Here is a 72,089-nt window from a genome sequence, read left to right as displayed (position 1 = left end):
TTGGAACTCATTGACAGCATTGTGAACCTCATCCCTGGTGGCCTTCAGCTCTGCCCTAACATTATGAACATCATCCCTGGTGGCTTTCAGTTCTGCCTTAATCAATTCTGTTTGATCATCCATGGCTTTCCAACCTACCTATTGCCTGGATAATTGTTAGCCTGAATTCTCTTTCCGTCATATTGTCTATGTTGATAGCCGTTAGCTCTGTTGCAGAAGGCCCATCCTCTGTATTTTTCTTCTGTTGGGGATTCCTCCTCCTAGTCATTTTGGTGAGAGATGACTGGACAGATGTAGCTGGATGTATCGACCATGGTGCCGTCAAGGTGCACCCTGGAACACTTCTGAGCACTCAGGATTCCCCACCCAAATGAGAGAAAAAAAGAAAAGAAAAAGAAAAAAGAGAGAGAGAGAGACAGGAAAAAAAGGGAAGATAAAAGAGAATGTTCAGCCCAAATGGGCCCCAGGGTAAGATTTATGATGTATACAAAGAAAAACAGAGAAACAAAAAGACTGATAAAAGTATATGATGAGAGAAAATTATATATATATATATATATATATATATATATATATGCAAAAAAAGGAGGAGCCTCGTCAAGAAGAACCCCAAGTATAAGATTTATATACTATCAGGACAAACATAAATACACAGAGACACTGGCAGAAGAAAAAGATGGGAGCATGGTTATAGATTCTCAGTGTGGGCGAGGAAGTTTATTTTGATTCTTCCTGGATGTATCTTGATATCTTTGTTAAAGGAGTCACCTTTCCTAAGATAAAGGGGGATTAAAAATTGGTTTACCTATAGGGGTAGCATTGATTGGAGAAAGGGGGTTTCCTTGAAGTTTAACTCTATAATATTAGAGAATAAAAATAAAAAAGGAATAAACTGGACTAAACTAAACTAAAATTTTTTAAAAAATTAAAAAAAATAGAAAAGCAAAAGAAAAACACAGGTGTATGTATCAAAAAAATTCAGGTTAGAAGTTTATTATGGAATTTGATGTACTGGACATCTCACTGTGGTGGTAAATAGGTTAAAAAATTATCTATATAAAAAAAAGAAAAAAAATGAACCAGAATAGTGAGAATGAATTAAAAATAAAAGTTGTATCTATGAAGTAGTGGTGGTTGTTCTCTTGTAGTCTTTTTTTTTTTTTTTCCTTTCCTGATTTGTTTTCTGGGGGAGGGGGCTGCCACGTGGGTTTTCAGTCAATGATGTTCCCTGATTTAAGTCATCCCGCCCCCCTCAAGGAGGTGGGCTCTGAGAAAAACAGTTTTTTCAGGCTTTTGTTCTCTGGAGGTTTTTATGCTTGTTCACTTCTTTTCTCTCACCTTGACAGCTTTTGATGGTTTTTGGAGGTTTGGAGGAAAGAAAACTGTACCCCGACCTCCCTCTCAGAGAGAAGCCTCAGTCTGCTCCCCTGCAGGTGCTGCAGCCGCTGGGCCGCTGGCAGAGCAGGTTCTGAGTTGTGGTCCCTGGGGACGCAGGATCTCCTGCTTGTACGCAAAACCAAGGCAGCGGTGGCTGTCTGGGCAGCTCCAGACCGCCAGAGAGGTTCCAAGCAGCGATCGCACACTGAGATTTTCCCGCTGGCCAGGGCTAAGAGCGCCGGGCTTGCGTGCACCTCTCCCAGGGGAGGGTTTGGGGCGCAGGCGTCTCCGGCCCTATCGGCTCTATCGGCTCTATCACAGCGTGGGTCCCAGAACACCAGGCTGGGCCTTCATGCACCTCTCTCAGGGGAGGGTGAGGCATGCACGCATCTCCAGCAAGGTGCGCGTTCTGCCGTCTGGTGTGGCTCCCAGCCCATCACGGGAGCCGGACTCCACTCGTTCTCGGGTGTGCTGGCGGCTCAGGGACAAAGACCAGGGTTCTCCGCCGCACTCTCTCTGGCTCAGCCCCAGGGGAGGCTGTCCTGAGTCTGGGGACTTAAGCCCCTGTCCCTAGCCGCCCCGATTCCCACAATTTCCCCCCGCGATCCTTTGCTCTTTTGAGTGCTTTCAACCAGACTCCAAGTTAATGCGGGTCCCCAGATGCAGGGCACTCTCGTATTGGGGTATTATTTTCCAATCGGTCGCCTCTGGTGGCTCCCTCCCCCTTTTGTTTATCTTCCAATATCAGTCCAACGTTCCCACTCCACTTTACCTGCCCACTGGCGTCTTCTGCCTCCTGTAGAGATCTAGACGTGTATAATTCTGATCTCAGGCTGATTTCATGGGTGATCGGAGTTCTTTGGTAGGTAATCAGCTCACTTTAGGGTACAGGTTGAAAAGGCGCCTCCTCCTACTTCCCCGCCATCTTGTCTCCCCCGGGATCTTCAGAATTTTTCTAAGGATGAGTGTGTTGGAATTACTAAGGCCAATGTTACTATGAGTGTGAATACCGCTAACAAAAGTGCCATGAGCTCTATAAATGTTATGTTTGTGCAAGCAATGAATAGCATAGAAGTATTCACAAGTAAAGTGGTCAGTAATATTGGAGTCACAGAAATCCAGTTGGAGGCCCATCATCACAGGGGGAAAGATAATAAGGAAACCGGCCAGCCAGGAACTGATTACAAGCCGGATGTAGATTTTGTTACTCATGATAGTTGTGTAATCTAGAGGTTCGCAGAGAGATTTCAGAGTGCCATTTCTTTGCAATTTCACTGCTACCATGGGTAAAACTAAAGTTATTGACTTTAAAAGGGAGAATTGATGACACTCAAAATCTAAACGATGGAGCTGATACAGGAAGTTAATAGGATTTTTTTAAAGGTACTTATATTGTCTGCATAAATAAAATCAGTTTTGTTTCTTCCTTTTTAGTATGCATGTTTTTCCCTTTTTTTAACTTATTACATAAATTAGAACCATACTATACAATATATATATATATATATTTAAAGATTTATTTATTTTAGAGAGAGAGATTTACTTACCTACTTATTTTAGAGATAGAGCATGGGGTGGAGGAGCAGAGGGAAAGAGTGAGTGTGGAGCCCAATGCAAGGCTTGATCTCATGACCTTGAGATCATGACATGAGCCAAAGCTGAAAGTCTGATGCTTAACTGACTGAGACACCCAGGCACCCCAGAATCTTAAGTATGTTATTAAGTAGATGTAGCAAGAGTGACCATCCTGGCCTTATTCTTTTTCTTAGGAATAGATTGTTCAGCCTTTCATAATGAAGTAAGATGTTAGCTATAGTTTAATTATTTATTCTTTTTTCTTTCTTTCTTTTTCTTTTTATAAAACTATATTTTGGATGTCCTTTGGTATTTTCCATTTATTAGATCTGCTCACTGAGAGTCTTTTCGTTTTACAGTGTAATATTAATTTCAGATGTACAATTTAGTGATCCAATACTCGTATAACACCCAGTGCCCATCACAAGTGCACTTGGAGAGTTTTTATTAGATATGTATATTGGATATTTTTCTGTAGCTATTAAGAAAAATGCCACTTGACCAAAATTAATTTAACTTTTTATATATTCTAGACTTGTTTGTCTTTTATTTTAAATACTTGCAGCTTACTCATGAGTGAGATTTGTTACCATATTTTCCTAATAATGTCTATTTCCTCATTTTGCTCTCAGGATAATACTATTCTCATGGGTTGAGTTGGAAAGTATTCCCTACACTAATATATTCTGGGACAGTTGTGTATAATTATTAGTATTGCTTTCTTAAATATTTCATAGTAATCACAGGTGAATGTGGAATTTTCTTTGTGAGATATTTCCTAATTATAATTTCAATTTCCACACTAGATAAAGACTTATCATCTATTTTTTTCTAGAATGGGATTTTATTGTTTTTTTTTCTTATTCGTTTTTTTTTTTTTTTTTTCTGTACAACCTGGAATTTACTTCAGTGTACTCACCAAAATGGGCAATAAAGACATCCCATCCATCTGTGTCTTATTATTGTTTTTTTTCTTGAATGAGATTTTGTTGTTTTTCCATTTCATTATGTTTTTTAATTAATTGACACAAAGTTGTTAAAAAATCTCCATATTATTTGTTTATTAACTAGAATATCAGTGATATGACTTTGGTCTTCTCTGATAATGATAATTTGTATCTTCTCTGTATTTTCCTCATCAACCTGCCAATAAACTTATCAATTTTGATGATATTTTCAAAAAATCAGATTTGGTTTTATTGCTGTCTTTTTCTAAAATTTTTTTATTATGTTATGTTAGTCACCATACAACCCATCATTAGTTTTTGATGTAGTGTTCCATGATTCATTGTCTGCGTATAACAGCCAGTGCTCCATGCAGTGTTGATATTTTCTTATTTTTCTGTTTTCTATTTCACTGATTTCCTCATTGGTTTTTATTTTTCGCTTTCATCTTGTTACTGTGGGTTAAATTTGTTTTACTATTTTGATGGTTTATTGAGGTGGAAGCTGAGGTCATTGACCTTAGGATTTTCTTCTTTTCTAATTTTAGAGTCTTAAGTTTCTTTTTAAGTAATGTTTTAGCTGCATCCCACAAATTTTGTTATGTTGTAATTTTATGTTTATTTTGTTGACATGACATTTTAATTTTTCTTTGATTTCCTTCAACCCAGGGATTATATATATGTTAGTTTCTAAATATTAGTAGATTTTCCATATATCTTTCCATAATTGATTTTGAAGTTAAGTATATAGTGTTCAGTAAACATACTAGGCATGACTGAAATGTTGTAAACTTATTGAGATGCTTTTGTCACTCAGGTTATGACCCATTATGATAATGTTTTGTGTAATACTGGAAAGAATGAGTCTTCTGGGGGGCGCCAGGGTGGCTCAGTGGGTTAAAGCCTCTGCCTTCGGCTCAGGTCATGATCCCAGGGTCCTGGGATCAAACCCCACATCAGGCCCTCTGCTCAGCAGGGAGCCTGCTTCCCCCTCTCTCTCTGCCTGCCTCTCTGCCTACTTGTGATCTCTGCCTGTCAAATAAATAAATAAAATCTTAAAAAAAAAAAGAATGAGTATTCTGTTGATGTTGGATGGAATGTTCTAAAAAATCTCAATTAGGTCAATTTGGTTGATAAGATTGTTCAAGTCTTCCATATACTTACTGTTTTGTTTTTTCAACCTTTTATATTAACTATTGAGTGTATTGAAAGACCTCTGACTCTAAATGTGCATTTAAGTGCTACAGTGTTAAATTCAACTGCATCTGTCAAATTGTGGTTGATATGCAAACTTAGTTATGGAGATGAGTTTGGTAAAAATCAGTGAAGTCATTCTGTGAAAATCAACTTGGGACATAGAATTTCCAATTAAGTTTAATGAATGTTTTATTATTATTTGTAAATTATATTAGTAAAACTTATAATATGTCTGTATATTGTTTTCAGAAAATTGGTTTTAAACACTAGCATGCTACTTTTCTCTGCCCATATGCATCAAAGCATCAGGATTTATTGAACATCACACTGTTTGAGTTGTACCTGCACCAAGAGATGCAAAGCAAGTATTTAGGTTTACGCAGAATCTCCAAAGCAACAACTGGAAAAATGAAAAGCTTTGTAAAATAAAGAAAGAAATAAGAATACAATTCTGGAATAGGTGGAAAATTTACATCCATGACGCCTAAGAAGAGAATCCACTGTACTTCCCAATTCTAACTAAAGTTACTATCAAATTGAGTAAAACACTTTCTATAAGCAGATATAGTAAATATTTTTGTTGAGGTAAACCTGTAAATATCACAGATGTGTCAGACATTCATGTTTTAGAATTTAATTTCGCCTGTTTTTGATTCTTCTAATGAGTGAGAAAGGGAACCAAAGCACTGAGAATTCAAATAAATATTAAGGAAAAATGTTCTGATGGGAAGTTAAATGATTTCATGTGTTCATGCATTGTTTGTGGGAGAGGACAACAAAGAAGCAAATGGGCAAATACTAAATTGAGTTTCATTCTCATAAGTGTAGAGCAGTAATTAAGAACTTCTTATAGGAAAGATTTAGGTCAAGTTTTGGATAGTGCAAACATGCTTAAATTCACACACTCCAATGTCCATAAAAATTCTGAAAGAGATATTTTTCATTTTTAAGATAATGAAACCCTATGAACACTGGAAAACATTTTAAGGTACGAACATCATGCCAGGAATTTTGAAAACTACCTGGGAAATAGAAAACATATAGTTTTAAGTTCAAAAAAAAAAAAAAGGAAAAAGAAATAAGAAAAGTAAAAAGAAGAGGAAATTGGATCATAGGAAACCAGGTTCCTTCCAAGGGTGTGTCTGATAAGCTCCAGGCTCAGCATCAGCAAATTAAAAGAAAGTAATGGACTGTGGCATAATCACCAGTAGTTCACTCAAAAGGCTTTGTGTTGAAAATATTGGAATTTTACAGAAATGGCAGTGCCATACTTGTAGTAACTTTGGAATTTTGTCCAGAAAAGACATTAAACAAGCTTTGTTATAACACTAAAGGATTGAATTCATGATGAAGATATAATGCCTATGCCCCCAATAGCATAGATCAACATTTATAATATAAAAACCCTAGGAGATACAAGGACAGATAAAGGCACACTAGACATAGGAGACTTTACCTCACAGATGAAATTACTTTAATACTCAATGCTTACGCACTGGGAGAAATAGCTTTTTAGGATTGCTTAGGATTTTACCTAGCTCTGATTGGTGTACAAAGGGAAAGTTCTTCCAATGATTGTTAAAACTAAATTCTGGCATTCTTGTTAAGTGTTATGCTCATTTATGTGACTTCAAATCATTCATGCTTAGAAAGTTTTTAGGGCATGTAAATGGGAAAGGATAGTTGAACTAAGTGAGGCCAAAATAGAACAAATGGAGAGTAAGAGTTGAAGGAAAGGAAGTTGAATACCACAGTGATTGGAGAATATAACAGTGTTAATATTGTGTTAGACATAGGTTCTATTTAAAATTGAGGTCATGAATTTCTTTATGATTACAGTTTATTTGAGAAGCATTTGTTGGTTAAGTTCTTAAAAGACTGCTTTACCTGCTGGTTCCTTAAGGAGTAAATAAAAGGATTTAGCATTGGGGCAACAGAGGTATTGAGCACAGCTATACCCTTGGTCAAACCCACTCCTTCTTTTGCTGACGTTTTGACATACATGAAAATGCAACCTCCATAAGAAATAGAGACAACAATCATGTGTGAGGAACAAGTGGAAAAGGCCTTTTTCCTTTGTTCAGCAGAGGGGATTCTCAGAATCGTTTTAAGGATGAATACATAGGAAAGAACCACTAATATTAAGGTTACCATGAGCGTGAATACTGCCAGGAAGAACCCCATGAGCTCTAGGAATGTTGTGTCTGTGCAGGAGATCAACAGTATAGGAGAAGAGTCACAAGTGAAGTGGTCAATGATGTTGGAGTCGCAGAAATCCAGTTGAAGTCCCATGATCACAGGTGGAAGATAATGAGAAATCCAGCTAGCCAAGAGCTAATTACAAGCTGGTTGCAGACTCTGCTGTTCATTATTGCTGTGTAATGCAATGGCTTGCAGATAGCTACGTACCGATCATAAGACATAGCAGTCAAAAGAAAAAATTCTGTTGAGCCAAGGAGTATGAAGAAAAACTCCTGTGCCATGCAAGAATTATAGGAAATCGTCATATCTCCTGTTATAATGCTGACCAGAAATCTAGGAATACAAACTGTTGTGAATGAGATTTCTAGAAAAGAGAAATTCCTAGGGAAGAAATACATGGGAGTTTTAAGGTGAGAATCTACCAGAGTGAGGGTTATAATTGTCATGTTCCCAGTTATACTCAGTATATATGTGAAAAATAGAAATAGAAAAATCAAAATATTTAGTTCTGGGTCATTTGTTAATCCCAGAAGAATGAACTCTTTCACAGATGTTTGATTTTTCATTTCTTACAGCTGACTTCTTCCAAGTCTATAAATGCAAACAAAAAACAATGAGTTTTGTGAGTTCATGATTATTATTATTTTTTAAGATTTTATTTATTTGGGGTGCCTGGGTGGCTCAGTGGGTTGAGCCTCTGCCTTCGGCTCAGATCATGATCTCAGGGTCCTGGGATCGAGTCCCGCATAGGTCTCTCTGCTCTGCAGGGAGCCTGCTTCCTCCTCTCTCTCTCTGCCTGCCTGTCTGCCTACTTGTTATCTTTGTCTGTCAGATAAATAATATATAAAATCTTTAAAAAAAAATAAATCCCAAGGCATTCTGCTAGGAATCTAAGAGCTGACCATGATAAAACCGGTTTGGGACCAGGTCCCCAGGTTCTTGATGCCCATGGGGACCTGGTTGGTTTCACCTTCATCTTTAAAAAAAAAAAAAAAAAGATTTTCTTTATTTATTTGAGAGACAGAGATCACAAGTAGGCAGAGAGGCAGGCAGAGAAAGAGGAGGAAGCGGGCATCCCTTGGAGCAGAGAGCCTGCCCAATGCGGGGCTCCATCCCAGCACCCTGGGATCATGACCTGAGCTGAAGGCAGAGGTTTTAACCCACTGAGCCACCCAGGCGCCTGATATTATTTTATTTTTATTAAAATATTTTACTAATGACCATGTTATAATGAATTTTTTTTAAAAAGAACATTTGAAAATTGCTTTTTAAAATAGTTTCTACAATTTATTCAAGATGTTTCATATCTGTCCTGCCTAAATAGAGAATTAATAACAACAAAAGAATCAAGGCTATAAAATCTGAAATATATAATCCTAAACAAACCAAGAATTAAAACTTTTCCTTTCTGAATTAAATAACAATCTATTACTTTTTAGAAGATATTCAAAGAGAAACATTTAAGTGATTTAGGTTACAAATTGATTAGAAAATGGAAAAAAATAAATGAGGTATGAAATGAAAAATATACTTACATTTATATAATCTTCTGTGGCAACAGTTTGGCATCTCAAATCCAAATGTTCTGTTGCCTTAGTTTAAATGAGTGTCAGTGTTTGAGGCTTTCCTTCTGGAGCATTTTGTAGACTTCACAATTTGTTTCTGCCTTTAATTTCATTGTGCAAGGAGCTATTTCTGTAGTGTGTAGGTGGAATTTGGCAGGATGATTCTGGTCACATAGAGAAAGATGAAACATATTGAAGAATAAGTTTAGGAAAAAGTTTATTCCTGATGTTGGGGAGACCCTCATAGAAAGTTGACACAGCCCCAGTTGCTGGTAGAAGCTGCAAACAAAGTATTCAAGAGGTTCTGTAACTGGTGATCCAGGAAACAGTTGGTGACACAGTGGAAACAGGTTTACAGGCTGTTCCATGTAGTCAATCCATGTTTAGTTTGAAAGGCTGAGACTCAAATGGTCTTGCAAAAGTTTTTCATTGGGTAGCAGTATCTCTGGCACTATGCCGTTGTTTAGGAGTAGAGCCAGAGGTATGGAGAGGGGAGGCCAGCAGCAAAATGGACCTCTGCTCTAAATTTCTGCCTGGTAACATGGAGAACTAGAGACTGAGCTTTCCTGGAATGTGGGTTAGACTCTCAAAATAAATAAAAAGTAAAAGAAGGAGCAAAATGTGGATTGAGGCAGTAGGTACCGTGAAATAGGCAAATAGAGGTGACAAAGTTGTATATTTTGCTGGTTAATTAAGTGAAGCTCTTTGTTAAAAAGAAGGAGAGGTTCAAGCCATGAGTGAGAATCAAGAAATAACAGGTATAGGAAAGAGGTGATCTGCATAGGAATGAAAAAAATGTTTGAGAGAGAAAATCCTTGAAATGTAAGGGAACTATCCTAAGTTACACAGTCCAAAAGCCAGCATTTAGTATCCCTTATTTTCCAAAATTTCAGTGAAAATAAAAATATCCTGGGGCACCTGGTTGGCTCAGTGGATTAAAGCCTCTGTCTTCGGCTCAGGTCATGATCTCAGGGTCCTGGGATCGAGCCCTGCGTGGGGAGCCTGCTTCCTTCCTCTCTCCCTGCCTGCCTCTCTGCCTACTTGTGATCTCTACCTGTCAAATAGATAAATTAAAAAAAAAAAAAAAGAAAAGAAAAATATCCTAATTTTAGATTCTAGGGAGACCTACTAATACAACATTTTACCTGACTCCCAGTAACTTTGGTAAAATAAAGATGAATTGTAATTTTGTAAATAAACTTATTCTTCCCTTCCAGCGGGAAAAGTTGGTTTTCCAGCTCTTGTTTCCAAAACAAACAGACTGGTTTTTTCTGCCCTCCACCCCTCAAAATAGTCACAGGAGATTCTTGGAGAAAGCAATTAAAATGTCTCTGGAGAGAGATGTTCCTGAGGAGTATATTCTAATGTTTAGTTGAATAATTTTAATTAAGTAGCCTAGGGAAATGATTTTTTTATTTTTATTTTTTTAAAATTTCTTTTCAGTATACCAGAATCCATTGTTTATGCACCACACCCAGTGCTCCATGCAATACGTGCCCTCCACGATACCCACCACCAGGCTCACCCAACTTCCCACCCTCCCCCCGCCCCTTCAAAACTCTCAGATTGTTTTTCAGAGTCCATAGTCTCTCATGGTCCATCTCCCCCTCCAAAAAAACATTAAATGTCAGAGAGGTGTAGAGGTGCAGAGAAAGCAGTGAGGAGAAAGGAGTCTTGGAGTTTTCATATTGCCAATGTTATATTATTTTTTTTAAAGATTTTTATTTATTTATTTGGGAGAGAGAGAGTGAGAGAGAACGTGAGAGGGGAGAAGTTCAGAGGGAGAAGCAGACTCCCCATGGTGATGGGAGCCTGATGTGGGACTTGATCTTGGGACTCTGGGATCATAACCTGAACTGAAGGCAGTTGCTTAACCAAGTGAGCTACCCAGGTGCTCAATGTTATGTTACTTTTACCTGAGATAAATGTCTGCCGAGGCACTCTAATTCAATTACATGTAAATTTGTAAAGAAGCAGAAAACTGCAAGAAGAAAGGGCCACAAGGATATAAAATGTTCTATTCAAATATTGTGTTTATAAAAATATATTGACAATAAACAAATAAACAATCTTTTGGGAGTATACCAAAAAAAACCAAAAACAAAACCAAAAACAAAACCTGCAACTTTTTGCACAGTGAAGGAAACCATTAACAAAATGAAAAGGCAACCTCCTGACAATAAACAAATAAACAATCTTTTGGGAGTATACCAAAAAAAACCAAAACAAAACCAAAACCCGCAACTTTTTGCACAGTGAAGGAAACCATTAACAAAATGAAAAGGCAACCTCCTGAATGATATTTACAAATGATATATCCAATAAGGAGTTAATATCCTAATATATGAAGACATTACACAACTCAACATAGAAAACCCCCAATTAACCCAAGTAAAAATTGGGCAGAGATTCTGAATGGGTGATTTTCCCAAAGAAGTTGTACAGATGGCTAACAGACACATGAAATTGTGCTCAACATCATTAATCATCAGGAAAATACAAATCAATACCACAATGAGATATCACCATACAACTGTCAGAATGGCTAGAATCAACAAGGCAAGAAACTGTGCTGGTAAGAATGTGCAGGAAAAGAGAATCCTCTCATGCCCTTTGATAGGAATATAAATTGTGGCAGCCACTATGGAAAAAAGCATGGAGGTTCCTCGAAGAACTAAAAATAAAAATACCATAAGATTCAGTAATCTAACTACTGCATGCTTATCTAAAGAAAACAAAAACACTAAGTTAGAAAGATACATGCACCTCTCACTTATTGCAACATTATTCATTATAGCTAAGATATGGAAGCAACCGAGTGTCCCTTGATAGATGAATGGGAAAAAAAAAAAAGATGTGATATATATACAATGGAATACTACTCAGACCAAAAAAAAAAAAAAAAAAAAAAAAGGAAAAAATGAGGGCTTGCCAACTGCAACAACATAGATGGACCTAGAGGGTATTATGCTAAATGAAAGAAGTCAGAGAAAGACAAATACCATTTATATATGCAATCTAAAAAACAAAACAAGTGGGGTGCCTGGGTGGCTCAGTGGGTTAAAGCCTCTGCCTTCGGCTCAGGTCATGATCCCAGGGTCCTGGGATCGAGCCCCGCATCAGGCTCTCTGCTCAGCAGCGAGCCTGCTTCCTCCTCTCTCTCTCTCTCTCTCTGCCTGCCTCTCTGCCTACTTGTGATCTCTGTCTGTCAAATAAATAAATAAAATATTTAAAAAAAATAAAAATAAAAAACAAAACAAGTGATTAAACAGAAAAAACAGACTTCTAACTACAAGGAACAAACTAGTGGTTGCCAGCCAGGGTGGGGAGATGGATGGAAGGATGGGTGAAATAAATAAAGGGGATTAAGAGGCACGAATTTCCAGTTATAAAATAAATAATTCATGGAGATGAAAACTATAGCATAAGGAGTATAGTAAATATTATTGTGATAATATATAGTATACTACTTATTGTGATGAACACTGAGTAATGTGTAGAATTGTTGGATATGTTGTATACCTGAAACTAATATAACATGTATATTAGTTATGTTTCAATAAAAAATAAGTGAATCAATTCTCTGTGATGTAGAATTTAAAACATCAGCATATAATGAACTAGAAAGTTATGAAATCCTCATGTTTTAGAAGGCTCAATATTGTTAAGGTATTAATATTTAACAAAAATATTGATAGATTCAACAAAATTCCAATTAACATATCATCAAGGTTCTTTTTTTTTTCTTTTTTGAATGAATTTTTTATTTAGGACAGTTTTAGAACTATGAAAAAATGTGAAGGTAGAGTTTCTATATGTCCTCAACACAATTTCTCCTATGAACATGTTAATATGGTAGAGTCATTGTGATTAATGAACTGACACACTTATTGATATGTTTTTGGATTGATACATTATTATTAACAATAAGGAACCTAATTTATTCAGATTTCCTTGATTTTTACCTACTGTTTCTGTTTTGTTCCTGGATCTCTTCCAGGATACTACAGTACATTAATCATCTCTTTAAGAGGCTTCTTTGGATGGGGCACTCTCTCAGAATTTTGACAATCTTGAGAATTTGAAGAACTCTGATCAAGTACTTTGTATAATAGACCTTCATGGGGATTTATATGATGTTATGCTCAGATTAAATTAGGGTTATGTGTTTTGGAAAAGAAGCCCATGGGGTTAAATTTGTCATTTTCATCACATCCATATCATGAGTTTTTACTATCAGAATAATTTATGATTTTTCATGGGAACTTAACTCACCTGATTGAGGCACTAATTGTTAGGGTCCTCCACAAATTTGCTGTCCTTCCATCCTGCACTTTCCACATTGTACTCTGTCGAAGGAAGTTACTATGAACAGCTGACATTGAAGGAGTGGAAATTATGCTCTGACTGGAAGATGGGATATCTGTATAAATTATTTGGAATTCCTTTACATGGGGAATTTGTATTCTTCCCCATTTATTAATTTACTCATAAATCTCCATTTATTTATATCCAGTATGGACTCATGGATCCTTATTTTATACTTTTGACTTATATGCAATACAATTTATTTTGTTGCTAAATTTTTCTAGCTTTGGCCATTGGGAGGCCTTTTAATTGGCTACTCTTCCATTTGATATCCAACCATCATAGTGTGTTTTTTAAAAATCACTTCCTTGTTTTCTGGTACTGAAAGATGTTTCAGGGTCATCTTATATATCCCTTACCAGAGCCCTCTAATCAGACACTTGTGCAATAATTCTTGGTTACTCTTATTGGACCAGGATGGTATTAGAAACCAAGATCTGGGCTCCAAGTGTGTTCATTGCTACCATGGTGTAATTTCTTCTAGACCCTCTAAGAGGACAGAGCCAGGAAATATATAGGACCCTAATAACTTGTTTATAAGTACATAAGTATTACTATATGCAACCTTCTTCCCTTTCTTCTCTGTAAACTCCCACTCCAAAAATGAGAATCCTGGCTCCACTGATCACCACCCATTTACTTATTGTTGAAGTTCCATAGTAGGTCTATGATCCATTTTGAGTTAAATTTTGTGAAAGGTCTGTGTCTAGATTTTTTTTTTTTTATGAATGTCCAATTCTACATTTGTGGAAAAGATTTTCTCTGTTGAATTGCCTTTGTTCTTTGTCAAAGATCAACTGTATGTGTGTTGTCCTACCTGTGGAATTTCTATTCTGTTTCATTGATCTTTATTCATTGATCTATTGTCAATACGCTGCTGTCTTCATTAATTTATCTTTATGGTGAGCATATTGTATTGTACCTTTAATTCTTTCTTCTTCCATGTTCATCCTTTCTTTGTGTATGTAGAGTAAGTTTTCTGATAGGTATAATTTTCTTCTGCCTGAAGAACTTTTGAAGAATTCCTTGAAGTTCAGGCCTGCTGATAATGAATTACTTCAGTTTGTTTGTCTGATAAAGTCTTTATTTCTCCTTGACTTTTGAAGTAGAGTTTAACTGTGTGTGGGTTAGTGGTTTTTCTCTTTAAACACTTGAAATATTTCATTCTATTCCCCTCTTGCGTGCAAATTTTCTGACTAAAAGTGGGCTGTAATTTCACCCTTGCTCTTCTCTAGATAAGCTATATATTTTTCCATCTTTATTTAAGGATATTTTTTGTTTTTTTTTTTTTTGTATTTTTCTCTAGAAAAACCATTTATTTTCCCATGTTTTATTTGAAGATTTTCTTTGTGTTTTCTGAATTTGAATATTATATGGGTAGTTGAATTTTTGTGCATGTAGTTTTCCTGTTATGTGTTCTCTAATTTTCCTGTGTCCATGTTTTAGTTGCTGTCATTAATTTTGGAAAGTTCTGCAACCACTATTTCTTCAAATATTTCTTTTTCTCATTTCTCTCTTCTCTTTCTGGTGTTCCAATGATGCCTATGTACCAAGTTTGGGTTTGTCCCAAATTCTTGGATGCTGTTTCGTTAATTTTTCTTTTCTCTTGCATTCAGTTTGGTAGGTTTTTATGAGCTGTCTTCAGGAATCACTGGTTCTTTCCTCCGCCTTGTTCAGTCTACTAACATGCCTATCAAAGGCTTTCTTAATTTTAGTTATAAGTGGGGTTTTTTCCCCACTATTTCCTTTGACTCTTTCTTATAGGCTTCATTTCTACACTTAATTTTGTCATCTGCCACTGCATGCTTTCTACTTTTTCTTTTAGAGTCCTTACCATATTAATCATAGTTGTTTTCAACTCCTTGCTAGGTATCTTTAACATCTGTGTTATATTTGTTCTAATTCTGTAGCTTGCTTTATCTCTTCAGATGGTAAAGTGTTTTTGTTTGTTTGTTTCATTTTTTTCCTTTGCTATGCATTGCAATTTTTTATTATTGAAATAGAAACTAATGTAAATAGGCCATTAGTATGAAGATATAGGAAAATCTTGCTAAGATAATTTTGCTGGGATGTGCTTAATATTTGTTGCAGCTGAAGCTGTAGGTTGAAGATGTTTTCATATCTTTTAGTGTCTTTGCTTTTTATCTCCCTTTCTGTAAGTCTTCTTTCCAAGAAAGAGAAGAGCTCTACAGCTGTAATTCACTGTTACATTGTATATTGTGTGGTTGTAGTTGTGGGAAAAGGTATTGTTTGGGAATGTTATGATTGCCTTCAACATTTTAAGCTTTTGTCTCTAGGATGTGATTTTCAGAACCATTTCTCTAGAGGTATAATTGTCCCAAACATCTGCCTTTGAATTGAGACCTAAGGTTTAGAGAGAATTGGATTGTGAGTAATGTGCTTTGCCCAGTTAGGATAATGATAAAGTAAAGTTAACTGAAAAGTAGGTTTTTGTAATGGAGAACAATTTTGGTGTGTCTTGAAATGGTTATTTTTCCTTCAGCAGGAAAGGGTTGCTCTGTTTTTCACAAAAATGTCTTCAGGTAACCTCCATGAAAGTGTGAGGTCATTCTGAATTCTCTAATGCTAGTCCACACTTATTCTCAACAATTTGTCAATACCATTTAAGTATTCCTACCATTTTATGGCTCCAACAGTTGTATTCCAGGTAAGCAAATCTCACCCATGACTCTGAATTTGTTCCATTTTTCAGTTTGCAAGGTAGCAGTTTACCCCATGACCTCAGTTCTCTGAAAGGTCAAAGACATGTTATCAATTTTTGGTTTGTTTAGCATTTTATTTTCTAAGAATGGGAATTCCAAGTTCTTTGAGTCAAGCTTACAGTGAAAGTTTTTGTGGTTGTTGTTGTTGATAGTACAAGCCAAATCTAAAATTTCTATGGGAAGCTAAAAAACCTAAAATAGTCAAATTAACTTTTTATTTTGTTAAGGATTTTTATATAATAAAATTACTAAGCCATTATTTGTTATAAAGCAGATTAATTAAGAGAATATGATATTGGCAAAATAAAAGATATATAGATCCAGGGACAGAATAGAGAGTCCAAAAATAGACTCAAATGTATATGCTCAATTAACTTTTAAAATAGATGCCCAAAAGATTAAATGATAACACAATATTTTTCAATTAATAGTGCTGGAAAAGTTGGACATCCATAAGCAAAATCTGAACCACAGCATATATCTTTTATTATACAAAAAAAAAAACCCTCAAAATGGAACTTCTATTTAAATATGAAAACTGCAGCTTTGTAATTTCCACCAAGTGGTGAATCCATGTATCCACATAAACAAGGAATAAACAAATAATATATGCAAATACATGGATGACTCATAAAAGCATTTTACAAGGTTATAAAGAGACACTCAAAAGCTACATACTATATGATTCCTTTTCTATGACAATACAAAATAAATAAAACCAAAGGACAATGGACCAGTGGAATCTTCAAGAGCTGTGAGTAAGGAGTAGGGATTGACTATAGAAATGCATGAGGAAATATTTTGAAGTGATAGAGATAATATTAATTTCGACCGTGCTTGTAGATATACAACTGCATATATTTGTCAAATTTTATAGAAGCGTGCAGCTGAAATATACTGTTTGTAATTTTTAATTCTCCAAGACTGACCAAAACCCAGAAAAGAAACAAAAATACAGAGTTAACTTCGGTCCTGTGAAAAGAAAAGCAGTGTCAGTACGGTTGACATGTCTTTTGAGATCTATATTTTTGGGGACAGAAAAGCTAGGAGTTTCTATGTTAAAATATGGTGTTTGGTATGTTAGCCTGGGAAGTGGAAGTATGCATTTTTTTTAGTTATTTTAAACTGCGGTCATTAACTTTATATTCACTTCTGTAGATGGGGCACATTTAACAATAAAAACAAAGCAAATAGTAATGCCAAGAATTTAATTTTAAAAGTCAGTATTTCCGTCATACCCAAATTATTTAATTTTTGACCTATTTATGCTTATGTTAAAATGTCAAATGTGAAATTAAACTTTGCAATGGGTCATATAGTTTATTTTCAAATTATCTTTAGGTCTACTTAATTAAAAATTATATAATTACTATTTTTCACGTGTAAGTATGAGCCTCTCTTCTGTGTGTTGAAAGCAGACTTTGAGATTCAGCTCTTCCACTTATGAGCATGACACCTGTTGGAATTTAATTTTCCTGGAGGTCCTGTTCCTTCAGAGCTTTTGCAATACTATATGGTTACAGAAACATAATACTATAAGGAGGTGATTGGGAGACAGGGAGCATAGAAAAGGCAAGGCTGATTTTACTTACCTGAAACACAGCAATGATGATAAGATGGCTGTGAGGATTAAATGAGACAATACATTTGCAGTGGTCAAACAATTGTAAATGTATTCTGCACTGTTAACATTCAATACATGGAACTTACTGTGACTGATATCAGTGTAGAGTTTGGATTAGTACTTCTTGCTTTGGCCTAAGGTTTTTTTGGTTACTGCTATCAAATGAGAACAAAATTTTAAAATACTACTGCATTCATAATACTGTCCCTTATATAGTTATGGAATTGACTACATAATGTTGTTCCCAGGCTTATGGTGTGCTCAGATCATGTAATTTATATGTGGACTATAGCCTCCAGGATGCTCACTGATTTTGGTGAGTGTATGGAAAGACTCTTTTTCATTAGGCAACAGATTAAGTCTTTGCTCAATATTTCTAGAAACTGGGAAGGAACAACATAAGGAATGGAGAAAGTCCTGGAAAAGGACCCTTGTTCCCTGATAGCTCCTTCTCCCTACTTCCCATTTTTCCATTAATTTTGAGATGCAATGCCATTTTAGACCATGTCATCCATATTATTTAAAAGTATTCTTTTCTAGGGCAGTTCAAATGATGAGTGTAAGGACATTCTCAAGTGTGCAGAGAGACTGCATGGGACTGAGTCTCCAGAGAATAATAAATTCAACCCTGGGTATGACTAAGAGGTAGTATTAGAAGAGATAGTTTTATATGTTTTAGTTCTTTCCACAACATTCCTCATCTGATGTCATATTGTCTTCAAAATGTTTACATGTAGTTTGTTCCTTGTTACTACCTCATCCCAGAAGTGAATATGACAGAAACTGGCGTTTTTTCACTCCTTATCTGCACCACTATCTACTCTTCTTGCATTCCCTGTCTTCACTGAAAAGCTCACAATGAATTGTGTCTCTTCAGACACATTCCTGGATGTCATCACTTCCTCTATTTATCCCCACAGGTTTGCATTTGTACCCCACCCTCACCTCAAGAAAGTTTTGTTTCCTGAAAATCCTGCTTATTTATTTTTATTTTATTAGTTTTACATCCTCAGAACTGATGTTTTAGTTCTGGATCTTACAATTCTATGTTTGAACCATTACAAAACCCTGACCTTCCTTCAAGTTGTCCTATGCATTGTAACCAGAGTTCATTTTTATCTGCTATACCCCTTCAATGAGTACTAGCTGCTATAGGAAAAAATCTAAGTTTTTGGAATTATTTCTAATATTGAGAATGATAATTTTTTTTGTGAGTCAATACTTTATTATTTGTTTATTTATTTTTTAAATTTGGAGATAGCTACATGATTATCTTTTTTTAATAATTTTTAAATTTTTTTATAAACATATAATGTATTATTAGCCCCAGGGGTACAGGTCTGTGAATCACCAGGTTTACATACGTCACAGCACTCACCATAGCACATACCCTCCCCAATGTCCATAACCCCACCACCCTCTCCCTACCCCCCTCCCCCAGGCCCCCCTCAGTTTGTTTTGTGAGATTAAGAGTCTCTTATGGTTTGTCTCCCTCCCGATCCCATCTTGTTTCATCTATTCTTTTCCTACCCCCCAAACCCTCGTCATTGCATCTCCACTTCCTCATATCAGGGAGATCATATGATAGTTGTCTTTCTCCGATTGGCTTATTTCGGTAAGCATAATACCCTCTAGTTCCATCCACATCATTGCAAAAGGGAAGATTTCATTTCTTTTGATGGCCTGCATAGTATTCCATTGTATATATATATATATATATATATATATACCACATCTTCTTTATCCATTCATCTGTTGAAGGACATCTAGGTTCTTTCCATAGTTTGGCTATTGTGGACATTGCTGCTATAAACATTCGGGTGCACGTGCCCCTTTGGATCACTATGTTTGTATCTTTAGGGTAAATACCCAGTAGTGCAATTGCTAGGTTGTAAGGTAGCTCTATTTTCAACTTTTTGAGGAACCTCCATGCTGTTTTCCAGAGTGGTTGCACCAGCTTGCATTCCCACCAACAGTGTAGGAGGGTTCCCCTGAGAATGATAATTTTTAACATTAGATTTCCACATGGGGTAAGAAGATTATTTACGTGTTTATTACAGTAGAGTCAATTTTGACTCACAATATATACAGATGAATGATTCCTTTCCTTATTAAGAAACTAAAGGTTCATTGTATTGAAACCTTCAGGTCATCACAAAAGTACACACAAGGGGGCACCTGGTGGCTCAGTCGGTGGGGCATCTCATCTGGCTCTTGATTTTGGCTTGCATCATGGTCTTGGAATCCTGGGATTGAGCCCCCTGTCAGGTTTCTGTGCTGGGCGTGGAGCTTGCTTGAGAGTCTCTCTCTCCTTCTCCCTCTGCCCTTCCCTGCTCAACGATTCTCTTTCTCAATAAATAAATAAATAAATAAATAAATAAATTAAATAAATAAAATAAAATTACACATACATACTCATGTTGCTCTCAAATCTTTACATAAAGATTTAGTTTAGGTGTTAATATGGGATACTGTGTATACACACGCACACACACACACAGTTAAGAAGATAGCATATAGGATATCACTGCTCTTACAGATTTATATATGCTGGAAAATGAAAACTTAACAGGGAAAATAGCAGCAAGGACCATATCCTAGGAACCTGGAAAGAAAGAGATGATACTGAGAATGGCCTATTTTTGCTATTGCCAGAGCCAACTGCCTTCCAAGCCTTCATTCACCCACTCATTCATTCATTTCTTCAGTAAAAACACTGTCCATTAGATTTGTGGACTCTAGTACCTGGTTAGTGATATGAAGTTTTCCTCATTCAAATTGCATATTACTCTCAGCTCAGAGTATTTACTCTTCCTTAAAAACTCAGCAAATCATCAGATCACTTAGTATGCAATCAATGAATTTAAGATAATACCTTTAATGCTTTTAATCATCTCAGTGTAAATAAAAGGAGAAAACCTGAAGCAGTTGAATATGCTGTGAAATCTATTCACATAGTTTTTAACTAATATATAGTTTCTAATAAGTGATTCTTTTCATGCAGAATTTGCCAGATAGCATGTTTGGCCATGTAAATGGGAGAAAAGACCATGCTTTGTCCAATGTTCTCTGCATGTTATTTCAAATGGTAAATAATTTCATTTGAGTATCCAACCCCAACCCTCTTTACAGCAAAACCTGTTATTCTTTCTGTGCTCTTCAATTCTTCCTCTTCTGCCTTTTCACCCATTTCTGCCTCTCTCCTCATAAACTAAACTGTATTAAGGATTTCAGTTTAAGCAGGGATTTAAGACAGAATTTCTGAAAGCTTGTATTGAAAGGTTTCCATTAGTACTGCATGAATTAGAGATAAAAAATAACTGAATATTTATGAAAGCAAATGGATAGTATAAAAAGTAGTTATAGAGAACTAGAAAATATCACCTCTCCTATGTTATAATGTTGCCTCTAGAGAAGAGAAATACATAGGTTGCCTTTTATAGAAAACATAATTAAGTTGAATGTCTTAGAAAATATTATTGCATTTATTCTGTTCATACTTAGAAGAATCTGAGTGCAGGTAGCCTGGTTAAAATAAGGGAGAAATTCCATGGAATGTATAAAATAACTGTGTCTTCCAGTTCTATTCTAATTAAGTTGTCTGTTCATTTGGTTCACTTTTCCTTCTGAACATTTTTATACATAAGACAAAATGAAGGCTTTTCTAAATTTGTCTTTTTGTGTGATTCTTAGATTTTGTCATCAGTAAGTTTTAGTGATTTTAACTTTTCCTTCAGCCATTCATCGCCTGTTATTAAGATCCCAAGAGATTCAGCAGTCCATAAATGACTAATAGTCTGTTGGGAGTATTTTGTAATCTCCAGAATTTGAGGAATGCTTCCTGGGAATATGAGTCAATGAAATTCTAATTTGCAGTATTATTAAGAAATTTTTATTCTAAACTCCCATTTAACTTTATGTTTATCAGAATCAACTTTCAAGATGATAATTCACCAATGGAAATAAATTACTATTTATATTTTCCATAACCATGAAACAAGAAAGTGACAGTAATTGCCATTTGAATTTTAAAAAGATTATGACACAGGTGTGCTCTGTGTGGTCATTATATACATGTAATTTTCCCTATTGTTAAAGGAAAGCATTTTAGAATATTAGTATGAACAATAATAGGAATTTAAATACTTTTGAAAGCCTCTAAAAACATGACCTCCAGCATATATCTAATACATTTCCCCAACCGTCACATTTGCAATAGAAATTTCATTATTTCACAATACTTTAAAATAGTATTTCAACTTACACCTACCAACAAGGTAAATATTAGAAACATCTTCAGAGAAGTTTCTGTCGATTAAGAGGATCAACTTTCCCTTACCCTTATTTTCCTTCCCCTCTCTCTTTACTTCTCTCTCTGTCTACCTACAAACCTATCTATTATATATGCCATATATACTGTATATATTTATTTACTTAACATTTTCATATCATTTGTATACTCTCCTAATTTTTACTTTTGCATTTCTGCTTACTTGTTACATTCTTACAAAAGAAAACCTATATAATTTCATTTCTTTACAAATTATCCAATAAAGAATTTAAATTGAATAAAATTATAATTTTCATTTTGTAGTGATATGTTAAATCTGCTTTTAAAAAATGTAACCCATTCCATGAAAGGACAATGGTAAGAAGTGAGTGAGTGCTCATGGACACTCTTGTCTGTCCATAAGAAATAAGAAAAGCTATTTCCATCTTGGACTTACAAACTGTGTAGAGCTCGTTACATCGACCTATGTATTAGGCTAAGCTGGAGATCAAAAAGCCAAAGTCAAATCCACTTACCCGGTATTGAGTTAGATTCACAACTACTGTTGTTAAGCAATTTTCTTAGTAATACCTTGGAGTCAAGGGGCTCATTAACTATAGGAACCAGGCTTGGGCACATTTTTTACATTCTCTGACACCTACAAGAGTCATTTTCTTGGATTTGGGTGAGGGAGGTAGAACCTGCTGTGAAAGAGGCAATGGAAAGATAAGAGACAGTATGTAGATTTGCTGCTAACGGAAAACTAAAGCATAAGAAACTCACGTATCATCGTTTCCAAGATATTCTCTGGAGTCTACCTCTCACACTATTCTAGATTCTGAATTTGTCATTTTCATGTCAGTAGAAAAGACCATCTTGGTATCAGTTGGGAGAGTGAACATAAATACGAAATCTATTAGGATAGCTTAATTTACTTTTATAGACCACTCTTTTCCCTCTCAAATATTCTTGTCAGAAATAGGGAAATCTTCAGTTAATCTATTTTTTTAGAACATAAAGTACATTTCATCTTTTCTTTTACACTGAAACTGCTATTTTTTCTAAAAAAACTGATACAAAATGGATACAACCTCATTCAAATGGCAAAGATAAATCTGACAGCAGATTTTGTTTTACATTTCTATTTAATTTTTCAACATGTTTTAATCACATTTTATTGGTAAATTCATGGAGATATTTTAATAATGCTTTTAATTTTAAACATGTTTTATTGAGACCCCTTGGTGGCTTAGTTGGTCAAGGGTCTGCCTTCAGCTCAGGTCGTGATCCCAGGGTCCTAGGATTGACTCTTACATCAGCTCTTTGCTCTGCAGGGAGCCTGCTTCTCCCTCTGCCTCCTGCTCCACCTGCTTGTGCTCTCTCTCTCTCTTTCTGACAAATACATAAAATCTCTAAGAATGTTTTCTTGGTGATACAGAAGAAATTTGAGAAATATTAATTGATGCATATTTTTATTTGACATAAAATATGTTATATATTTGTACGTGGTTTTTAGTAGCTTCTTATAGTATAGCAACCTGTATCTTTTCTATGAACTTATAAGCAGCTTTGCTTTGATGTGAGAAACAATGTAGATTACTGACATCTGAAATTTAGTTACACAGGATGAGATTGACTGTTTCCTATTTAGAAAACCAGTTAGGACTTGGTTTTTAGGCTAATAAGGAAAGGAGGCATTGATGATATATATATGCCTGTCTGAAAGAATGAATTGAGGTGTTTAAAGAATTTAGGTAGAGAAAGACAGAATTCTTCATTCAACTTTGTTTTCAGGGATTTACTTTTTGCATGACCACATTCATTTATTTGAAGAGAAGGACATTCTCTGGACCATGTTTTTGAAGGCTTGCTTTACCTGCTGATTTCTTAGTGTATATATGAAAGGATTCAAGAGAGGAGCCACTGAGGTATTAAGCACAGCTACTCCTTTATTTAAAGTCACCCTTTCCCTTGCAGAAGGCTTAATGTACATGAAGATACAGCTACCATAGGAGAGGGAGACCACTATCATGTGGGAAGAACAAGTGGAAAAAGCTTTTTTCCTTTGACTCGTGGAAGGAATTCTCAGAATTGTCTGGATGATGTATGTGTAAGAGAGAATAACCAGTGTTAAGGTGACCATAAGTGTTACCACCGCTAAAAAAAATGCCATGAGTTCTAGAAAGCGAGTGTTTGTACAAGAAAGCTGTAGAATTGGAGAAGAGTCACAGATAAAATGATTGATTATATTGGAGTCACAGAAATCCAACTTCAGCAGCAGCATTACTGGTGGAAAGATGACCAAGAATCCTGCAAGCCATGAGCTAAAGACAAGAAGGAAGCACACTCTGCTGCTCATGATGGTCATGTAATGTAGAGGTTTGCAGATGGCCACGTAGCGGTCATAGGACATGGCAGCCAAAAGGTAAAACTCTGTCACCCCCAAGAAGATAAAGAAAAATAGCTGAGTCACACAACCATTGTAGGTAATGGTTCTGTCCCTCGTCATGATAGTGACAAGGAATCTGGGAATGCAGACAGATGTGAATGATATTTCTAGGAATGAGAAATTTCGAAGGAAGAAATACATTGGAATCTGCAGGTGAGGATCTGTAAGGGTGAGTGTGATAATGATCAGGTTCCCAGTCATGCTGAGCATGTAGGTAACAAGAAGAAATATGAAAAGTACAACCTGCCACTGTGGGTCATCTGTCAACCCGAGAAGAATAAACTCTGTCACTGTTGTGTGATTTCTCATTATTTTCCTTCTTTATGATGGTATTCTTTGTTTCAGCTGAAAAATAGATGAGAAAATAAGAAAGTTATGACACCAGAAAAGAAACACACACACACACACACACACGAATACAGACACGCTTTAAAAAAATATCATTGCTGCCTTATGTTTTTAGAGAGAAATGATTTTGTGGTATGTAGAAACAAAATACTTATTCAAACTGACTGACATATTATTATGTAATGTATCAATTAATTATTCCTTTATTTATTTCATTGTTTTCTCATATATCTCATTATAAATCCTTGTCTTCTGAATATTTTGATATATTTCTGAAAACAAAACAAAAAAAAGAGACCTCTGAGATGAAAATTTAAAACTCAGAGCTTACTCCCAGCATATTGCAAAATTTTGAAGGTATTTTTTTGTTGCTTTCTTCTTATATTTTTTAACATTTCTATTTTGAATACATATTTCTGTTTTCTTTTCCCATTCAACTTTTTGCAATCTACAGAGACCATTTGCCCATCTGGTAGAGTAATGTGCATCTGATAACAGTATACAGACGTAGTAAACATTCAAGGTAAGCTTTTGGGAGGCAAAGATTATTTCTTATTACTCTTCTTTTTTTTTTTTTTTTTTACTTTTGGCTTTAACACAACTCTTGATGCTTTACAGGATTTGTTTAATCTTTTTCCTGTTTAAAATTCTTATTTTCTATAAGAGCTTTAGAAGTGCCATCATCTAAAATTATTTTAAGAAAGTTTTAACTCTCCTGGCTATGTCTGTAATGTCTCAGTTGTATATTTCAGAGGTTTCAGAGCCTTCAAAAGGAATAATATTTACTTACAATTAGCCAATTAACTTAATATATTAATGAACTTATTAAATTCTTTACCTACAAAATTACTGGGAGGGAATTATTCCTATTTTACATCATCATCCTCTTTTGGTCATAAGATATGCATTTTTTTGGGTTCTGCCTCAATATGATGGATGATAACCTTCAGTCTATAAAATTCATATTGTGCAAAACTAAAACATAAAGTAGATCTGCTCAGTGTTAAGACATACGAAATAAATTACTTTGACTCTTATACAAAAATGATTACAAGGTATTCTAATATTGATTATATTAAAAATAATTGTTGAAAGATATTTAGATAAGAACACAAAACCATCATGTAGTCCTAACGGTCACAAAATATTTATGTTATAATGAACATAAATGTTGCATAAAACTCTTAAATTGTAACAATTTAAAAAATGTCTTCATTTATATATTTTGTATAAATTGTGTGGCTTAAATTTATTCACATATACCATTGTGCATAATTGAGAGTACTTGTATAAAGCATAGATTTACCCTATTAAAGCAAAATTATTTCTGAAACTTCTAAAGACATACTTACTTATTGGTATATATGACTGTTTAGACAATGTCATTTCTAATGGCTTCTTTAATTTGTTTAAACACAAGTGCTTTGAGATTTTTCAAAAGTCTTTGCAATCGGTTTCTTCTATGTCATCTTCTATTTGTAACCAGATCCTCAAAACATTGATAATAAAGAATAATTCCAGGAACTCCTCTAAAACTTTTCATAAAGGGCATACATCAACCCAAATTTCTCTAAGGATCTGAGGTCCCAAGATATCCTATGTGTTGCTACTTTGAAATAAGTTATAGTTGAAATGAAGGCGAATATAATATCTTCTCATTTGGTGGGCAAGATGACATGATCTTAGTAATGTTATTCAGACTAGCCATATTATCTGCTCCATTCACAATGGACTCAGGGGGATTAGTTGAAAGAATAAACAAAAGGTACCATGGAGATTAGTGTTCTCAAGACACCAGCATTAAACTATAGTCCAAATTAGTCCACAATTTAGAATAGAATATTTTGGTGATAGTGGCCTGAAATCAGAACAGAAAAATATAAAACAGGATTTAAATTTTTATAATAATCCATAACTTTACAAGGAGAAGAAACTTAATGGAGTAAAAGATAAGCAATTTTTCAATGGCAATAGATTTAAGTTGTGAATAGTGGGTTTTTCTCCAGTGTTAGGGAAAATATTAAGAATTCACTGTGATGATTTAGACTGGGGCTGAGGTCTCTATCACTCTACACCAAAAGAGATGTCAGGCTTGTCTTTAAGGTTTTATATCTTTTCACTGAATGATGACATAGAAAACCTGACCATGATTAAGTCATTCCATTTACTCATTCAATAATTATTTTTTAGATGCTTATTACGTCTTGGGCTCAAGCTTAGGTTCTGAGCGCACAAATGCTAGAGATATCTGTGTGCATAATTTTCACTTCTTGCAGCAAAGTGTGAGAATTCTTTATTGTTTTAGAAATCTCAGATTCCTTTTCTCATGTCCAATACAAGCAATATTTCCCTCATCCCATGCATCATTTTATTTCTAAAGCCATCTATACTATCCCATTTACATTCATCATTTGAGACCTATATTTAGTTGCTATTTAATCCTGGAATTCCATAAGTCATATAAATAGTTTATATTCAGTGAAAATTGGGATTATTTGATGATCTTAAAATGCCAGGCACTTCCTGATGAAAGATTTTAAGATATTGCTGTGTGTTTTTTGAGACATGAAGTTATTCAAGGTATATGACTAAGGAATATAGAGTGCGTGTTGAAGGAGACTGTTATAGCAGAGCAGCTATTTTAAACTCAAAGTATTTAATCTATCCATGATAAAAGTCAAGAACTTGAATGGGTCATAAATATGCTCATGTTTCATTACAAATATTGTCACAATAATATTTATATGATGTTTATGTGTGGGCCAAAATATTTTTTAAAGATTTTATTTATTTATTTGTCAGAAAGAGCACAAGCAGGGGGAGCAGCAGAGGGAGAAGGAGAAGCAGGCTCCCTGCTGAGCAAGGTGCTCCGTGTGATACACCACCACAGGACCTGGGATCATGACCGGAGCTGAAAGCAGACATGCAACCGACTGAGCCACGCAGGTGTCTGTGTGGGCCAATAATATGTAAAATTATACATTATGGGGAAACTCTTATTACATCCAGAGACCTGGAAAATTGTTTTAATGTGTATGACCGCATCTTCACTTGATTATGTAGGGGTGGAAAGACAATTTTCCTTCTACTCTTTTAGATTCTTGGCTGAGATCATGTTGTAACAAAAGACAGATTAACAGGAGAAAAATAAACAGAAGTTTAATAGCGCGAAAACCTCCTGTACAGGGAGACATCCAGGAAAACTGAGTAACATGCCAAAATGGCCCAAGGCCACCACTTTAAATAATATCTTCCCCTAAAGCTAAAGGAAGATGTTGTGGAGTGGAGAGATAGCCAGTTACAGGAAGTAATCAGGGGAAAGAACAGTGAAGGAGGGTATAGTTGTTATGCAGATTTGAGTAGCCATCTTCTCCTTTGATAAGAGTCTCTAAAGATTTGATCATCCTCCACTTCCCTGTACAGAGAGGGAGACAACCTTAAAAATAGAGCTTCCTCATATAAAAGTGTCTTTTTTTTAATGATATAGGAAACGTTTATATTCATCAGGATAATATATTAAACATATGGTGTGATTTCCAAAATGTCTATGAAAAATGAACAACAATCTGTAGATAGGAGAAAGAACAGAAGAAACATACATTAGAAAGTTGGCAAGTTTGTTTGTTTGTTTGTTTGTTTTTTGGGTGGTGGTACTGAGTAATTTTTTTCTCTTTCTTTAAATATTTTCTCTCTCTCTCTTTTTTTTTTTTACAGTAGCTAACTGAACATAAAAAAAAAAAATGGGTCTTCCAAAAAAGTAACTTCTCAGTTTTCAGAGCTTTTCCTTTGTTATTTTTTAAGAATAACCAGCTCAAAATAATCCTATGCCAAAAAGGCATATTTTGGAATGTTATTCTGCTCCCCTTCAGTTACCTCTGCAAAGATCCTATTTCCAAATAAGGTCATTTCTGTAGGTTCCAGGTAGAGATAAATTTTGAAGCATACTATGCAAAGCAGTACAGTACTTTTAAAGCTTTTATTTATTTATTTCAGAGAGAGAGAGAGAGTTCAAGCAAGAAGAGAGGCAGAGAGAGAGAGAGAGAGAAGCAGTCTCCCCACTGAGCAGGCAGCAGAAGCTCAATCCCGTGACCCTGAGATCATGACTGGAACTGAAGGCAGAGGCTTAACCTAACTGAGCCACCCAGGTGCCCCTAAACAAATACTTCTAATAACAATTTTAAACTAAAACATATTTCCAGTAAGCATAGTAACTTATTTACTTTCAAACTTTTTAGCAGAATCTGCTTTTACATCAATATCTTCAATAATAGATTGTAGGACACTGTATAAAGATTGACAGAATATAAGTAATAAATCTGTTAAATTAAGAATAACCATATAAATAATGACATAACAATCTTTTATGCATTAAAGACAAATCCATCAAAGACTGAAGATTGTGTTAAGTCTATGGTATGCCATATCAGTTTACTGATGATAAGACTTGTTTGTATTTTAGCTTTAGTTTACTTTTAAATTCACACCTGAGACCATATTTTTTACCCCAGTGATAGACGTGGTACTATTCAGCAATTAGTTATCCAGTATGCACAATTAAAAAAAATATGAATATCTAGTATTTGCCTTCATTTTATAAAGTTGAAAATCAAATGAAAAAATGAATAAATGAAAATGAATGCGTATATATAAAATTATAAATAAGCAAAAGACAGGTAAAAAAAGATGGTCAGATTTATAGATGGCATGTTAATAAACTCCTTTCTGCTTGCATGACTTACCTTGTTCATTGTATCTTCTGTTGTAAACAAAGCAATGCTTCTTAGCACGTCCTAAGGGCTTCTCCTGAAGTCAGAAAAAAAGATGTCTTAAATGATATTTTCTTAATTTTATCATTATGTAGTGTATATATATACATTTTTTTCCCTTCAGTCAGCACCTTGCTTGGCTATTGGTATGGTGACCTAAACCTCATTTCTGAGAAACCAAAATGTTTTGCCTACATGGATGCTTCCTGTATCTCTCATGTACATTCCATTTTAATTTACCACTTAAATGGTGATGCTAGTAAGACCCCTGCAGATACTTGGCACCTAGACATTTTCCACAAACCCCAGTTACTGGGTTAATACTCATAATTTTCATGAATGACCAGAATTTATCATCATAGCTATTTTGTGTTTGTCATTTCTAGATGATATAGTACCTAGTAACATGTATACATGTCATTGCCTCACTTCTTTTACTCTCAATGAGTTCATTTTCAGAACCAATTTTCTTTAGGTCATTGTGACTTGGGATAAAATACCTACAGATGGTATTTCAGGAAGAAGCCTTGTGGGAAACAGAAGCAAATACATATTCAGAAAAAGTTTTTTTTCTTCCAGTGAGTACAAATTGGAGTCCCCTCAATGAAGAAAGGAGTGTAAACTTATCAATTTTCTGTCAGGTAGCTGGTTGTTTCCCTAGCATATGAGCTATATCAGAAGCTCAGCATGAGTACAAATTGGAGTCCCCTCAATGAAGAAAGGAGTGTAAACTTATCAATTTTCTGTCAGGTAGCTGCTTGTTTCCCTAGCATATGAGCTATATCAGAAGCTCAGCATGATCCTGGGTACTGGCAGGTTTGACATCCAGGTAACTTTTACATAAATTTAATCATTGCCTTCATGGTCATATTTTTCATTATCTTAGTAATCAAGTATTCAAATAAATGGTTCAGGAAAAGTGAATGGCTTTCATAAAATGGGTCATCTTATCCTCTTGATTATTGTAAATCTCCTTTTCAGATGAGTTTTTGTTGAAAAGTCACATGGCACACAAACACCTAAATATTCTGGTTCCATTATGAGAGTCTCATTCAAGTACCAATTTCCTAACTCTCTTTGTTATTGATACTCCAATATTTCTTCTAAGCCTCTTGCTACCCAATATATCATCAACTAATTTTAAAGAAACAGTACAAAATCTTAACATCTGACTATCTGTAAGCTTCTGGAAATGATTCTACTGGAAAAACATCCTATTCTATGATTTAGGGCCATTCCTGAATGAGATTCATTGACTCAGTAGATTATTTATTGCATTTATATCATATGATGCAGAATTGTCTGTCAACCAGTTTCAGTTTTTTCTTCCTCTGGTAACTAGCCGTTATAAATTGACAATGAAATTCATTGTATGTATGTTGTGAACCTGCAGGGTCTTTCTTAAATTATAACAGAACACTTTCTGCTTCACAGAAGATGCTCTTTTTCTGGAAATTGATTCAGATTTGCATTGGATGAAAGTTCGTGATTAACCATGGTAATTCAAGTCAGGCTTTCGTAAGACATTATGTTTATTGTGGTTGCTGCTGTTATTATTGAATAAGAATTACCTCAATGGGTTGGCCATTTATTTCTCTCCTAGACTTTCATGATGAATCTCCTATAGCAAGGTCAATTTTGTCAATTATCATTTTTATTACCAATCTAGACATCTTTGGGTGTTGGATAATAACTTGCTTACATCATTTGAAGATTTAAGGGAGACATTAGTGGGGATGCTCAATTGCTCCTTCACTAAGAGTACCTCCCACTTTAGTCATTACCCCTTCTTCCATTTTTCCTGTTTTTTTTTTTTTTTAAAGATTTTATTTATTTTAGAGAGGAGGTGAGAGAACATGAACAGGGGAAGGACAGAGGGAGAGGAAGAGAATCCTTAAGCAGACTGCCCGCTGAGTGTGGACCTTGACAAGATGCTTGATCTCATGGCCCTGAGATCATGACCAGAGCTGAGATCAAGATGCAAATGCTCAACAGACTGAGACACCTATGTGTTCCTTTACTCAGTTTTTAATTGTTTAGATTTTATTTATTTATTTGAGAGAGAGAGAGAGAGAGTGAGAGAGAGCATGAGATGGAAGAAGGTCAGAGGGAGAAGCAGACTCCCCATGGAGCTGGAACCCAATGTGGGACTCGATCCCAGGACTCCAGAATCATGACCTGAGTCAAAGGCAGTTGTCCAGCCAACTGAGCCACATAGGTGCCCTTCTCAGTTTTTTTTAAAAAGAAAGTCATTGTATTTGTTTCAACTCTTGGTGTCTTAGGGAATAGAGTTTGGAGGTCAGTGAATAGCTTAAACATACTGAATGCTTTCCAAACTATATCATCAATCTATTGATTGTAATTATATTAAGGAATTTATAATATTTCAACTTTTTTATTATAAGTTAACTCAGAATTATCAGTTCAGTGATCTCCTGAGAATCCACTGGAACTTCTTCTTTTTTTTCTTTTTGAAGATTTTATTTATTTATTTGACAGAGATCACAAATTGGCAGAGACGGAAGCTGGGGTGGGGGGGAAGCAAGGTCCCCACTGAGAAGAGAGCCTGATTCAGGGCTCAATCCCAGGACCTGGGATCATGACTGAGCCGAAGGCAGAGGCTTTAACCCACTGAGCCACCCAGGTGCCCCTCCACTGGAACTTCTATCTATTCAAGGTGGCTTAGCAGACCCAGAATTTCTGATAGAGGCACTTATTTCAATGAATTTGGCATAATGTAAAATTCTGTTTCTTCTCTCCTGAATATGTGCCATATCCAGGAGAAACCATGCAGACATAAGCTCCCATATTTAATTTTGATAAATTATCAAAATCAGGTAAAATTTTTCAATGTAATTATGCCTTCTCCTGAGTTTGTACTTGCTTACCACTTTCTGGTAAGGCTAGATTCTGATACATATTATAGGTCAGAAAATAGGAATGGTGACTGTACACATAAGGAAAAATTTAAAGCTAATTCCTTCATGTGTGGTAACTACAGAGGTTCTATAGTTTCATGAAGCAGAGCAAGATAAATATGGTTCCTTCTATTGGCAAGGGAGTCTAGGTGGTGCTTTCACTTTCAGATACTCTGAGTCATCTGAATCCACAGAGATACCTTCATTTCATTGATCAGTTCCCATTCTTTCCCAATCAGTGTCCTAGCATTCACATAAGACATGTGAAGAAGTTGTGAATTAAATCAGCTTTATGACTAAGGAACCTGTAGGATAAGGATTTAATACTGGCTATATCATCTCTTCAGTTATGACATAATTGAAACTTTAAAGTTACATTTTCTTCTTTTAAGCTGTCTAATGTATTTGGAAGCAGCTAGCTCCTAAATAAGTGTTGTATTCATTGTTCAGTTTTATTCAACCTTGCTTTTAGTAGGCATTTAATTCTAGACTAACTCTCCCTTATAAATGTGTCCATGTAGACTATCAGTGTTTATGTGTCTAATGGAATCATTGCTGATTTCAGACAAAACCAGGTTAATAAATTGGTTCCAGATTCCTATTGGTTTAAGAGTCTGTTCCTGGGATAGGTTCTCTATATATCAACTACAGTTGCGGAGAGCAGGATTTAAGGAAGCTAATTAAAAATAAATCTATTTAGTATCAAGTAATTGTTGGTTTAATGAATTATCAAGAGAGCTGAAGGCAGATTTTTTAAAAGATTTTTTTTTAATTCTTTGAGACAGAGAGAGAAAGAGAGCACAAGCAGGGAAAGTGGCAGGTAGAGGGGGAAGCAGGACCTCACTGAGCAAGAAGCCTGATGCAGGACTTCATCCCAGGGCTCTGGGACAATGACCTGAGCCAAAAGCAGGCACTTAACTGACTGAGCCATCCAGGCATCCCTGAAGGCAGATTTCAGGATGAGCTTCGTGGAATGAGCTTAAAGCTGCTTTGCAAAATTAAGTCCCCATAACTCCTCCTCAGGAATCTAGTGCTATTGCTACAAAATTTAGGGTCATTTGAATCTGCTATGATCTACACCAGCAATGTAGATGCTTAACTATAACAATTTTTTTTAAAGATTTTACTTATTTATTTGAGAGATAGAGAGAGCATGAGAGGGGAGAAGGTCAGAGGGAGAAGCAGACTCCCCATGGAGCTGGGAGCCCAATGTGGGACTTGATCCTGGGACTCCAGGATCATGACCTGAGCTGAAGGCAGTCGCTTAACCAACTGAGTCACCCAGGCGCCCCTATAACAATGTTTAAAGTTTATATCATTTATGAATTTATCTGATTGGCAAAACTAAAATGATGTTTAGAATCTTGGCTTCAAAGACAACTGAAAATGTAGCCTTTGCAGTCCTTGCATATAGATAGACATATGTGATGGAATTTAGAAGATGCAAAATGTATAAGTTCATAACTTAATAAATGTATAAGTTCATAACTTAATAAATTAAAACTATTACTTAAGATAATAGTAATAGTTTTAATTTATTAAGCCCCGGGAGGTACCAGGCATGTTTGTTAGCCATGTCTAAATAAATATTTAAACTACCCTCTGAGGTAATTCCCATTATTCTCCTTAATTTTTATATCAGTAAGTGACTCACTGAGAGTTTCACTAATTTTTCCAAGATTGCACAAATGGAGACTTAGTGGAGTGAATAATGGAGTATATGAGCTGCTCCTGAGACCTGAAGGGATCTGTGTCAAGAAAGCCATTGATGTGCTAAGTGAATAATATTGTTAAGTACCATTGTGATTTTCACTATTGTCTGTATGAAAACATCTCAAGTTAAGAAAACATTAAAAGTGTGATACCCATGGAAGTCTAACCATAGGGTTCCATCTGGTACCATGATTAAAAGATATAATTTTGCCCTGTATGTGTCCCCAGTGGAGATCCTGGGAGGTAGACCTAAAAAGAAAAGAGAGTTTCTGCCTGTTGAATAATGAGTTTAAGAGGAGCTGCTATTGTTGAAGGGGTATAGTGATTTCTGTCTATGGTTTTGAAAAACACGGCATCCTAGAAAACCGATTCATAAAAAATTATTCAAACAGGATATCAGAGCAGAGCAATGATAATTTTAAGGCAGGAGGTATTAATAGTTTATATAGGAATAGGTTTTTTGAGACCTAGATCCTTTTGTTGATTAACAAATATTTTAGTAAATGACGGCACTGTGGTCAGCCCTTTGGTAGGCAATAATGAACAAAGTATCCCATTTTCTACAAAATGTTCATAGTCTGTGAAGATCTAGCATCGAGAAAGATGACATTCCAGTATATGGTGAAAATTTCTAATCATATTGATAAACATACTGTATCATGAGGCTCATGTAATCTTATTTGACTATGAATTACAGCAATGCAAAGCCAATTTTATAGATAGAGCAAAGAGGGCAATGTGAATTTGAGGACTTTAGCACTGGAGATCTACCATCAGACAGAGTGGTATAGGGCATGATGAACACCAAAGAGATCTGATTATTTAAGTATTCAAAGACTTACTGTGATTCAAATCAGACTGATGGAGAACGACTAAGTATTATCTATCAGTGAGAGAATCAGTTGTTAATCCCATAATCTATGATTATGGCTGCAGTTGTTGTTGCTGTGGATAACTCAGTGCTCAATCCAAAAATGACAGAAACTCTTTCCAACATGAATGATATTATCATACAGGCATATGTTACATCTGAGATTATCAGCGGAAGAGTTTGGGATTCTAAGCTTCTTTAGTGAAAGCAATTTTCTGCATGTAAGTTTAGGGATTTAAGTTTAATTCGAAAAGAGTAGCTGTCTTCTGAATTTTTAATTTTCTAAGATATGTTAATTTGAAGAGAAATCCCCATAAGCCAAGCCTGGCATTTTAGATGAGCTTATTTAGTACTCTTGTGAAAGAAAGTGCTTTTGTGGAAGAAATAGCATCCTATTCTGAAAATCTAAGATTTCTTTGTGTATGTTCATGTTGCAAAATTTCTCACCTCCCCTAGTAATTGGTACAGTGGCCTCTTTGGGGGGCACAGTTTTGATCTGAATCATTTTTCAGATGCATATTGGCGATATATACATTATTTGTTTCCTATGAATATCTGTCTTTTACTTTAAAGGAGGAAAAAAGTATACCCACTTAAAGGGATTGTTAATATCTTAGGGGGGGGGTAGGTAAAATGTTGAAGAGAGTTTAAAACATATAATGTTGCTCTTTCATCTGGTTATTGTGTCATGAGGCACCATGAGCAGCAAAGTCTCCAAGTGACACCCTGTACTGGTGGTGTGGGAAGTCCTGAATGGGAATCAGTGCCAGTGTCAGAAGTATCTGGAGATGGTGGAGCTGCAGATCATCTTGAAGAACTACAACCCACAGAAGGACAAATGCTTCTCAGACACATTCAGGCTGAAGTCTACTCCCTGCTCCAAGTTTTGGGGGACCAGCAGCACTGTGATAAGTCCAAGATTGTGGATATTCCCCACATGGACACTAAGACACTGAAGAAACTCAACAAGAATAACAAATTAGCCAAGAATATGACCAAGAAGAGTGATGCCTTTTTGGCTTCAGAATCTCTGATCAAGCAGATTCCACAAGTTTTGGGTCCAGGCCTGAATAAAGCTGGCAATTTCCTTTCTATGCTGACCCACAATGAGAACATGGGGGTCAAAGTGGATAAAATGAAGTCCACAGTCCAATTCCAGATGAAGAAGTTGCTATGTCTGGCAGTGGCTGTTGGCCACATGAAGATGGCAGATGATGAGCTTGTATGCAGCATCCACTTAGCTGTCAACTTCCAGGTGTTGTTGCTCAAAAAGGATTGGCATGAGGTCTGCGCTTTATGCAACAAAAGCATCATGGACAAGCCCCAGCACCTGTACTAAGGCATACCTCGATAAACCCTTGTGCTAACAGTAGAAAAAAAAGAAAGAAATATATACTATCCATATGAGGAACACTAGTATTGATTTTATAGCATAACTTTTTTCTGTGCATAATAAATTGAATCAATAAAATCAGTTTTTCATAGAAAGCATAAAAGAGAAGTAATGACTACTTGCTGTTTTCTCTTTCTAATCATGCAATTCCATTCACTTCGCTCACTTTAACAACTGTCATTTGCAATCACTATTCTCTTTGCCCAGGATATCCATTTAATTATATTTCTTACCTTTACTCGGAATTATTTTTTTTTAATTTTTTATTTCTTTTCAGCGTAACAGTATTCATTGTTTTTTCACCACACCCAGTGCTCCATGCAATCCATGCACTCCTTAATACCCACCACCTGGTTCCCCCAACCTCCCACCCCCCGCCCCTTCAAAATCCTCAGGTTGTTTTTCAGAGTCCATAGTCTCTCATGGTTCACCTCCCCTTCCAATTTCCCTCAACTCCCTTCTCCTCTTCATCTACCCTTGTCCTCCATGTTATTTGTTATGCTCCACAAATAAGTGAAACCATATGATAATTGACTCTCTCTGCTTGACTTATTTCACTCAGCATAATCTCTTCCAGTCCCGTCCATGTTGCTACAAAAGTTGGGTATTCATCCTTTCTGATGGAGGCATAATACTCCATAGTGTATGTGGACCACATCTTCCTTATCCATTCATCCATTGAAGGGCATCTTGGTTCTCGGAATTCTTACTGCATTGTTGGAAATGTTGTGAGCAGTCCTATATTTTATATTCATATGGCCTTGGGTATGTTTTTATAAAAGATTAATTCCATACAGAAATGTCTACCTTTTTATCTGTTGCTCAAAATCTTGTAGGGGGAAATGGTCTGTTCTATTAATCCAAATGGCTAGTGCATGCCTGAAATGTAGTTGCTTTGAAAGTCTTTTCAGAAATAACATCTGAATGATTTTCACTATAAGAATTAGGAAGAAATTATAAGAGACCCTTAATCTCAGGAAACAACCTGAGGTTTGCTGGGGAGTGGGGAGTGAGGGATAGGGTGGCTGGGTGATGGACAGGGTATGTGCTATGGTGAGTCCTGTGAATTGTGTTAGACTGATGATTCACAGACCTGTACCCCTGAAGCAAATAATGCATTATACGAAAAAAATGCAACAGCAAAGGCAAAGGAAGACACAGAATTTGGAAAGCTAGAAAAAACTTTTCATCATTTGCTCCTATAAAACATTAAAAAGTACAATAGGTAAGAAAAAAAGGAGGAAGAAATTATATTTGTGAGTTTCCTAATCTGCTTATAGTAAGCTGTTAATATCCACATAATAGGTATTAAATATTGTTATTGGTTTTTCTTTTAGTTTACCTAGTTTGTGCATGGACTTAATTTGTCAAATATATCTCAGTGTTTCCTAATGTACATTGATAAACGCCTGAAAAAGTCTTAGAAATCTTGACTATGGTCATTGATATAAATTCTTTCAAAATAGATCTGAGATAGTAATAGATATGGTGTGGTACCAGGTTAACTGAGTGTAAGATGAATGAATGATCCACAATGCCATTGAGGGTAAAGGGAACCTTGCTGGAGAGTCTTGGAGAGTATCATATCCTATTCTCAAAAACTCTTCTTACTGGGGGACCTGGGTGGCTCCATCGCTAAGTGTCTGCTTTCCACTCAGGTCATGATCCCAGGGTCCTGAGATCGAGCCCTGCACTGAACCCTGCAACGGAGTCCTTGCTTGGCGGGAAGCCTGCTTCTCTTTCTCCCACTCCCCCTGCTTGTGTTCCCTCTCTCACAGTGTCACTCTCTGTCAAATAAATAAATAAACATTTTTTAAAAACCCCTTATTACTGAGGAAATAGTATGACTTTTTTTAAAAACATATGTGATTATGACCAAGAAATAAAATAAAGGTGAAAATTGAGATAACCCCAAAGCAGAAAAGGTTTCTGTTATGCATGTGACTTTAGGGTTAAAAAGAATCAACGTTTAGCAATTATTGTGAAACTGACACTAATTGTGCTAAGGCAGGAAAACTGACATTTTCTTTGACAATGATAACATTACCTGGCTGGTAGGTTTCTCATGCTTAAGTTACTGCATTGATCAAATTAAATTTTAATTTCATGTAGTTTTTCTCCCCCACTAGAATCTGAGATAAGTTAGAGCAAAATTCCTCCTTCTTCATCACTCTATCCCCAAAGCCTGCCATAAGTAAGAAAAGCCTGAATAAACTCATTAAACATTATAAAGTCCTTTAATGTAACAATCCTAATATTGAACATGAGCTTTTATTCATAAATTATTACAAGTGAAAGTCAGGGTGAAGATGAAAGTAACCCAACTAGTCTGGGTTTTGAGGTGAAAGGAAAGTGACTGAAATGCCAGTTCTGAAAGCTGCAATCTCTGTGCATTGAACTTTCAACCTCAATTGCATCATGTTCATTCACCTATAAATTGCAAGCAATAATGTTTGCTTTCTAAGAAGTTTTGTAAAATAAATACTGCATGTGATTTGCTTAATACAGAGTAGAGCGTGTAGAATATTATCAGTAGATGTTATTTCTCTTCTGTACTTCCCAAAACCCTAAAGTCAGTTCTAGATGCCACAAATAAAGCTCGGTTCTCCAGAAAGGTGAACTTCCAGTGGTTTATAATAGTTTCATCCATTTTATATGTTTGGTGTATTTTTACATTGTCTGTTCTTTGCCTATTTTTTAATTTTTGGAGGCATTTGCTCTGCCTAAGGAAAAATACCTCTGACTAAGAGAGATTAGTAATTAATAGCACCCCATAAAGTTGTTGGCAGGATTAAATGAGTCAATACAAAGAAAACAATAGCTCTAGAAGGTAGGAATTGATGAAAATTTTTATGTTATCTTCTACTCCCTTCTACCTCCTTTCTCTTCCTCCTCATTAACATCATAATTATTATAAATGGTGTAAATATTTTTTTAGTATGCATGAGTCTCTAATCTTTTAATATTTTAAAGTAGATATTTATATTTTATTCCAAGTCCTCTGGTGATTGTGTTTACTTGATTTCATGGAAATGACAAAGAGAATCAAAGTTTTCTAATAACATTCATTTCTATTACTGGGTAAGAATGAAAAGTTCAGAAATCCGCATCTATCCTGACACTCTTTCCATCAAACTAAATGCCCAGAGTCTCTTCAAAGGCAAACCACTATCATTCAAAATCACAATCATTAACCCAGATGTTTTACTGCATTGAAAAAAACACTTGAATTTACAGAAAATTCTGAAACAATATTCAGTTCATCAAATGTATTGAGGGCAATGATTGGGAAACTTTAATATGGGAGTGGAAAAAAAGGGGATAATACATAACTCTAGTAAAGGAAAGGGAGTTTTGAGAAAGTGTGAATAATAGTATTTACAAGAACGTCATCCTTTTAATGCTCCTTATACTTTCACTTACTGGACAAAAACATAAGCTTTTGGATAGTATCCTTAATGGCTTGCTTCACTTGCTGGTTCCTGAGGGTATATATAAATGGATTCATCATAGGAGCGACAGAAGTATTCAGAATAGCCACTCCTTTGGTCAATGATGCCTTTTCTTTTGCAGAAGGGTTGGCATACATGAATATGCAGCTTCCATAAGAGATAGAAATGACAATCATGTGTGAGGAACATGTAGAAAATGCCTTTTTTCTCTGACTGGCAGAGGGCAGTTTCAGAATCGTTCTAATGATGAACATGTAGGACAAAATTATTAATGCCAAAGTGAAAAGCAGAATCACTATGGCAGAGTAAAAACCGATCACTTCTAAGAGCCATGTGTCTGAGCAAGATAATTGCAAGAGGGGAAAATAATCACAAGCAAAGTGATCAATGACATTGGAACCACAGTAATCTAACTGGAGAAAAAGAATAACTGGTGGGAAGATATTTAAGAATCCTGCCAACCAAGCACAAAAGACAAGTAAAATGCAGACTCTTTTGTTCATGATGGTTGTATAATGCAAGGGTTTACAGATGGCAACATAGCGGTCATAAGACATGGCAGTTAGAAGGTAAAACTCAGTTATACCCATGAAGATGAAAAAAAACAACTGAGCTGTACAATTATTGTATGAGATCGTCTTGTCTCTGGTGATAATTGTGCCCAGAAATCTAGGAATACAGACAGTTGTAAAGGATACTTCTAATACAGAGAAGTTCCTGAGGAAGAAATACATGGGGGTCTGTAGATGGGAGTCAACCAAGGTGAGAGTGATGATGGTCAAATTACCAGTGACACTTAATATATATGTGATAATTAAGAAGAGAAAAATCATAATCTGAAGCTCTGGGTCATCTGATAGCCCTAGAAGAATGAATTCTGTGGGTACTGTGCGGTTTTTCATTGCCGATCCTTTCTTCCCCCCTTTAGAACGGAAACTGTGTGTTCCCCTATAGGACATAAAAAGTTAAAAACAGATTGAGGTTAGAGTACAGAATCTTAAAAATATCCATGATGATGAATAATCTATGAAACTCCAAAACAAATGTTTTCCTTCAGCCACTCTCCAATTTCTACTGGACCTCACATTCAAGTAATACATACTATTTGAAGTTGAATACTGATTTCTTTTTGTTGAAAACGCACTGTCACGGACCATGGATTAAAAAAATATTGTGCTGGGTCATAGGGAAGCTCTACTTTTAGTTTCTTGAGGAATCTCCACACTGTTCTCCAAAGTGGCTGCACCAACTTGCATTCCCACCAACAGTGGAAAAGGGTTCCCCTTTCTCCACATCCTTGGAAACAAATGTTGTTTCCATGGACAGGACTGGAAGAGATTATGCTGAGTGAAATAAGTCAAGCAGAGAGAGTCAATTATCATATGGTTTCACTTATTTGTGGAGCATAACAAATAACTTGGAGGACAAGGGTAGATGGAGAGGAGAAGGGAGTTGAGGGAAATTGGAAGGGGAGGTGAACCATGAGAGACTATGGACTCTGAACAACAACCTGAGGGTTTTGAAGGGGCGGGGGGTGGGAGGTTGGGGGAACCAGGTGGTGGGTATTAGGGAGGGTGCAGATTGCATGGAGCACTGGGTGTGTTGCAAAAACAATGAATACTGTTATGTTGAAAAGAAATAAAAAATTAAAAAAAAATCTTGTGCTAACATTTAAGCAGAAGCTATTTATTCTATTTTTTTAATATTAAGATTCTAATTATTCTTGAAAATATTTAGCTCCTTTTTAAAAAATCATGAAGATATTCTAGTTGATATTTTTCTTTTCCTCAATACTATAAAAACTAGTCTGGATTATGGATAATCTAAATACAGGGTTTCAAATCTCACAGGGGTTATTTAGGCCTGCCTCCACAATTTGAGATCTACATAGTTTAGGAAACTTTCACAAGCTTGCAAAATTAGTCATCTCCCTGTACAAGGTACATGTTTATGCATGGGAATGTTTTGTTGACATTCTTTCATGAATTACTTTAAGAGTTTGGTTGATGCTATCACACTCATATATATTTTAATATATATTTAATATTTATTTATTTATTTTTTTTGCCTTGTTGATAAATAGGCTAGAAGGACAATAAGGTAACATTCTATTACTAAATTAAATAGTTGCCTAGAAGTAGTTGAGTTTACTCATTGCATAATCCTTTTCTTTTCTTTTCCTTTTTTTTTTTTTATAATACTGTTATGGAAAATGAACATTAGATGGTCAAAATAATATCAACTGGGAAGCAGATATTTTTTCCAATAGGGAATTTTAATAATAATCTTGTGTATGTAACAGAATACATTTTCTTTTCTTTTTTTTTAAGATTTTATTTATTTATTTGACAGACAGAGATCACAAGTAGGCAGAGAGACAGGCAGAGAGAGAGAGGCAGAGAGATGGGGGAGGCAGGCTCCCTGCTGAGCAGAGAGCCTGGTGCAGGTCTTGATCCCAGGACCCTGCAATCATGACCTGAGCCGAAGGCAGACGCTTAACCCTCTGAGCCAGCCAGGCACCCCAACAGAACACATTTTCAAATTAGAAAAAACTGAATAATCCAAGATTAATTTCTGCTTTAGGATTTTATTAAGAGTCTCTTGGTAGTAAGCAATTATTTAATTTAATTTAATTTTTTAAAATTTAATTTAATTTTTAATATTGAAATGGTTGTAAATGGTTGTAAATCCACAAACATATATGCAAACATGATTTTAAAACATTTAAGTAAAATGAAGATTCCATATATTATATTGAAGAATAAAAAATTTACTTACTTCCTGAATCTTCTTGATGATCTAGTCTCAAATTTTGTCATCTGATTTGCTTAAATATTTACACAATTTCAGAGCTGGTAAATCGAGTTAGCAAAATATTTGGTTTCTACTGTGCTCTCAAAACAAGCATGTTGATTTAACTTTTTCATGGTTCTTAGGAATTATAATTCTATTTGACTCATGATATCCTTCATTCCTGATACTATAAAATGCTGACAATATTTTATTATAATTCAACTCATTCTTGCCTTTCTTCTCTCTCTCAAACTCCACATACAAATTCAGTTACACCTAGGTTGACTAGTACTTTCCCATTTGCCTCTTTTCATATATTACAATACACTTACTTATCCAATCATTTTTCTTTCTATTCACGCAAACATTTAAAATAAATATTTTGTAATTCTATGATTATACATCTATAAAACCTAAGTAATATTTTCCTTAAGTTCATGGGCTGTTATATTTTCCTGCAAACACTGTTTTGAGAAACAGAATATATGGAATGTTCTTCTCTATGTCTGCCATACAAATGGAACTGGACTTATTTTATCTGTGTCTTTTTGTTGGCCTGGGGGAATTCATTAAGTAAATAGAGTGCCAAGGAGAAGAATCATTAAAGACAAAGGTGAATCATTTTTATAAATATTGATTAAGAAGTACAAAAGGCAAAATGATTCAGGTAAATAGACAAATATACAAATGGTGAGATCCTAAGTATGTGAAAGCTTGATTTAGAATTTCACACTTCTATTGCTTCTCCGCCTTTTGGCTAAGACCAAGTATAGAATTTCACTCTTCTGTCATTGCATGAGGAACCCACATTTTTCTTCCAGAAACTGGACTTGTTTTCAGTAGAATTAGTGTGCTGATATCTTTTGAATTTTGGCAACCTAGAGAAGAATTCTTTATCAGGATGAAATGGTGGAAAACACTGCTGTGGATTTCCAGTATGACTGATTGTCTTCTGAAATGGACAATCTCTTAAAGACTGATGAGGAGGTTTATACCTATATTGACCCTTTGAATTTAGGGAAGCCATTCCCAAGCCCCTCCCTAATGTGGCTTTTATTGCCTTTTGACTACTTTCTTCACTGTGTTATTTACTTCCATTAAACAGTTATTTATATTTGTGTGTATGACATCTTCTCATATTGATAATATTATGGATCAATAAAATAAATATCTGGAAAGCTGGCATTGGATATTTTGAACTTGTTTATTTCCACAACTCCTTCAATGAAAGATGTCATTTTTATTCCTAGAAGGGTAATATAATATAGAAATATAGGGGTGCCTTGGTGGCTCAGTGGCTTGGGCCTCTACCTTCAGCTCAGGTCATGATCTCAGGGTTCTGGGATCAAGCCCCATATCAGGCACTCTGCTCAGCAGGGATACTGCTTCCCCCTCTCTCTCTGCCTGCCTCTCTGCCTACTTGTGATCTCTCTCTCTGTGTCAAATAAATAAATAAAATAAAATAAATAAATACATATGAATACCATATGTACACATATGTGTAATATAATTTTATATTTAATGAGTTATCTTTATTTTCTTCAGAGTTATAAATGTGGACATAAAACATGTGTGCATTTATTACCAGTAGTGCAGATTAACTATTTTGGGGGGCAGGACATGGATTATTTACAAGATTGAAAGATGAGAGTATTTGAAAGTGGGACAAAAGAAAGAAGTGGGAAAGGATGAACAAACCACTGGCTCACAAATAGGACAATACGTAGATGCTGAGATGTGTTGAATTTATAACTGCTACACATTAAAATAGGCATTGAAAATACCTATTCAAGATATTTCAGTGGAGATGGTGAAGCTGATTCTCTACTTATGAAAATTCTATTCCTTTGCCTTTAGTTTTGTATCCAAATAGCAATTCTTTTTATATTTTACTCAGAGCTTTTATTGATTACCAGGCACTGACCATAAAATTATCTCATTTTTTCAAACAAGCAGACAATACAAAACCATCTGAGGTCCGTGCTATTATTATTCAGGTAAAGAAAGAGTCTGAGGCAGAAAGAAATTAAAGTGTCTGGTGTCCACCATTTGTGTGTTTGTGAGCAACACAGTCTTTAGTGACTCACAGGGAAAGGGAATGAATTTCTATCTCACAAAGCACTGCACTTCATGAAATATCCTATTAGACATGTTTCTTCTCCATATCTTTTCTCAAACTCCTAGATACTGGATTGTCTCTCTCTTTCCTCCTTGATCGCCCTCTCACTCTCTAACTTTCTACCCTTACTGCTTTATTCCTAGTTCCTAATAGCTGTCTAGCTTTTCTCTAGACCTCAGAATAATTTATTTTTAATGAAGACTGATTACACCTGTTGCCCTCCTATCCACAAGCTAGTAGGCATCTGCTTTTTAATAATGTGTCAATTACCACCATGTATTCTGAGGTTGATGAGTGACTATGTTTTAGGTCAATGAAACATCGTTCAAGCTACCAGGTTTCACTCTCCTCAGAGAGTGGACGATGGATTTTAATTACAAATAATGGTTTGCTGTAACATGTTCTAAATCAAAAGATAAAATTTATTAAATCAAATGGTTGAGGGATCCAAATCTTTTAAGACTTTCTCTAAAACCTAAACTGGCATTGTATTACTGAATACTTCCAGTATGTATTACTAATCATTTTCAGTGATATATTATCATGCTCTTGTGGAGGTAAGCCACTCCACAAGATGTCTGGTTGGCCTCCCACTTACTGACTACCATCATTTAATTGAGCTATTATTCTATAATTTGAATTTTTAATCTCAGAAGTGTAATGATTGACAGATGATGTTGGACCTGATAAGTTACTAGGTGTAACCCATATAGTTAAGAGAATCTTTTTGTGTGTGAAAAAAATAAGGGTTTGCATCATGGGAGTTCCTACCATTAGAAAGTTCCAATGCAAACCTTAACAAGAATTGTTCTCAATAACTTCATGAAAAGTCAATACACATCAAACAAATTGATTTTTGCATAGTTGCCAAAAGGCTTAATGTAAATCAGAAGAGGAAAATGAGGACCAAATCCCTTAGAAAATATTCAGTCAATTATTCCTTTGTCATACAAAATGTCTACTTATGATAAAATGTACAGTTTATTTGATCACTGTTTTAAAAGCTAACCCACTGTTATGCATATCATTACATGTGTTTACATTGGGTAAAATATTTAGTCAGAGCACTAGGGCATTGGAACCATTCTAAATTATTCAAATGTATTTATGTACTCAAAAAATGTTTATCAAAAACCCACTACATGGCAGATGCAGGTTCTAAGAGAGGAGTATTTGTGACTTCTGGTAAAAGTCTAACAATGGCTTTTCAGCGGTGGAGGTGAGGGGCTGATCTCTAGAGCTGATCCTGTTCCAAGATGTGAAATCTCGCACATGGCAGGTTTCAAGCTACTGATGTGGGCTTTCTGAATGCAGAACTGAGAAGACACAGCACAACTGGCTTTTGGGAAGCGTCTAGGCAGGCCCTGCACCCTTCTGTGTGGACCACAGCATTTTGTCTGCAGGGGAGACCGAGATCCATGCTCTCCTGGGCTCAGGAATGTGAGAGAAAACAGACAATAAGCAATGAACATGATTGATTCTTAAATTATAGGGTCTTATATAAATTAGTAACTATTTTGTAAAGGAAGAGAAAACTGAAAACCCTTGGAAGTGGGGGGCTACTATAATTTTATGTAGAGAAATTGGGGGAGGCCTTATTGAGGTGACATGCAGATATCTGGGAGAGGAGTGTGTCTGGTTTAAGTACCATCTAGTGTAAATGCACTAAGGCCTTAGGAGGAAACTTGTGATTTGCTAAGAAAGATTTATGTTTCTTCCTTTCCAATATTAGTAAATGTATTGGTGCTTGTCCTGCTAGTCTCCTGGATAGAACATCCAGTATAGCACTGAATAAACACAATGATAGTGAGCTTGTAACTGATTTTTGTTAAAATGATTTTTCTATGAACAAAGTATATCATGAAGCAAATCAGGTTTTGCATCATTTGCACTTAAATGAATTGTATGTATAAACTGTTATATCAAAATAGCCAGAAAAAGTAAGAGAATATTATAACTCTAAGCCATGACTGTATTTATGGTCTTTGTATAGTAAATTAAAAGTGTTAAACATGGAGGAGTCAAGATGGCGGAGAAGTAGCAGGCTGAGACTACATCAGGTAGCAGGAGATCAGCTAGATAGCTTATCAAACCATTGCACAAACACCTACAAATCCAACAGGAGATCGAAGAGAAGAAGAATAGCAATTCTAGTAACAGAAAATTGACCACTTTCTGAAAGGTAGGACTGGCGGAGAAGTGAATCCAAAGCAACTGGAAGATAGACCACGGGGGAGGGGCCGGCTCCCGGCATGCGATGGAGCAATGGAGCACAAAATCAGGACTTTTAAAAGTCTGCTCCACTGAGGGAAATCGCTCCAGAGGCTAAAGTGGGGTGAAGCCCATGCGGGGCCAGCGTGGCCCTAGGTCCCGCAGGATCACAGAAGGCCTGGGGGTGTCTGAGTGTCACAGAGCTCGCAGGTATTAGACAGGGGAAGCCTGCTACAGAGACAGAGCCGAGGAGTGAGCTCTCAGCTCAGGGTTACCATGAATTGGACGCAGGCTGGGTGAGCTTGTAGCGCGGCCAGAGGACAGGGAGACGGGAGTGATTGGGCTCTTTTCTCTGAGGGCATACTGAGGAGTGGGGCCCCAAGCTCTCAGCTCCTCCAGGCCGGGGACTGGGAGGCCACCATTTTCATTCCCGTCCTCCGGAACTCTATGGAAAGCGTTCAGAGGACAAAAGCTCCCGAAAGCGAACCCGAGCAGATTACTTAGCCCAGCTCCTGGTAAGGGCGGTGCAATTCCACCTCGGGCAAAGACACTTGAGAATCACTACAAGAGGCCCCTTCCCCAGAAGATCAACAAGAAATCCAGGCAAGAACAAGTTCACCGAACAAGGACAGCAGCAGAATTCCAGAGGAAGAGAAAGCAAAGCAGGGAACTCATGGCTTTCACCCCATGATTCTTTAGTCTTGTGGTTAGTTTAAATTTTTTTTTATTTAATTTTTTTTAACTTTTACCCCTTTCTTTTTTAACATTTTTTAACTACTTTATCTTATATATATATGTATGTATATATTGTGTATATATATATATTTTCTTTTTTATATTTTTTCTTTATTTGTTTTCTTTTTTACTTTTTTTTTCTCAACTTTTTTTTTTTGTTTAAAGATTTTATTTATTTATTTGACAGAGATCACAAGTAGGCAGAGAGGCAGGCAGAGAGGGAGAGAGGAGGAAGCAGGATCCCCGCCAAGCAGGGAGCCTGATGCGGGGCTCGATCCCAGGACCCTGAGATCATGACCTGAGCCGAAGGCAGAGGCTTTAAACCACTGAGCCACCCAGGCACCCCTCAACTTATTTTTATCCCCTTTCTCCCCACCCCCCATGATTTGGGGTCGCTTCTGATTTGGTTAAAGTGCATTTTCCTGGGGTCTTTGCCACCCTTTCAGTATTTTATTTGCTCCTTCATATACTCTTATCTGGACAAAATGACAAGGTGGAAAAACTCACCACAAAAAAAAAAGAACAAGAGGCAGTACTGAAGGCTAGGGACCTAATCAATACAGACATTGGTAATATGTCAGATCTAGAGTTCAGAATGATGATTCTCAAGGTTCTAGCCTGGCTCAAAAAGGGCATGGAAGATATTAGAGAAACCCTCTCTGGAGAGATAAAAGCCCTTTCTGGAGAAATAACTAAAATCTAACCAAGTTGAAATAAAAAAAGCTATTAATGAGGTGCAATAAAAAATGGAGGCTCTTACTGCTAGGATAAATGAGGCAGAAGAAAGAATTAGTGATATAGAAGACCAAATGACAGAGAATAAAGAAGCTGAGCAAAAGAGGGACAAACAGCTACTGGACCACAAGGGGAGAATTCGAGAGATAAGTGACACCATAAGACGAAACAACATTAGAATAATTGGGATTCCAAAAGGAGAAGAAAGAGAGAGGGGAGCAGAAGGTATATTGGAGACAATTATTGGAGAGAATTTCCTTAATGTGGCAAAGGGAACAAACATCAAAATCCATGAGGTGCAGAGAACCCCCCTCAAAATCAACAAGAATAGGTCCACACCCCGTCACCTAATAGTAAAATTTACAAGTCTTAGCGACAAAGAGAAAATCCTGAAAGCAGCCCGGGGAAAGAAGTCTGTAACATACAATGGTAAAAATATTAGATTGGCAGCGGACTTATCCACAGAGACCTGGCAGGCCAGAAAGAACTGGCATGAGATATTCAGAACACTAAACAAGAAAAACATGCAGCCAAGAATACTATATCCGGCTAGGCTATCATTAAAATAGAAGGAGAGACAAAAAGCTTCCAGGACAAACAAAAACTGAAAGAATTTGCAAACACCAAACCAGCTCTACAGGAAATATTGAAAGGGGTCCTCTAAGCAAAGAGAGAGCCTAAAAGTAACAGACCAGAAAGGAACAGAGACAATATACAGTAACAGTTACCATAGAAGCAATATAATGACACTAAATTCATATCTCTCAATAGTTACCCTGAATGTTAATGGGCTAAATGCCCCAATCAAAAGACACAGGGTATCAGAATGGATAAAAAACCAAAACCCATCAATATGTTGCCTACAAGAAACTCATTTTAGACCCAAAGACACCTCCAGATTTCAAGTGAGGGGGTGGAAAACAATTTACCATGCTAATGGACATCAGAAGAAGCTGGGGTGGCAATGCTTATATCAGATCAATTAGATTTTAAGCCAAAGACTATAATAAGAGATGAGGAAGGACACTATATCATACTCAAAGGGTCTGTCCAACAAGAAGACCTAACAATCTTAAATATCTATGCCCCTAACATGGGAGCAGCCAACTATATAAACCAATTAATAACAAAATCAAAGAAATACATTGACAGTTATACAATAATAATAGAGGACTTCAACATACCCCTCACTGAAATGGACAGATCATCCAAGCAAAAGATCAACAAGGAAATAAAGGCCTTAAATGACACACTGGACCAGATGGACATCACAGATATATTCAGAACATTTCATCCCAAAGCAACAGAAGACACTTTCTTCTCTAGTACACATCGAACATTCTCCAGAATAGATCACATCCTGGGTCATAAATCAGGTCTCAACCAGTATCAAAACATTGGGATCATTCCCTGCATATTTTCAGACCACAATACTTTGAAGCTAGAACTCAATCACAAGAGGAAATTTGAAAAGAACACAAATACATGGAGACTAAACAGCTTCCTTCTAAAGAATGAATGGGTCAACCAGGAAATTATAGAAGAATTGAAAAAATTCATGGAAACACATGATAATGAAAACACAACGGTTCAAAATCTGTGGGACACAGCAAAGGCAGTCCTGAGAGGAAAATACATAGTGGTACAAGCCTTTCTCGAAAAACAAGAAAGGTCTCCAATACACAACCTAACCCTACACCTAAAGGAGCTGGAGAGAGAACAACAAAGAAAGCCTAAACCCAGCAGGAGAAGAGAAATCATAAAGATCAGAGCAGAAATCAATGAAATAGAAACCAAAAAACAATAGAACAAATCAACAAAACTAGGAACTGGTTCATTGAAAGTATTAATAAGATTGATAAACCCCTGACCAGACTTATCAAAAAGAAAAGAGAAAGGACCCAAGTAAATAAAACCATGAATGAAAGAGGAGAGATCAAAACTAACACCAAAGAAATACAAACAATTATAAGAACATACTATGAGCAAATCTACGCCAACAAATTTGACAATCTGGAAGAAATGGATGCATACCTAGAGACATATAAAATACCACAACTGAACCAGGAATAAATAGAAAGCCTGAACAGACTCATAACCAGTAAAGAGATTGAAACAGTCATCAAAAATTTCCAAACAAACAAAAGTCCAGAGCCAGATGGCTTCCCAGGGGAATTCTACCAAATATTTAAAGAAGAATTAATTCCTATTCTCCTGAAACTGTTCCAAAAAATAGAAATGGAAGGAAAACTTCCAAATCATTTTATGAGGCCAGCATCACTTTGATCCCAAAACCAGACAAGGATCCCATCAAAAAAGAGAATTACAGACCAATATCCTTGATGAACAGAGATGCAAAAACTCACCAAAATACTAGCCAATAGGTTCGAGGAGTCAAGATGGTGGAGAAGTAGCAGGCTGAGATGACATCGGGTAGCAGGAGATCAGCTAGATAGCTTATCTAACCATTGTGAACACCTACAAATCCAACGGGAAATCAAAGAGAAGAGCAACAATTCTAGAAATAGAAAATCGATCACTTTCTGAAAGGTAGGACCTGTGGAGAAGTGAATCCAAAGCAACGGGAAGATAGACGGTGGGGGGAAGGGCCGGCTCCCGGCATGCGGCGGAGCAACGGAGCACAACATCGGGACTTTTAAAAGTCTGCTCCACTGGGAGACAATGCACCAGAGGCTAAACTGGGGGGAAACCCAGGCGGGGTCAGCATAACCCCAGGTCCCGCGGGGTCACAGAAGGACCAGGGGTGCCTGAGTGCCGCAGAGCTTGCAGGTATTAGAGCGGGGAAGCCAGCTACAGCGACAAAGCTGAGGAGTGAGCTCTCAGCCCGGGGTTACCTAGTGCCGGTTGCAGGCTGGGTGGGCTCAGAGTGCGGCTGGAGGCCACGGAGACGGAACCGACTGGGCGCTTTTCTCCAGGTTCCAGCAATTGACTGCTTTCCTCAGGGCGCGACCGCAGGACAGGGAGGCGGGGCAGTTGGGCCCTTTTCTCAGAGGGTGCACTGAGGAACAGAACCCCAAGCTCTCGGCTCCTCCAGGCCGAGAGATTGGGAGGCCGCCATCTTCACTCCCGTCCTCTGGAACTAGATGTCCATCAACAGATGAATGGATAAAGAAGATGTGGTATATATACACAATGGAATACTATGCAGCCATCAAAAGACGTGAAATCTTGCCATTTGTGACAACATGGATGGAACTAGAGGGTATCATGCTTAGCGAAATAAGTCAACTGGAGAAAGACAACTATCATATGATCTCTTTGATATGAAGAAGTGGAGATGCAATGCGGGGGGGTAGGAGGGAGGTAGTAAAAGAAAAAATGAAAAGATGGGATTGGGAGGGAGACAAACCATGAAAGACTCAATCTCAAAAAACAGACTGAGGGTTGCTGGGGGGAGGGGGGATGGGAGAGGGTGGTGGGGAAATGGACATTGGGGATGGTATGTGCTATGATGAGTGCTGTGAAATGTGTAAACCAGGTGATTCACAGACCTGTACCCCTGGGGATAAAAATACATTATATGTTTATTAAAATAAAAAATTAAAAAAATACTAGCCAATAGGATTCAACAGTACATTAAAAGGATTATTCACCACGACCAAGTGGGATTTATTCCAGGGCTGCAAGGTTGGTTCAACATCCACAAATCAGTCAATGTGATACAACATATTAATAAAAGAAAGAACAAGAACCATATGATACTCTCAATAGATGCTGAAAAAGCATTTGACATAGTATAGCATCCCTTTCTGATCAAAACTCTTCAAAGTGTAGGGATAGATGGCACATACCTCAATATTATCAAAGCCATCTATGAAAAACCCACTGCAAATATCATTCGCAATGGAGAAAACTGAAAGCTTTTCCACTAAGGTCAGGAACATGGCAAGGATGTCCGTTATCACCACTGCTGTTCAACATAGTACTAGAAGTCCTAGCCTCAGCAATCAGACAACAAAAAGAAATTAAAGGCATCCAAATTGGCAAAGAAGAAGTCAAACTATCACTCTTTGCAGATGATATGGTACTATATGTGGAAAACCCCAAAGACTCCACTCCAAAACTGCTAGAACTTGTACAGTAATTTAGTAAAGTGCCAGGATATAAAATCAATGCACAGAAATCAGTTTCATTTCTCTACACCAACAACAACACAGAAGAAAGAGAAATTAAGGAGTCAATCCCATTTACAATTGCACCAAAAACTATGAGATACCTAGGAATAAACCTAATCAAAGAGGCTAAGAATCTATATGCACAAAACTATAAAGTACTCATGAAAGTAATTGAGGAAGACACAAAGAAATAGAAAAATGTTCCATGATCCTGGATTGGAAGGATAAATATTGTGAAAATGTCTATGCTACCTAAGGCAATCTACACATTTAATCCAATCCCTCTCAAAATCCCACCTATTTTTTTCAAAGAAATGGAACAAATACTCCTAAAATTTATATGGAACCAGAAAAGACCTGGAATAGCCAAAGGAATATTGAAAAAGAAAGCCAAAGTCGGTGGCATCACAATTCCAGACTTCCAGCTCTATTACAAAGCTGTCATCATCAAGACAGCATGGTACTGGCACAAAAACAGACACATAGATCAATGGAACAGAATAGAGCCCAGAAATAGACCCTCAACTCTATGGCCAACTAATCTTTGACAAAGCAGGAAATAATATCCAATGGAAAAAAGACAGCCTCTTCAATAAATGGTGTTGGGAAAATTGGATGGCCACATGCAGAAAAATGAAATTGGACCATTTCCTTACACCACACATGAAAATAAACTCAAAATGGATGAATGATCTCAATGTGAGAAAGGAATCCATCAAGATCCTTGAGGAGAACACAGGCAGCAACCTCTTCAACCTCAGCCCCAGCAGCTTCTTCCTAGGAACATCACTAAAGGCAAGGGAAGCAGGGACAAAAATGAACTATTGGGATTTCATCAAGAACAAAAGCTTTTGCACAGCAAAGGAAACAGTTAACAAAACCAAAAGACAACTGATGGAATGGGGGAAGATATTTGCAGACGACATATCAGATAAAGGGCTAGTGTCCAAAATCTATAAAGAACTTAGCAAACTGAACATCCAAAGAACAAATAATCCAATCAAGAAATGGGCAGAAGACATGAACAGACATTTCTGCAAAGAAGACATCCAGATGGCCAACAGACACATGAAAAAATGCTCCACATCACTCAGCATCAGGGAAATACAAATCAAAACCACAATGAGATATCACCTCACACCAGTCAGAATGGCTAAAATTAATAAGTCAAGAAATGACAGATGCTGGCAAGGATGCAGAGAGAGGGGAACCCTCCTATGCTGTTGTTGGGAATGCAAGCTGGTGCAACCACTCTGGAAAACAGTGTGGAGGTTCCTCAAAAAGTTGAAAATAGAGCTACCCTATGACCCAGCAATTGCACTACTGGGTATTTACCCTAAGGATACAAACGTAGTGATCCAAAGGGCCACGTGCACTCGAATGTTTATAGCAGCAATGTCTACAATAGCCAAACTATGGAAAGAACCTAGATGTCCATCAACAGTTGAATGGATAAAGAAGATGTGGTATATATACACAATGGAATTCTATGCAGCCATCAAAAGAAATGAAATCTTGCCATTTGTGACGACATGGATGGAACTAGAGGGTATTATGCTTACCGAAATAAGTCAGTCGGAGAAAGACAACTATCATATGATCTCCCTGATATGAGGAAGTGGAGATGCAACATAGGGGGCTGGAGGATAGGAGAATAAATGAAACAAGATGGGATCTGGAGGGAGGCAAGCCATAAGTGACTCTGAATCTCACAAAACAAACTGAGGGTTGCTGGGGGGAGGGGTGTCAGGATAGGGGGGTGAGGTTATGGACATTGGGCAGGGTATGTGCTATGGTGAGTGCTGTGAAATGTGTAAACCTGGCGATTCACAGACCTGTACCCCTGGGGATAAAAATACATTATATGTTTATAAAAAAATTAAAAAAATTAAAAAAAGTGTTAAACATGACTTAATATTTTCTGAATTTCTAGAAGTTGTGTTTCCTGATGGAATCATATAACAGTTTCTCTCTTATGCTCTTGTTCTTTTTTTTGTATCTTAATTTTCTAAGAATTATTGTTGAAAAATTGGAATTTAAAAATATTTAGGAGAAGAAAATGAGGTCATTTTTATAGTTATAGAGTGGAAAGACTAACTCAAAGGAAGGGAAATGCATGAGAAAGGGATTGGTTTTTAAATGGCAAAAATTTATATTCAGATATCCTCAGTATACTGCTGGCAACAGAAATACAAGCAATGAAGTAAAACTGTAGTGAGACTATGTTGATATTCATAGACATTTGAGGGACCTTGTGTTTTGTTTACTTGTTCTTCATTATGCCTCTAATTGATGACAACACTTTTATCCTTTATTTTTTATTTTTTTGAGAAAAATACAATCTTCCTTGCCCTGTCCATGAAGGCTCGCTTGACTTGCTGGTTCCTTAGGCTGTAAATAAAGGGGTTCAGCATGGGGGCTACTGAGGTGTTTAGCACAGCAACACCCTTGCTCAGAGACACTCTGTCTTTTGCTGCTGGATTAATGTACATGAAAATGCAGCTGCCATAGGAGATGGAGATGACAATCATGTGGGATGAACAGGTTGAAAAGGCCTTTGTCCTCTGACTAGCAGAAGGGAGCCTCAAAATTGTTCTGATGATATATATGTAGGACAGAATTATTAACGCCAAAGTGAACAGTAGAGTAAACACAGCACAGGAAAAACCCACTATCTCTAGGAATTTTGTATCTGAACAAGAAAGGTGGAGTAAGGGGAAATAATCACAGGTAAAATGGTCTATAACATTGGACTTACAGTAATCAAGCTGTATGAACTGCATGAGTAATGGGAATATGATTAAGAATGAAGCCAACCAAGAGGCAAAGACAAGGAGTTTGCAGACTCTGGGATTCATGATGGTCATGTAATGCAGAGGTTTGCAGATGGCAATGTAACGGTCATAGGACATGGCAGCCAGAAGGCAAAATTCAGTGACTCCCAAGAGGATGAAAAAAAAGAACTGAGCCATGCAGTCATGAAAGGAAATGGTTTTATCTCCTGTAATCAGAGTGCTTAGGAACTTGGGTATGCTGACAGTGGTGAATGAAACCTCTAATAAGGAGAAATTTCTGAGGAAGAAATACATGGGAGTCCGGAGGTGGGAATCCAGCAGGGTAAGGGTGATAATGGTCAGGTTCCCAGTGATGCTGAACATGTAGGTGATGAGCAGAAAGACAAAGATCACTCCCTGAAGCTGTGGGTCATCTGACAATCCCAGGAGGATAAATTCTGTTATTTCTGTGTGGTTTTTCATTTATTTCTTCTCTTGTATAATCTAGAGGGAAAAATAAAACCAAGCAGATTGTAGAAAAGAGGATTATCCATGGATAGTTTTGGAATTTGTCTCTGGAAATAAACATATTATACCATACCAGTTTGATGTAGTAGATCTTTAAGACATCTTAATAAAACAGGTAACATGTATAAGTAAGTTTTTATCATATGTTGCACTCTGTGTTTTACATAGAATGTTTCTCCATAAAATCCTTATTTCACAGATTGGAAACTGAACCTAAAAAGAGTTTTAAAAATCTTATCCAGGGGTGCCTGGGTGGCTCAGTGGGTTAAAGGCTCTGCCCTCCGCTCAGATCATGATCCTAGGGTCCTGGGATCGAGCCCCGCATTGGGCTTCTCTGCTCGGCAGGGAGCCTGCTTCCCGCCCCCTCTCTCTCTGCCTGCCTCTCTGCCTGCTTGTGATCTCTGTCTGTCAAATAAATAAAATCTTAAAAAAAAATCTTATCCAAACCATATATCCCAAATAAGAACAGGGGCTTTAGTTAGTTTTGTTTTGGTTTTTTTTGCATATTTGATAACTGGAATAGAAATAATGCCTGTTGATATAAATGTACTTCTTTCATGGGTCCCTTTCTTAATGGGAAACTACTTGTCTTTTTTCCAAAAACAATAAAAGTGTCTCCTTTCCTCATTTCTGTCCCTTAGTTTCCTGTACTATTACTTACTGTACTAGTGTAACATAGAAAAGATGACATGTCAGGAAAAAAGTCACTAAAATGGAGGTGTCTCTAAATTTGAAATTCACTGAAGTTACATCTTTAACAATGTGACAGATTTCTGTGTTTTCACTCTGACTCACATTCTCCTTTCAACTGCCTACTCATGATCTTAAGCTATAGACAATGAATTCATTGACATACTGTCCTCAGATATTACAGAGTACAGAATATGAAAAGACAGAGAAATTTAGTAGATTGTATCTACATATTTCATTGGCCAAAGAAGCAAAATCGGACGAACATTTAAAATAAACATTGTCTTCTACAGAACAGTTTTTCCTTCAAAGTTTTTTCCATCTAAATGTTGTTAGTGTATTCTCCCTATGTATGTATTCTACTTTTCATCCCATATTATGTTTTTATGTTTTTCCTTTTATTTACATCAGCATTCATTTATAGAAGTTTTGTTTTATCAACCCTGGAGTAATCAATGAATCATACATGAAATCCCTTTATCTTCTCTTCCTGAATAACAACAATAACAATAATGCATTTTAGAGTGAAGCTAAAATTTCCCTCAATAAATTGAACCAATCCATTTTCTAATCCCTTATTCTGTGTATTCTCATTAAATTGTAAAGTTTTCAATTCAGAGTCATGAGAGAATTCTTGCAATAGGATATTTAGTTTCAAGATGTAGAATTGTTGATTATTGGTATATAATGCCTCATAATACTGTGAAATTTTTTGCTCTTTTTTTTCCCTTACATGCCTGACTTCTCTTTTCACTCACTTCACTGTTTCGCAAAAAATATTGCTGTTGATTATTTAAGACAAATTCCAACTGAGATGGATAGTGCCAATGCTACTGGGAAAGCATGTGAGAGTCACAAGAAATGAATATTTCTTTTATTATTTCTCAGGACTGGAGAAAACAGGCTAAAGAGCGCTTACAAGAGAAACAGACATCACAATGACATTTTGTAAACAAACTTATGGCAATTCAAGTGTATGATGGATATTTCAATCATAGTCATTGTTCTCAATGAACAATCCTCTATAATTAACAGCTGTGTATAGATTCTGATCTCTCAACCATTTCTGTGATGTTTTTGGTAGAGAAATGAAACATACACCTGAGACTTGAAGGTATAATTTTAGGCTTTCCTTCCTAACTACTCATTCATGTTTCTTTCTCCCAGTCACATATAAGTTATGGTCACAAGTTTAGTGTGCCCTCTGCTTCTTTTTGTTTCAATGAATTCTAACCTGTCCTGAGTATCTTATTGTTGAATTACCTGTGTGGCCCATTGAAAGTGAAATTTAATCAATTTAATGAACGAATACTTGCTATCGTGTTAAATGAAATAACTGATATGCAAATGAAATAATAAACACAAACCAGTTATTTTATTTATTTAAGTAAATGACTTTTAGGACTCTTCTGTTGTTTCATATGAATTTTAAGGACGGCCTTGTTGAGAAAAGAATGGTATCATCTCCTAAATTGTCCAATTTAAAAATGCAACAATTTAAAAAGACCTATTAAGGATTGAGAAATTGCTTTTTATTTATTTATTTTTTAATAATTACAGTAGTGGTAAAAAGCTCCCTAAATTCCACAATATAATTGGACACTAACTTTACCATTCTGCATTCTCTATATGTGCTGAAATCTCTCTTCTTAAGTTAAAAGTCCTAAAAAAGTTGTGAACGTATGTATCTTCAAGGCAATTTGCACCCATAACATGAATACACAGTTTTCCAATTCTCTTTCTCTCTCATTGACACTCTTTTTCTTGGTGTAAGGTCTATATGCTAGGCTAATTTGTCAGAGAAGAGTGCAAAATTTTGGTTTAATTTGATATCTTGATTAATTTCTTGGTTTATACCAAGTACCATTTTTTTTCTTGCAATGATTCATTCCATTTTTGATGAAAAAATGTTTAGTGACATTTAATCTCATGTAAGAACTTCATGGTGATTGAATGCAAAAAATCTCATAAGAAACAATATAGATTTTTTTTTTCAGATTATTACTTTAGCAATGCCTTAGAGTAGTACCAAAATTAGTTTGGAATGCAGTTTACCTGAATCTTCTGAAAAAAAGAAATGAGCTTGCTTTTTTTTTTTCCTAATGGAAAGGGGAAGTTTGAATCCCAAGTCAGATTGACCAGTATAAATAGGAATAATGAAGGAAAAACAGTAATCACCTAAATCAGTTCACAATCTGTAGATTGTCATAGAGATGTTCTACTTATATCCTGATTATCTCAGTTTATTAACTAAGTATCTACATTTGTAGATGATTTTCAACTCAAAAATAAGGAAAAGAATTCTTATTAAATGTATGGCATCAGAACTTAATGTATAATGTGTGGTATTTTTAGGGCAACTTGTGGGCTTTGCATTCAAAGAAAAATAGATTAAAAATGCAATTTAGGGGTGCCTGGATGGCTCAGTTGGTTAAGAGTCTGCCTTTGGTTTTGACTCAGGTCATGATCTCAGGGACATGAGATTGAGCCCTGCTTTGGAGTCTGCACTCTGCGTGGAGTCTGAAATTGTCTCTCCCTCTCCCTCTGCTCCTCCCCATTGGTTTCTCTCTCTCTCCCTCTAAAATATATAAATAAATCTTTTTTATTTTAAACTGCAATTTAGCTACATTATAGTATTGTGAGTTTGGACAAGTTCCTATTTTAGTTCTTTTTTTTTAAATTTTGAAATGAGAATAATATATCATGGAATTACTTAGGGCTAATTTCATTACAAGCACAGTTAAATTGTACCAAAATATTATAGCATGTATTCCTAGACAGTAGTTACTAATATCTTATTAGCAAATAAAATCAGTTATCATATTTGAGGAATACAGCTCCATTACAAAATCACAATACCATTTTTGTTCTCACTCATTTGAGAGACAGTGCTAACGCTGTATGCTTTTAACCTCATTTATTCTTTTTGATAACCTTATGTTAATTTGAAGAAATTGACAATGAGAGAGGTTAAACGACATAAACAAGATCAGACAGCTACTAAATGGTAGAATTTAAATACTAATTTCTTTGTGCTGGGAAATGGAGCATGGGCTACTTATTAAACCTATAGTCAGTGGGAGAAACCAAAGTAATAAAATAATTTTCTGAAAATTAATAAAAGAATAAATTATTATGACAAACAGGAAATGTAACAAGCTCATTTTTTATAACACTAGACATATATGGAAAGAAATAGCAACCTCAAGTTATTCTGCATGATCTGATGGAAAGTTGAGTTAAGAATTAATGAATTAGTGCTAAGAAAAGGAAATTTATCACTGGTTTCAGTTTTATGATCTTACCTGTATTTGTCATATAAATGTATTGCATCGGCTGGTTGAAATGATACAAAAAGCACATTGACAACTATTTCAGTTTTAGGTTAAGAGATTCAGTATTTCTAAAAATCACTCTCAAAACATTTGGTATTACTTTATTTCTATAGCTAATTGCCTATTACACATTTTCCATTGCAGCTATGGTAACAAAAACAGTGAAGAGGAGTTAGATTTGGAGTTACTTTGGGCTTTTCTGGATGAAGATTCTATATGGATTTTCCCCTGCATGAGGCACATGTTTTATTTACTATATATGCCCATGTCTCACAGCAAATACTCCAAAGAATCAAATACGCCAACAAGGGCTTAGAGGAAAATACACTAAGGATTGTACAAATGTTATCAACAGTTGCACCAATATTGGAACAGGAAACTTTTTGGGATAATGCCCAAAGAGATAGAAAGGGCATAAGAAGTCAGCCAAAAGCATATGGAATATTTTGCATATGACCTAAATGAGAAAATAACTAAAGTGCAAGGTTTTTGGGAGAGATTTCCTGAATTTCCTAAATCAGGATTTCTTTTAAGATTAGATGCTCCCATTTCTTTTGCTGAGTAAAATACTGGGACAACTTAATCTTATATGAAAACATTACATTTTTATCATATACTAAAATGTCTCCATAGAAGTGGCTCTCCAAGCTAGTAGGTATCAAATAAATTATTCAAAAACACTGAATATAGAACAGTAAAAAGAATGGGCTAGAGTTCAGTGCTCAGTGATTTCCCATTGAAAGACATGAAAAACTAAGGATTAAATACTCATTGAACTCTTCAATCTTTTCCAAGAATCACTTGAAATTATTCTCCCATCATAGTTATGGTGCTATTTATGGAGAAGTATCTACTACCTAGAAGGCCCCTTTCCATTTGAAAGTTGTGCTGGGTTTAACTCTGTAATTAATGCAAGCATAAAATCTAGGAACTTGGTAGGATTTTACAACTCTGATTTCTCTCTGTTTCATTTTAGAAATGACAAAATATTGACTCATTCACTTTTTTTTCTTTCGACAAATATCTTTTGAGGATCTGCTATCTTTAAATAGTATACAAAGCACTGGGGATAAAATGGAATCAAAATAGATATGATTCCCACTGACATGCAATTACCAAAGATCAAGGGCAAGCCAGTGAGAGAAAAAGACTCGAATAATGTCACATAATAATAGCCAAAGTTATGAAGCACCTGGGTGGCTCATTTGGTTAGCGTCTGACTCAGCTTCAGCTCAGGTCATGATCTCAGGGTCTTAGGATTGATTCCTACCTCAGGGTTTGAGCTCAATGCAGAGTCTGCTTGGGGTTCTTTCTACTTTCTCTGCCCCTCCCCCGCTCATGCTTTCTTTCTCGCCCTCTCTAAATAAATCAATATGATCTTTAAAAATAAATAACAGTGTCCCAAAATACATAAGGTAACCTCCCATTTCAGAACTTTGATACTACGCCAAGGTATTTTTAATGAGGAAGCTTTCTCCATTATACTAAGTAATATATACATAAATATATATATAGAGAGAGATTTCATTATATTTAGTCATATATTTAGTTATATTATATTTAGTTCATTTATTTTCATTTTTTGAATATGAATGTATACAAAAATTTACTTTTAATATTTTATAATTTTTATGTTGAATGAAGTTTACCAAAAGTGCAAAAACAGTGACTTTTAGCTAAATACTCTAAATTATTCTTATTCAACCATAGTATTTAATAAAATTATGTTTGAGGATGGCCTAATTGTTTATATCACAGTTAATCAGTATAACCTGCATATCTGTGAAGAAAACTATTTAAACAGGTATGTTTAATTTCTATTAAAAGTTTCATAGATACAAAATTTTGTTACTTTAGGGATCAAAAATATTTTTAGTTTGATATATAAGTGCCTATGATATACAAGAATATCAATGGAAGACAGTATATCGCAAGGATTTTTTTTTTTTGAAGATTTTCTTTATTTGAGAGAGAGAGAGAGAGTGAGAGAGAGCATGAGAGGGAGAAGGTCAGAGGGAGAAGCAGACTCCCCATGGAGCTGGGAACCTGATGCAGGACTCGATCCTGGGACTCTGGAATGATGGCCTGAGACGAAGGCAGTCACTTAACCAACTGAGCCACCCAGGTGCCCAGAGATCTTTTTTTTTTTAATGGAGTTTTAGATCCAAGAGAGATAGGTTCAAATTCAAGCTTTGCTATTTACTCACATTATAAGACTGGAAAATTGTTAAAGGCCTTTCTTTCTTCATTTCTGAAACAGGTTTAACAATGTAAATTTTTAAAAAAAATTTTATTTATTTATTTGACAGAGAGAGAGATCACAAGCAGGCAGAGAGGAAGGCAGAGAGAGTGGGAGGAAGCAGGCTCCCTGCTGAGCAGAGATCCCAATGCCAGGCTCGATCCCAGGACCCTGAGATCATGACCTTAGCTGAAGGCAGAGGCTTTAATCCACTGAGCCACCCAGGTGCCCCCAATGCAAATTTTTAACAAATTAAATAAAACATAATATGTGGAGCTCTCTGTTTCAAAAGAAGGAGTAGCTTGAGACAGATTAATAGTCATGCAAAGGGCATATAGAAATGTGAGATTAAACAAAAAATAATGTGCTCTAAGACATATGACACCTTCAGTTTCCAGTTCTGCATGTAAGAAGTCACACATCACCACCTGGGTCTAACGAAAGAAAGAAGATGAACAGCCTGAAAAATCAACTCTTTTTGGATCCTTAGAGCAGGCAAATCACTGCCCTCAAGATTGAAAATCAGACAGATAAATATAAGAAGTGAAGGTTTAAGGGAACAGAGGCTCATGAGCAGGAACTCACATAAGTGCCAGAGTAGGAAAACCTGAAGTATAATATCAGAAAAATCACCTCATGCTTCTTCATGGGAAGAGGAACAGGGACCATTCTGAAATACATGAGAGTGCTGTGCTCTTAAGAGAGCCAGCCCTCACAAAAATCTAGCTGACCAGAGCCTAACCTGCTGGTACACTACAGAGCTCAACTGACTCCAGACAAGGAAATACCCAACTCCAGTATCCTCTAGCCTTCCATGTGGGAAAAAGGAAATACCCAACTCCCGCCCACTCTAACCTTCCTGTTCTACTAAAGTGGAGAAAAAAAACCTGAGAAACACTTACAAAATTTACAGCCCAGAGGCCAAGGCTCACTAAGACACTGAGCCCTAACTGTAGGGCTATAGAATCCTTCCCCTCCTCCCATGCCTGACCATCACATTTCTAAAAGTCTGCTTGCTCTGTTCCTTTTACCCAGTGCATCGTGTCAGGGTGTCAAGAAAAGAGTACAAGGATTACAAAGGCAAAAAAAAAAAAAAATTGAAGAGTCAGAGTGTGATTCAGAACCAGACATGGCAGACGTGTTAGAATATTAAGGCTGGAGATTTGAAATAAATATGATTAATATCACAAGGGATCTAGGGGGTAAAGTAGATGGGAAGCAAGAACAGAATGGAAAGATAGCACAGAGTTACAATCCAAAAACCCTATACAAACAAACAAAAAAACCACCACCAACAACAACGAAAACAATCCCTGAAGAAATAAAGAATTCTTAGACAAACAGAAATTAAATGTATGTGAAGTCAATATCCAGACTAGAAGGAATTGTTAAGAGAAATGCTTTAAAAAGAAGGAAAATAATATAGTTCACTGCGTCAGAGATTTACATAAAGGAAGGAAGAACACTGCAGAAAGAAGAGTCGAAGGTAAAATAAAAACATTAGTTTGTTGGGGCACCTAGGTGGCTCAGTGGGTTAAAGCCTCTGCCTTCGGCTCCAGTCATGATCCCAGGGTCCTGGGATCGAGCCCTGCATCGGGCTTTCTGCTCAGCAGGGAGCCTGCTTCCTCTTCTCTCTCTGCCTGCCTCTCTGCCTACTTGTGATCTCTATCTGTCAAATAAATAAATAAAATCTTAAAAAAAAAAACCACCCACAAAAACAAAACATTAGTTTGTTAACTTAGGGCACTTGACATACCCTAGGTGATTGTAGGCTGCTGAGAACAAGAAGGACCTGAGGGAATCCAGAAACAGAGCGAGCAAGGGATTACAAACTCCATAAAATAAGAAAATAAGGAAACGGGCAAAATCTTTGAATTGGGAAGATCCCCATGGAAGTGTGAGAAGACACATCCTTGGAAAAGGTTTGAGAGGTCCCCCCGAATTTTGTGGACTGAAGCTGGACTGAAGGGTGATGGTCTTCCTCTGTACAAATCCAGGTTTATAAGACTGTGAGAGGCCATTGTTTTTTCAGATATGTAAGTATCAACCCAAAGGTGCAAGAAACATGAAGAAACAGAGAAAATTCTCCAATCAAATAACAAAATCTTCATTAGCAGAGTCTAGAGAAATATAGCACATCTGATAAATTATTCAAAATAACTGTCATAAGATGCTCAATGAATTAGGAAAGTGGCATGTGTTTTAGTTTTATTGCATTCGCTTCAAATCTTTAACAGGTATAAATGGTTTTTGTAAGATTTTATTTATTTATTTGACAGAACAAATGAGAGATAGCCCAAGTAGGCAGAACGGTGGTCAGAGGGAGAGGGAGAAACAGGCTCTCCACTGAGCAGGGCGCCTGATGTGGAACTCGATCTCAGGACCTGGGATCATGACCTGAATGGAAGGCAGATGCTTAACTGACTGAGCCACCCAGGTGCCCCAAGTATAAATACTTAAAAAAAATGGTAGAGAACATGGAAATTCTTTAAATAGTACTCAAATCATGATCAATATTTACCTTGTAACATGCACTAAATTTCACAAAATACAAAGCTCTACATTTAAATTGCAAATCACAACTACTTATTACTTCTAAGAATGGAATTTAATATACAATAGTTTGGGAGTGTAGATTTTTTAAATTAACATATAATGTATTATTTGCCACAGGCGTACAGGTCTGTGAATCATCAGGCTTACACATTTCACAGCATGCACCAAAGCACATATCTTCCCCAATATCCATAACCCAGCCACCCTACCCTATCCCCTCACCTCCAGCAACCCTCAGTTTGTTTTGTGAGATTAAGTGTCTTTTTTTTAAATGTTAGGAGATCATCAATGAACTATTTGAAAACACACAAGAAATCACACACTAATTTTGAAACTATGCGTGCCACTTAGGAATTTATTAACAGAATTAATACTATTTTCCATATTGTGCCATAGAGTATGTCTTTTAGAAATGCACTTCATTTCGGCAAAGTTTTGTAGGACAAATAAAGTTTACCATATTTTAAAATAAGTCAATAAACAATGCACTGAAGACACTTTGGTACAGAAGTGGAAGAAACGAGCCAGGAAAATATTTAACTATAATGGGGCATATAAGAGACTATAAGAAGAAGCATACTGATATAGATATTTAGGAATTTCAGGATTTTACCTAGTTATTCTTTAGACTCTCCCTTTTTTCCCCCCGAGGAGAAATATTTCATTTACTTGAAGAAAATACTACTTTATGGACCACATCTCTGAAGGCTTGTTTTACTTGCTGGTTTCTCAGAGTGTAAATGAAGGGGTTTAGCATGGGGGCAACAGAGGTGTTGAGAATGGCTACTCCTTTTGTCAATGATGCCTTTTCTTTTGCAGAGGGATTAGCATACATAAATATACAGCTTCCATAAGAAATGGAAATGACAATCATATGAGAGGAACATGTGGAGAAAGCCTTTTTTCTCTGACTGGCAGATGGGATTCTCAAAATCGTTCTGATAATATACATATAAGATAAAATCACCAGTGCCAAAGTGAATAGCAGAGCAACCAAAGCAAAGTAAAAACCAATTACTTCCAGGAGCCACGTATCTGAACACGACAGTTGTAGAAGGGGAAAATAGTCACAGGCAAAGTGATCGATGACATTGGAAGCGCAGTAATCCAGCTGGAGCAGAAGCATGAGGGGTGGGAAAATGGTCAGGAACCCACCCAGCCACGCACAGAGCACAAGCACTGTGCAGAGTTTCCTGTTCATGATGGTGGTGTAATGAAGGGGCTTGCAGATGGCAACATAGCGGTCATAAGACATGGCAGTTAGAATGTAAAATTCTGTCACCCCCATGAAAATAAAGAAAAAGAGTTGGGCTGCACAGTTGTTATAGGAAATAGTCTTATCCCTGGTGATAATTGCCCCCAGAAATCTAGGAATACACACAGTTGTAAATAAGATTTCTAAGAAAGAGAAGTTTCGGAGGAAGAAATACATTGGTGTCTGTAGATGAGGGTCCACCAAGGTTAGGGTGATGATAGTCAGGTTTCCAGTGACACTTAATAAGTATGTGATAAATAAGAAGAGAAAAATCACAATTTGAAGGTCAGGATCATCAGAAAGGCCTAGCAGGACAAACTCTGTGATCACTGTGTGGTTCATTCCTCTCTCTCTCCTTTTCTTCTTTTAAAGGTATTTAGGTGGCAAAAGAATTAAAGGGAGGAGATGCAAGTTATAATTCATGATGATCAATATCACCATCATTGATACCATTGTAAAATACATTCTATAGTCCTCGATGATCTTATTTTCTTTTGATCCTCTTGTTTGCATTTGGTTGAATTTGGTTGTGAGTTTTGCTTTTTTAGTTTTCTTACATTTCAAAGAAATGTAGCAGGAGTAAAAAAAAAAAAAGAAATGTAGCAGGAGAAATTTGGAAACCTTTATATAATAACTCACATCATTGAAAGATGGTAAATAAAATCAGTACTTCTTGCTTTGTCCAATTTATGCATATCGTTGCATTTTTGTTGACAAATTAAGAGAAATAGGCATTTTCTTTCTTTTCTGTCACATATTTGTTAATGGATACTCCCACCTAAAAAATAGAAATGGATGATCTTAATTCCATCACAAGGTTAAAGTGAAATTTAGAAGACTAAATTAACAACCAGTATAGTTATAGGTTTTATGAGATGAGAAATCAATCAATAATTTTCCTAGCAAATGAAGCACGGTATTAGTTATAAATTATTTAAATTAATTAGTAACTTTATTTTATATTAATAGTTTTTAGTGTAGTTATCTATACTGTATGTGAGCAGTCTATATGTATTATATAGTAATATATATGTATTTACCATATGATGAAATATATAACCTAAATATTTTATTTAACAGAGAACATTTTCGTTTACTTCTTGGTTTGTCTTACAAGTCCATTGAAATCATTAATGTTTGACATCTTCTGTGACTTGCTAGAAATGTATATATAGAAACATTTTTATATTTGAGCTTAAAGGGACATGCAATATTTATCAATTTTTTCATTTTACTCTAAAGTACAAATTGAAAAAGTAAGTACTTGCCTCAGATCTTAGCAGTGCTGTCACCCAGATTTTTCATCTGATCCTTCTTTCTTACTTATTAGCTTTATGAGAAATGTTTGATTCTCTTATAATTCTGCCACACACTTACCTTTTACATGAGAAAACTTATCTATAAGGTTATTCCAGAAGCATATAGGAAAACCTCTGCCATTTCTACTAATCTATTCAGCTATTTCCCAGCTGTGCTGGATATCCAGTGCTATAGATTTTGATTGTTAAGTTTATGACAGTCCTCCCTTTTGTTTTAGATTGTCAGATTTGTGCATGAAGAATAGAATGTAAATCATTGCTTCTCTGCCAGACTCCAGCAACATTCACTCTAATCAAATTTGATTTGCTTTGTCTCTATTTTATGATGGCTCAAAGAAAATAATTCAGGAAATAAAAATGGAATGTCAGAAACTTTTAAAATTGTGGAAATAATACAATAGTCTTCTTCAATAATGTTAATTTAAAAATTTAGGAAAGCACGATTTAAAGAGAGGACTGAAAAGGATATAACATTATTGGGGTATTCTTAAACTAGATTGATTTCCCTTCACTTGGACTTATACCTCAAATTTTCCAAGACTACTTGTTTTGACCTCAAAATAAGGTTGTTCATGGATCTCCTGGGAACAAGACCAAGTCCAGGTCAGACTGTATATTTATAGACCATGAGGGATTTCTGGAAGCCATTCTTGCATTTCTCAGTAGCTTTTTAACTCTTCTCTATAGTGAATCTCCCTTGAGAATGGTTGTGTTCATCCTGTATCTCACAGAAGACCTATAATGTTGACTTCTGCAGAATAATTACTTCCATTAATCACAATTACTTAATATTTCATAAGTAACAAAAACAGTTGTGAAATCTTTCTTACAAAAATAAATCATAATCTAATTTATATTAATCTTCTTGAAATAGAAAGTTTTCAACATATACCCTTTTTTGCTGTTGTTTATCCTTTGGCTTTGTTAATGTTGAGGCATCAAGAAGCAAGGCCATTTAATAATTCTAAGTCAAATAATAACTATTATAATGCAATATCATACTCACAGTCTTAAAAAACATTATTACATTGGCTAGCCAATTTAGTCCTCATTACAAATAGCAGTATTTAATTGAGTCAATTTGATCATCTTAATTTTCATCTTGGCCTTTATCTCAAGTGGTGCCTTCTTGTGTGCTGATTTAGGGACCTCAGAAGGAGCCTTCCTGCATTCTGGTCAGGGAATACATTAAACTTCAGGGGGCCTGGATCATAGCCCAAGGGGTTCATTGCTCTTGAAATGGAGGATGAGAGATGGAGTCAGGATTATCATCACTCCTATAAATAGATATGATGTAATAACTACTTAATATTAAATAAGTGTAATATGTCTAAATTAAATAACAAAACATACATTTAACATAAAACACATAATAATGAATTTATATAATCAAATAATACAGTCACCAATTCAGAACTAAATCACAGCTAGGATGCAATTTGGAACTAAATTACTTACTAGAAGAATGGAATTAGAACAGAGTGTGGTGAAAAATGGAAGGAAAAGGTAGGCATAACTCAACTTTATGACTGCATACTATATTTATTTAACCTACTTAAAGGAGCAGTCAGTAAAGGAGCATGCTGACAGATGTGGCTTTATATCATAGAGAGTGATACCCTAGTCCACTTTATTTATATTTTTTTCAGCTTTGTTGAGCTAGAATTGACCTATATAACGTTGTGTAAGTTTGAAGGGAACCATGTGTTGATTTTAGACACTTGTGCATTGTGAAATGATTACCAAGGTAGGGTTAGTTAGCACATCTTTCACTTGTATATTTACCTTTTCTTTTTTGTGGTGAGAACATTTAAGATTTACTCTCTCAGCAACTTTAAGTATATAATATGGTAATCTTATAGATCAGTTCTGTTGCAAGAATGAAATGGTGTCATGTTTTTACCCTAAAAGACCAATTAATAGGCAACAAGAAACTCTATCATATTCGTGGGGGGCACAGGGGCAGTAATGTTCATTTGACTGCATTCTCATTCCCAGGATTTCCAGTAATTGCTATTTAGATTCTTAATCCAGGTTTAGATTTGGGGACTTTTTTTTTGCAAAAATTTAGGTTTGGGAATTTTTTGCAACTATCAAGAGGAGATACATGCTTAGTCTTCTTTTTTTATTCTTAGCAGCCACTATTGATCAATGACTGGATCTTTTAATTCATATGTGCTACAAAATGACTATGTTCTTAATCTGTTATTTATCATTTGCTTATTCATTGTTACAGTTTACATGAAAAAGCCCAGGTGAATACCTACTTCATTTCTATTCAGTAGTCAGAGTTGGTTGTCTAGGATCTTTTTGTTGGTATCTTTAGGAATACATGGCTCTATAAATTTTGTATTTGTTGTAGGTCACATTAGTGATTGACATACGTATTTCAAGGGAGATTGAAATTGTCATCCCTCTCTCTGTGGAGTGCTTTAGTCAGGGGGGAGACCCTTCTCTTTTGGGGAGTACACTTTTCCTCTTTGATTGTTTCCTTCGCATCTCGTAGGACAAGTGTTTCCAGGCTCATGCTACATTTTTCTGTATTAGAACTGGACTGAGTCATTTCTCCAAAGAGGCCTCCTTACATTGGTTAGGAAATGTGAATCAAGGTAAGAAACTGTGTACTAGCTGTGAAAATTACTATGAGTTTGATCATCCTTTCTAGGTATTTTCAGTGGATAGGGCCAGCACACAGAATTTTTTAGATTTCATTTATTTCCCCATGTCCTCCATGTTATTTGTCATGCTCCACAAATAAGGGAAACCATATGATAATTGACTCTCTCTGCTTGACTTATTTCACTCAGCATAATCTCTTCCAGTCCTGTCCATGTTGATACAAAAGTTGGGTATTCATCCTTTCTGATGGAGGCATAATACTCCATAGTGTATATGGACCACATCTTCCTTACCCATTCATCTGTTAAAGGGCATCTTGGTTCTTTCCACAGTTTGGTGACCGTGTCCATTGCTGCTATGAACATTGGGGTACAGATGGCCCTTCTTATCACTACATCTATATTGTTGGTGTAAATACCCAGTAGTGCAATTGCAGGGTCATAAGGAAGCTCTGTTTTTAATTTCTTAAGGAATCTCCACACTGTTCTCCAAAGTGACTGCACCAACTTGCATTCCTACCAACAGTGTAAGAGAGTTCCTCTTTCTCCACATCCTCTCCAACACACATTGTTTCCTGTCTTGCTAATTTTGGCCATTCTAACTGGTGTAAGGTGGTATCTCAATGTGGTTGTAATTTGAATCTCCCTGATGGCTAGTGGTGATGTATTGGAGGGGGAGATGAACCATGAGAGACAATGGACTCTGAAAAACAATCTGAGGGTTTTGAAGGGGTGGGGGCTGGGAGGTTGGGGAAGCCTGGTGGTGGGTATTATGGAGGGCATATATTGCATGGAGTACTGGGTGTGGTGCATAAACAATGAATTCTGTTACACTGAAAAGAAATTAAATTTAAAAAAAAAGAAAAAAAAGATTTCATTTATTTATTTGAGAGAGAAAGAGCACAAGTGAGAAAGAAAGCAGGAGTGGGTGGTGGTGGGTGAATGGGGGGAGGAACAGAGGGAGAGGGAGAAGCAGACTGCTCACTGAGCAGGGAGCCCAAGGTGGGGCTCAATTCCAGGACCCTGGGATCATGACCTGAGCTAAAAGCAGCCACTTAACCCATTGAGTAACCCAGGTGCCACACATATATATATTTTTAAAGTAAAATGCCTATGAGGGCAATTTCAATCTATCATTCAAATTTAGGACTACAATATTTTTATGAAACTCCTTCTACCATATACATATATATGTTATATATTAATATATATTTATTAATAATATATATATATCTTTAATTTAAAGTCTTATTTATTTGAGAGAGAGAGCATACCTGTGGCAGGGGTTAAGGGTGGAGGGAGAAAGAGAAGCAGACTATCCTGCTGAGCAGGGACCTTGGCACAGGGCTCAATCCCAGGACTCTGGGATCATGACCTGAACTGAAGGCAGATGCATAACCAACTGAACAACACAGGCACCCTTTTATATATTCTTTACCTCATAATGAGAACCCTAGCTATGGATGGAATTAGAGAAGACTCTAATATCATATTAATATTCATTTGCTTCTTTTCCTCACACTGCATATAGAGCAGCATTAGAATAACAGTGACATATTTATTCCAGTTCAGTGTAATGGCTTATGCCAGTAGGATACACAGTTCCTTCCACTCCTTTGAAACAATTTTGTCTTGCTTTCTAAGGATTCTTGAGACAGATTCACTGAGCCATTGAAAAGTGTAACTACAGGGGTGACTGGGTGGCCCAGTCGGTTGAGCCATTGACTATTTGTTTTGGTCCAGGTCATGATCTCAGGGTCATTAGATCCAGCCTTGCGTTAGGCTCAGTGATCAGTGAGGAGTCTCCTTGGGATTCTCTCTGTGCTCCCCATTGACCCTCCCCCCACTCTCTCTCTCTTTCTCTTTCACAAAAATAAATAATTTTTTAAAAATATTAAATAAAATTGAAAGTGAAACATAATACTGAATATTGGCTAAATAAAAAGACTAGAAAGCATCTTCAGAGGTTTTGTTCTTAACACATTGGTACCATGGGGTGCCTAGGTGGCTCAGTCAGTTGAATGACCGACCCAATCTTGGATTTGGCTCAGATCATGATCTCAAGATTGTGGGATGGAACCCTGAGTCAGTTTCCATGCCCATCATGGAGTTTGCTTCAGATTTTTTTCCCCCTCCCTCTCTGTCCCCTCTGTTCTGCCAGCTCACACCCACTCTCTTTCTCTGAAATAAATAAAATCTTTTAAAAAAAGTTGATATCTTACACTTTTGAAATTTTTACCATCAAGAAAATATGAATGGTGATTAATTAATACTTCTAACAAACTAGTCAA

The 72,089-nt window shown here is 36.2% G+C and overlaps 3 protein-coding genes and 1 pseudogene across 4 annotated transcripts; 1 reads left to right on the top strand and 3 right to left on the bottom strand.

Annotated features, from left to right (window-relative positions):
* Positions 1 to 6,926: 6,926 nt before the first annotated feature.
* LOC308347496 (olfactory receptor 6C76-like) lies at positions 6,927 to 7,861 on the bottom strand (the record flags this gene model as incomplete). Its single annotated transcript, XM_080810969.1, is given in 2 exon segments — positions 6,927 to 7,399; positions 7,402 to 7,861. Coding segments are annotated over 2 exon segments (933 nt in total).
* A 15,803-nt stretch (positions 7,862 to 23,664) lies between these two features.
* Positions 23,665 to 40,657, bottom strand: LOC308347486 (olfactory receptor 6C75-like; the record flags this gene model as incomplete). Its single annotated transcript, XM_080810960.1, has 2 exons — positions 23,665 to 24,408; positions 40,463 to 40,657. 2 exons carry the CDS (start codon positions 40,655 to 40,657, stop codon positions 23,665 to 23,667), a joined length of 939 nt encoding a protein of 312 aa, XP_080667086.1.
* Positions 35,609 to 36,249, top strand: LOC308347514 (large ribosomal subunit protein uL1-like; annotated as a pseudogene). The gene has a single exon. The product of its transcript is annotated as a large ribosomal subunit protein uL1-like (transcript).
* Positions 40,658 to 54,802: 14,145 nt separating the features above from the next.
* LOC308347129 (uncharacterized protein) lies at positions 54,803 to 66,203 on the bottom strand (the record flags this gene model as incomplete). Its single annotated transcript, XM_080810270.1, has 2 exons — positions 54,803 to 55,743; positions 65,276 to 66,203. The coding sequence occupies 2 exons, from the start codon at positions 66,201 to 66,203 to the stop codon at positions 54,803 to 54,805; spliced, it is 1,869 nt and encodes a 622-aa protein (XP_080666396.1).
* Between the last annotated feature and the right edge of the window lie 5,886 nt (positions 66,204 to 72,089).

Source organism: Martes martes, assembly GCF_963455335.1.
Source record: "Martes martes genome assembly, chromosome: 8".
NCBI lineage: Eukaryota > Metazoa > Chordata > Mammalia > Carnivora > Mustelidae > Martes > Martes martes.
The sequence above is the reverse complement of the archived record's forward strand: the minus strand, read 5'-3'. Positions and strand labels throughout refer to the sequence as shown.